The following is a 72,089-nucleotide window of genomic DNA, read 5'->3' as shown; positions in this document are numbered from 1 at the left end:
TACAATATTGTGATGGTTTCTACCATATATCAACATGAATCAGCCATAGGTATACCTACATCTCCTCCCTCTTAAACCTCCCTCCCACCTCCCTTCCCATCCAACCCCTCAAGGTTGTCACAGAGCACCAGCTTTGGGTTCCTTTCAAACCTAAACTAAGTAATCTCATACACTCACTCACAAAGCATGTTGTGCTGTGCTTAGCTGCTCCAGTCATGTCCAATTCTTTGCGACCCTATGGACTGTAGCCCACCAGGCTCCTCTGTTCATGAGATTTCCCAGGCAAGAATACTGGAGTGGGTAGCCATTTCCTTCTCCAGGGGATCTTCCCAATCCAGGGATCAAACCTGGGTCTCCTGCATTGCAGGTGGATTCTTTACCAACTGAGCCACCAGGGAAGCCCAACTAAGTAATACAAGGCATAATTATGTGAAACTATTGGTTTTCCCCTAATAATGTGATCCCTGGAGGGGCCTTTGAGAAGTCAGATTTCCCATTTTGAGGCTCACTGAAATTTTGAATGTTCTCAGAGACGTTTTCTACTTTTTCTTGTCTAAATTCTAACTGCTGAAATTTAAGGCCATTTACACATCAAAATCTCAAAAATCAGTGAAGCAAAACAACATGAAAAAAGTGGAAGCAAAAGCCAAAGGAAAATACAAATTCGTAATGTTATAAAAGTGTCTTGTGCAAGAATATATTATATATATTTGACACATGGCAAAAAGAAAGATTACTACATACCATTCCAGTGACAGAGCCGTTGTCAAGAGCCAGAGAAAGGTGCCTCAATTCATGACTTTGGAAAATGCATACATTTCCTTTGTTGAAAATAACGTCAAAGAAACCTGTAAAACGTTTTAAGTATTAGCAAGCAATTCGTGCTTTTAAAGCTTTTTTTCTTATTCAATTATACATTGAAACCTCCTAAAAATACATTTTATGACATCTCTCAGTTAAATGTTTTTAATTAGTCAAAAGGTAGAAGCATGCTGGTAACCTTTAATAATCTACATGTTGCTTGGCATCTGGTGGCATTTCCAAGGAAAATATCTAATGCCTTCCCAAAATAAACAGTAAACTCCTGAGACAATCCAAAAGAAAGCAAAAAACCAAAAAACACTCAACGGAACTGTTGCCAGGAAGACAAATTATCCTAGTGTGAAAACTCATGTCCATTTTCAAGTCCCAGAGACTTGAGATAACTGATGCATTCTAAAATGAAATACATACTATTAGGGCATTGGTGACTGGTTTGTATGATTATGATGACAAAGGTTATGTCATCATATATTTGATTGCTTTTAGCTTTCTGTGTACTTTTACATGTCATTTTATCCTGAAACAAAGCTTTTTTTAAGGTTATGAATTTTTTTTTACCACTCTTTGTACAGCTAAACACCAACACTTAGAACAATGCCTAGAACATAGCAGGCCCTCAAGAAGCATTCTTTAGATAAGATCCCTAATTAGATCCTCCAAAACAAACACAAATGCTGCATATCACTTACATGTGAAATCTGAAAACTAAAACAAACCAAAACAAGCTCACAGATACTGAGAACAAATGGGTGGCTGTTGGAGGGAGGGGGTAGAGGGTGGGCAAAACAGATGAAAGGAATTAAGAGATACAAACCTCCAGTCTTATGATAATTAAGTTACAAGGATGTAATGTACAGCATAAGGAATATGGTCAATAACACTGTACTAATTTTGTGTGAGGACAGATGATCACTAGACTTATAATGGTGATCATTTCATAACATTTGCAATTGTCAAATCATTCCACAGTACACTTGAAACAACAAAACACTGTATGCCAACTATATTTCCATTAAAAAAAATAACAAAGGCAAATGTTCAAAACTTGTTGAAAAACAAAAAAGTTAGAAATCTCATTTAAATTATAGAGTTAATGAGCTCTCCACCATGAGTAAGCAGTTCAATACAAGAATGGAAATATTATTTAGTTTTAACAAAATTAATTTTTTCAAGTTCATAACTCTTAAGTTCAATGTGAAAAAATGTATTGAATCCAATAGATGCCAAAGAGAAACATCTTAATGTTTAGCATTCATTTTTAAATCCTCTTAATAGGGTTCTTAGTAAAATAAGAAATGACTTTCCTTTTATGCTAAAGGAAAAGTTTTTACAAATCACACATAACTAGAGGCGGACCTCTTTCCCCCATGCCAATGCCCACACTCCCTCCCACTGCAGCGAGAGAACAGGTGCAACCCTTCAACTGGTGACAAAGGAGGCAGGTGCTCCAGCTCTGGCCCTTTCTACTCCCAGAGGAGCCGCCCCACAGAAGGCGCTTCCTCTCAGGTTCTCTGTCACTGGTGAGCACAGGGAGACAGTGGGTGCCCTGAATCTCGCCTCCTTCTGGGAGGAGTTGGTGAGCTCTGTGAGCTCCTACCCCAACCTGAGAGAGCCAGTACCCCAACCTGGTTTCATCAGTAATAAAGCTGAGGTTCTGACTTCCATTTGTCTGTGTTCCGTATCTTATTTCTTAATTGATTTTGCACACAGGAGTGGAAGAAAATGGTATTATTTATCGATGCCTTTTCAAATACCCAACTCTTAAAAGACAATAAAAACATCCCATTAAAATTAATTACAGAATGAAAATGTCAATATTACCAACACTATTTCACTTTCTTAAGGATGTTCTTGCCAATGGAACAGTGCTTGAAACCAAATCAATAGATATAACTATTGGGAGGTAGTAAATAAATTTATCATATTTGTAAAATCTAAAAACTCTTTAATTAGAGTGGAGTAAAGTGGTATGATTCAAGATAAGTATGTATCTAGACCTGACATACCATGGGCACTTAACAAATACTGAATGACTAAAACATAAAAACTATAGATTTCTACATATGTGTATATATTAATATGTTAGCTTTATAATGGGAAGGGGTTTATTTACAATGTTAACCACAGCCTCAGAACAACACTAACAAGACGTTATAGTGCCTATGTGAAGAGAGGAAATATATACACGGTGGCGGTTTAGTTGCTAAGTTGTGTCCGACTCTTAAGACCCCATGGAGCCTGGTACACTGGGAAGACCCAGAGGATTCGGGTGGAGAGGGAGGGGGATCGGGATGGGGAATACATGTAACTCCATGGCTGATTCATGTCAATGTATGACAAAACCCACTGCAATGTTGTGAAGTAATTAGCCTCCAACTAATAAAAATAAATGGAAAAAAAAAAAAGACCCCATGGACTGCAGCCCGCCGGTCTCTTCTGTCCATGGGATTTCCCAGGCAAGAATGCTGGAGTGGGTAGCCATTCCATTCTCCCCGGATACGTATACATATATATACACACATGCACAGGCATACACACATAAACACAGTCTTAAATTAATAGAGGAAAAATTCCTAAAGAGAAAAATTGAACACTGTGAAAACATCAATTCCTTCCAAGTTAATATTTAAATTTAGTGTAATTGTAGCAAAATTTCCCTCAAAATTTCTTGGGAATGATGAAATAATTTAAAATCAATATGTAAAAAAAAAGAAAACCATAAGCATGAACTCTCTGACCAGTGTTTTATGTTGTAGTTTGTGTGCTGGAATCTCAAGTCCCTGTCTTACATTTCAAAGTGCTTCTCACCTCAGCTAGGGTGCAAGGCTAGAAATCCCCTGCAAGGATCTGGGCCAGGCCTCCTTCTATCTCCCGGTTTCCCTGTCTCTCTCATCTCTGTCTGCGAGGTGAGGCTGGAGGTGACTAGGGGCTCACACAAGTCTCGTGAAGTCAGCGCTAGAGGTCCCCATGGTTGGTCCCATTTCTCCATCCCATAAGGCAAGGGTCCCATAGTGACCCGTGAGTATGTCACACTGGGTTTGCATCCTTCTAACACCTTCAACCACCTCCTGGAGCTGGGGAGCCCTAGCAAGACAAAGCCCTCTTACACTGGATGCTGTTAGGGGTGGCTGGATGGCACCTGCTCACACGTTCTATCTATGCTTGTTCTAAACTTGCCAGAAACCCAGGAGTCCAGGCCTCATATTCAAGAGACCTTAGGGGCCCACATCAACCTCTGACCACTCCTACCCTGCTGTGCCCTCCTAGACTCTCTCAACGATCTAGGGGCTCTGGGTCCACGCTCCTCTTGCCATCCAACTTACAGCTGGCCTCAAAGAAGACACCAGTGCAACCCATGGGCACACAGTCCCTGAGCAGCAGTGACATCAGCTGATCAGACTCTCATAAACTCAGGAAAGACACAGCATGCCCGCTACAGTGACAGTTAATTAGACCTGGCACAGGAGGCATCAGGAGCTGCAGATTCCTACAGATCTCCATCCCCTGAGCCCCCTGTGGCTAATGCAGAGCAGGACCAGGTGAGGGAGGCACATGGAGGGGCTCTGGTTACAGCTGAGGACCCTGAGCTTTAGAAATACCCAGCCTTATTCAGTTCAGTTCAGTCGCTCAGTCATGTCTGACTCTCTGCAACCCCATGGACCACAGCACGCTAGGCTTCCCTATACATCACCAACTCCCAGAGCCTGCTCAAGCTCATGTCCATAGAGCTGGTGATGCCATCCAACCATCTCATCCTCTGTCATCCCCTTCTCCTCCTGCCTTCAGTCTTTCCCAGCATCAGGGTCTTTTCAAATGAGTCAGTTTTTTGATCAGGTGGCCAAAGTATGGGAGTTTCAGCTTCAGCATCAGTCCTTCCAATGAATATTCAGGACTGATTTCCTTTAGGACTGACTGATTGGATCTCCTTGCAGTTCAAGGGACTCTCAAGAGTCTTCTCCAACACCACAGTTCAAAAGCATCAATTCTTCTTCAGCACTCAGCCTTCTTTATAATCCAACTCTCAGATCCATACAAGACTACTGGAAAAACCATGGCTTTGACTAGATGGACCTTTGTTGACAAAGTGATTTCTCTGCTTTCTAATATGCTGTTTAGGTTTCTCATAGCTTTTCTTCCAAGTCTTTTAATTTCAAGGTTGCAGTCCCCATCTGCAGTGATTTTGGAACCCAAGAAAATAAAGCCTGTAACTTTTCCCATTGTTTCCCCATCTATTTGCCATGAAGTGATGGGACTTGATGCCATGATCTTCTTTTTTTGAATGCTGAGTTTTAAGCCAGCTTTTTCATGTTCCTCTTTCACTTTCATCAAGAGGTTCTTTAGTTCCCCTTCACTTTATACCATAAGGGTGGTGTCCTCTGCATATCTGAGGTTATTGATATTTCTCCCTGCAATCTTGATTCCAGCTTGTGCTTCATCCATCCTGTCATTTCACATGATGTATTCTGCATATAAGTTAAACAATCAGCAGGATGACAATATACAGTTCGATGTATTCCTTTCCCAACATGGAACCAGTCTGTTGGTCCATGTCCAGTTTGAACTGTTGCTTCTCGACCTGCATACAGATTTCTCAGGAGGCAGGTAAGGTGGTCAGTTCAGTTCAGTTCACTCAGTCACGTCCGACTCTTTGTGACCCCATGGACTGTAGCATACCAGGCTTCCCTATCCGTCACCAACTCCTGGAGCTTGCTCAAACTCACTTCCATCAAGTCTGTGATGCCATCCAACCATCTCATCCTTTTTCATCTCTTTCTCCTCCTGCCTTCAATCTTTCCTAGCATCAGGGTCTTTTCTAGTGAGTCAGTTCTTCGAATCAGGTGGCCAAAGTTTTGGAGCTTCAGCTTCAGCATCAGTCCTTTCAAAGAATATTCAGGACTGATTTCCTTTAGGATGGACTGGTTTGATCTCCTTGCTGTCCAAAGGACTCACAAGAGTCTTCTGCAACACCACAGTTCAAAAGCATCAATTCTTTGGCTCTCAGCTTTCTTTGGAGAAGGCAATGGCCACCCACTCCAGTACTCTTGCCTGGAAAATCCCATGGATGGAGGAGCCTGGTAGGCTGCAGTCCATGGGGTCACGACAAGTCGGACACAACGGAGCAACTTCACTTTCACTTTTCACTTTCATGCCCTGGAGAAGGAAATGACAACCCACTCCAGTATTCTTACCTGGAGAATCCCAGGGACAAGGGAGCCTGGAAGGCTGCCGTCTATGGGGTTGCACAGAGTCGGACACGACCGAAGTGACTTAGCAGCAGCAGCAGCATTCTTTATGGTGGTTTGGTATTCCCATGTATTTAAGAATTTTCCACAGTTTGTTGTGATCCACACAATCAAAGGCTTTGGCGTCAATAAAGCAGAAGTAGATGCTTTTCTGGAACTCTCTCACTTTTTCTATGATCCAGCGGATGTTGACAATTTGATCTCAGGTTCCTCTGCCTTTTCTAAATCCAGCTTGAACAACTGAACGTTCTCGGTTCACATACTGTTGAAGCCTCGCTTGGAGAATTTTGAGCAATCTCATTATGGAGGAAGAAATGGCAACCCACCCCAGTATTCTTTCCTGAGAAAATCCACAAACAGAGGAGCCTGGTGGGCTACAGTCCATGCGGTTGCAAAGAGTCGGACACGACTTGGCTACTAAGTACCTACTTAGCAACAGCAAGTACAACTATTCACATAGGTCCATAGTGACACTGCTGCTGCTGCTGCTGCTAAGTCGCTTCAGTCGTGTCCGACTCTGTGCGACCCCACAGACGGCAGCCCACCAGGCTCCCCCGTCCCTGGGATTCTCCAGGCAAGAGTACTGGAGTGGGGTGCCATTGCCTTCTCCAGGGCATGAAAGTGAAGAGTGAAAGTGAAGTCGCTCAGTCATGCCCGACTCTTAGCAACCCCATGGACTGCAGCCCACCAGGCTCCCCTGTCCATGGGATTTTCCAGGCAAGAGTACTGGAGTGGGCTGCCATTGCCTTCTCCAATAGTGACACTGCAGAGAACAATAAAGACGCATTAGAAACTTCCAGTGTGGTAACACATTGTATATTTAAAATTACATGCTTAAAATAAATAAATAAATAAATGAAATTACATGCTTAATCCTTTTAGGAATATAAATTGAATGAGTCCGAATTTAGGTTATGTTTTTTTCCTTGAAAAATACAGCTATATAATAAGAGGATTAGGTGAATCTGTATTTTATAGTAAATCTTTTGAAATTTCAGGGGATGGGAAGTTCGTGAACTGGCCCTGATATAAGGTAGCCATCAATAGTTTAGAACTAAACACTTATTTGTATTGTCATCCGGGCCTTCCTTTGGGCTCTGAGATCCCACACTAGGGACAGGAAGACTTGTTTTTGATGGTCATTGTCAGAGTAGGCATAGTATTATTTTTTTAATTCTTAAGTGCTTATGATCATAAAAATGAAGCCTCCTGTGGTATTTCAATGATCTTCTCATGCTGTGTATCTCCTCTTGGGTCTAGTGTTGCCAAGAAATGGTTCAGCAGCTCTCAGAGAAATGAGCACTCTAACTCTGGGCACAGAAATAGCTAAATTCACAACCAGCTTGATAACTAAATAGGATTGGCGCATGATAATACATTTTGTGTGTGTGTGTGGAGTGAACATGAAAAGCAACATATCTGAGACATATTCTTAAAATATTTTCTTGAAAAGATGTTCATGGGTCAGCATTGTTCATCACAACCCTTTCCAGGCAAGTGAAAACTGATTCATGAATGTGAATTTACGGGACAAGGCATATAACATCAGGAAATAATGCTGCAGTAATTATCATACATAAAACACCTCCTGTTGCAAAAATGTCAGTTACGCTGAGGAAAATGACTCATACCATCCTGCACCTGCCTTTCTTAGGACTGCTCATTCTACTCTATATATTGCAGGACTAGAGTATTTAGATGCTGGGAACATTTAAGAGTAAAATTTCTCTGTTTTCATCATCTACCGGTTAGTTAGTTCTACACACACATTCACAAGCCTGCCGTCTGTGTAGCTGCAGGACACCAGTTCTTTCCTGGGGGAGCCTCTCTGCATAACTCTCTGGGTTTATCCATATCATGAGGCCTGGCTTCCAAGAAGGATTAATCCAGGAAGTGTAGGCAGAAGACGAGGACTTTAGGACTTACAGCGTGCTCGCTCTATTAGTCAAAATATGGAGACAGGGCTGACCCAGAGAGAGATGAGGTAGATGCTCCACTTCTTGAAGTGGGAGTGTTGAGTTCCCTCTATAAACCAGCTTGTCAGGGTGGGTGTTAGAAGACAAGTGTCCCTACACATGTCATTTTCCTGCATGGACCAGTCCCTCTGAATAAAGGGATTTGCAAATGTATATGTGACTGTGTGCTCAGTCGTGACTGTTTCTGTGACTCTATGGACTGTAGCCTGCCTGGCTCCCTCTGTCCATTGGATTCTGCAAGCAAGAACACTGGAGTGGATTGCCATTTCCTTTTACAAAACATATAGGGAAATGTTCCAGCATAGTAACGCTTTGATATCACTATTTCTCTCCCTCTCTTTCAGCACCCCAGAGGAGTAAAGAAAAAGACCTTCCTTCCCTTCCCTGGAGAATATTTGCTTACACTCTCGTCTTTTCTTTTTCTGTCTGTCTGTCTCTGTCTGTCACTCTGTTTCTCCTCCTCTGGAAGGAAAACTGGGCAACCCTGAAAAAGATCAGAGTTTCTTACCTTGGGTATTTCTCTGCTTTAACGTATCCACCCATGTATGTAGGTAACATCAGGCCTTCACTTGATGATACTGAAGGGTGGGGACTTCGGGACCCAATGTAAGATGCTGCTCCACCTGCTGCATTTGTTCCGAGAAACAATGGTCTTGGTCTTTGACTCAGTGCTCTTGTGTTTTTTGCAAGTAGAGTTAAACTTAGATCCTTTACGGTTTCTGATTTCAAAATGGGAGACATTTTTACATTTGGAAATATAAGCCACTCTCTTCAATAAGGGAAAAGAGTGTCAGCACTGGCAGTAGGGACCTTGGGGAGCATGACATGAAGGACCGTTCTGAAGGATCTAAGTAGATAAGTGATCCCAAATGGGAACCAAAAGGAAAGAAAAATGTCTGAGAGACAGACTAGTTTTGAAAAGAGAAACTACTAGGATGCATTCTCAGATTCTCACACATTTTCATAGAAGGGGAAGTTGGATTATTCCCTGGGGTCTCTAATAGGAGGTGGATGTTACCTTCTTAGGAGATGCTGGAGGTTAATATCTCCTGCACATCCTCAAAGTTATTTGAAGACACAGTTTCTAACAAGGTACAGCAAAGTTACATCCACAGATGCAGAAGGTGGATTTTGCTTAAATAGCGATGGCCTAAATTTCAAGGCGACAGAGGATGAGATGGTTGGATCACATCACTGCCTCAATGAACATGAGCAAACTCCAGGAGATAGTGAAGGGCAGGAAAACTTGGTCTGCTGCAGTCCATGGGGTCACAAATAGTCAGACATGACTTCGTGACTGAACAACAACAAAATTTCAAGAGGAGTTGGAGGTTTGGGTTCATAGTCCAGTCTACCAGTATTGGATTACTCCTTCTTCATGAATGTTTGTGGTTGTGGCTTCATGACGTGCTAACATTAAACAACCAATGCAATTTCCCTTTGCTTAGTTCTTCCTCTGTACTATCATTCTGACACTACAAACAAGCATTATTAAAATTGTTGTATGTGTTTGTCTTCTGTATCAGATGATGAATCTCTGGAGTTCAGAAAAATGTCTCGGTTATTTCTGTGGCCCTCATATTATTTAACATGGTGCTTTGAAGTAACAGGCTCTCAGTGTTTAGTAGAACCTATTTAATTGCTTAAATGGCCATACCCTTTCAAGAACTACAAGTGCTATTTTTTATAAACACTTTATGTTAATTGCCTACATACTATTCTTCAAGTAAGAATTACCAAATATAAGTGTTTTCATGGTGTACTGTCTGCATAATTGCATCGTCTGCCAAGATTTAGAGTCTCTCGTCTATTGACCATTTGTGTTAATGTAGGTAGTAAATTATTTAAATGGTTTAATACTGGTATAAAGTCATCTGAAAAGTAAGAAGCACAACTTAAACTGGGTCTAGAAACCTGCTTTCCTCCAGCTCCCAAAACTGCCATGGCATCACACGCTAGGCCCATGATTTTACCATATTTGTCTGTCTTCTCTCCAACCGCGTCCACTGTGCTGTCTGGATGCAGACGGACAAACCCTCCAGTAAGCCTGTTGTAGAACTGAAGAGTATTTCCTTTCCTAAATTTCCAGCTTTCTGCAGCCCACTAAGTAGAAAAATGAAACAAACAAACAACACCAATATGAGAAGACAGACAGGAGAAGTTACTAGGAAACACCCCTTACTAAACATTATATACTGACTTAACACATCAAATAGTTACTTGAACACTGTTTTGTACCAAATAATTTAGGGCCAAAAGTAAAATCTTACTGTTTCTTTTCTAATAACTTCCAGCTTTTGCCCTGAGGATGTAAAGGAGGGAAAGGACCATTAATTTCAGCAGATTCAAGCTTTCTTTCCTCAATCATTATAAAACAGAGTTTTCCGAGAAACATCTGACACTCACTTGCAGAGAGAATACTGTTATTCCTGGCATACAGTTCTCTGACGATTTTACCATCATCTTCCCCTTGATCCAGCCATCTATGCAAAGAAAAGTGAATCAAGTATATCCTGAATTTATGTTTACACTAACCACTAGCAATTATCTAGCCAGGTCAGAAATAACAGCTAGTTGCTTCAGTCACATCAAACTCTTTGCAACCCCGTGAACTATAGCCCGCCAGGTTCCTCTGTCCATGGGATTTCCCAGGCAAGAATATTAGAGTGGATTGCCATTTCCTTCTCCAGGGGATCTTCCCTACCAGAAATCAAACTCGGGTATCTTACATCTCCTGCACTGGTAAGCAGGTTCTTTACCACTGTGTCACCTGAGAAGTCCTCATTCTCCTTATTGATGTATAAAGAGAAATCATATTTTTAAATCTGAACAAAGACCTAAATCTGCATCATCAGGAATGATGATAAACACAATTGATATCTTTGCAAGTAGAAGAAACAGCCCCTAAAATTAATGTTCAAAAAAGTTACCCAACAAAGCACCAATGACCAGGAGTGATTGAATAAACTCTCCATTTGCCCAAAACATATGAGCCTGGCACTGACTAATATGAAATGAATTTGTTCAAGGTAAAGCGTGCCTACCAACCTGTGGCAGAAAAAGGTGTATTCGTGGTTCATTGTGGGATCCTTGATCACAACATCATCAAGAAACCAACCATTTCCTAAATACAAATTAAAGAAAGAAAACTGCGGCATTAATAGGTTACAGACTGGGTATTACTTGAGGTTTTGAGAAAGAAGCTCTAGCTTCTGAGTAAGTAAAGCCCTGATGCACCTGTAAGCTTTAATACTTCAGATAACACAAGATACTTGGGACATGGACTCTGAGGCATTTAAAAATATTTCTTCTACATGTATAGCCTATTTCAAGGCTCACCAGGCTCCTCTGTCCATGGAATTCTCCAGGCAAGAAAGAATACTAGAGTGGGTTGTCATTCCCTTCTCCAGGGGATATTCCCAACCCAGGGATCAAACCTGCATCTCCTGCACTCACAGGCAGATTCTTAACCATCTGAGCCACCAGGGAAGCTCTTTTTTTTTAATGTTTATTTATTTAGCTACAGCATGTGGGATCTAGCTCCCTGATCAGGGATCAAACCTGGGCCCCCTGCATTGGGAGCACAGAGTCGTAGCCACTGGACCACCAGGGAAGTATCAAAGATTTGTATGTTATGACATCTACTTCAGTGTGATTTTCCAAATGGTAGAAAATAGAACAACTCTGCAATTGCTCTTGATTTCAAAAACTGCATTTATAACCCTGAAACTAACATCTTTCAAAGAATATATATCTGATGAGTTAGCAATACTGTCAATTTCTAAAATGCAGACACATTGAAAGCTATTAAAGTACAAATTTAAATTTTATTGTATATATTAAATACATATTCATTCAGAAACTCTGTCCAAGCACACAGCATGAGCTAGTTTAATGATGATAATGGTCTCTTCTTCAATGTTTAATTTTATATTAACTTGCAAACTCGAGTTGGTTAAAATACAATTTAATTTTATTTATAGATAAAATGGACTATTTTAACTAGCCATCATTGTTTTATTTATACAAAGGGCCAGCTCAAAATGTATCCTCCTTTAATTAAAACTGCTTGACTTGCCGAGGTAATACTCATCAGCTGTAGACTCTAACATAGCACATGGTCACAGACTGGTCTCTGTTTAGTCTTGGACTTCGTCCCTCACCACATGCCCATCCCTGAGCCGAGCCACACTCCTCATTGTTCCCTATATGACCCTGTCTTTCATGTTTTCTCTCCTGAGTCTGTGATAGCTCTTGTTCAACACCAGGATATATGTCCAAGCACTGCACCCCCACCTCTTTCCAGTTCATCATTTTCTCACTTGTGATGCTCCACTGGGTTGTGGAGTAACCAACAGTCTTTCTGTAAAGAAACCACTGCAGCAATTTCTCCATCATAGTCTGAGATCTTACCTTATATAAAAATAAATCCTGCCACAAATTGTTTTTGCCCAAAAAAATGGAGCGACCTGGGCGCAATTTGGTTAAACAAAATCCTTAACTCGTATTAACTGCCAATGCACCACAAACACAGGCAGGTGGGGCCTAAAGGAAATCTGTAAATACATGCAGCACAAAACCTTCACCTCTCTCACCAAAACAGAACAAATCAGAACAGGAACACAGTGCCAGCTGAGGTCGCTGGTAAATAAGTCGTTAAGGAACAAACAGGTTCACTTAATCCTCAGGACAGATAGAACCTACAAATCAAACTGTCCTGGCTAGAGTTTCCTATTACTTCTCAATATGGCTTTCAGAACAGGCCAGTTTAATAATTCAGAGCGACATGTATTTCTCATTGTTGATGTTAATTATTATATATTCTATATATTTTTGCTGCTACTCTTAAGAGCTTTTATATCTCATATTTTCAATAGAAAAAAACAGCCTCCAGGTTATTGTATATTGATTTAAATTCTAATCACTTTATAAATTCTCTTCTTTCATCCATTTTTCAGTTGATCCTCCTTGCATTTTAATAGACATTTCTATCACCTGTAGACAATAAATTTACCTTCTTCTTTCCAAAATGAAAGCTTCATAAAAATACATATATTACTTTCCAAAGAATGAGTATTCTCATAAGGAGAAAAATCCTTATCATATTCCTAACTTTCATGGATTTCATTGTTTATTAAGTGGTCATCTTGAGTTAAATAATTTTAAAATATTTTTTCTGTTCCAAATTTTGAAAGAATTTTTAATAATAATATTAATTAACTACTGACAGATAATTTTTTTGCTTCAACTTTCTAAGGTGATGTATTTTATTAATAGATTGCCTATTACTGAACAATCCTTCAGTTTCCCAGCATGAGCCCTAGTTAGCTGTCATATATTATCCCTTATTGTACTTCTCGGTTCATTTCCTACACATTTACCTTCAAATAACTGCACACACATGCATCCATGTTGCTGACCTACAACAGTTCTTCTGGAGAGTGCTGGCTCCATGGAATACTCACATTGTGCCAGCAACCGTGAAAATCCTCACAGATAACACAAATCCCATTTTATTTGGGTATTTGGAATAGGACAAAGTGGGAAATTTAACTGTCAAATTAAAATACTGTCTTTGTCTGCTTGGGCTGCTGTAAGGAAATACCACAGTCGGTGCAGCTTTTAAACAACAGAAAAGTATTTTCATATTTACCATAGAAAATACTCAGCACAGCACTCTGTACATAGCAGGTCCACCACATATATTTCTCGAACTGAATGTGCTGTGTATGTTACTTGGGCATATTAACATGTCCTTTCAGAGTCCTATCAGAGCATTCACCGTCCAACAAGCCTGCTGGGCAGTCATCTGACTCCCTGCAGAAATGGAATATTACCTGACTTAGTACTGACCATAGATCAGAGCCCAGACTCTGTAAAATCAGTTGTCAACTGGCAGAAAAATAAGATGCAACAGCCTCTGATCTGACAAAAATATAAGTGAATTTTGTCCAAAAGGGAAGATAGTCTCAAAAATATGTTTTTATTATCTTAGGACATTAGCCATACTTTTAATTTGTCAGTCAAATTTATCATTCTTTCTGTTTTCACTGATTACAAATGTATATTTTTTATTTTCGTGTAACTTCTTTTGAACGAGCTTTGTCACCTGACTGGGTCCCTCATTAATTATTTAAACACATATCCACTACACATTGGTATGAGAACTCTGTTCTTAATGTTTTGAAAGTTGACATTTTTAAGTAAAAGAGGTTATCATCTTCTTTGATGCTTTGGGATTTTTTTATCCTTTTTGTGGTATGTGCACTTTACTCGTGTCTTTCGTTAAAGGATTTTATCTCATGGAGACCTTATGCAGTAGCAGAAAATGAAGACGTGGGTCAAGTCACAAAAGTGATGGGAAACCTGAGGAAGAAGTGAGAACAAAAATGGCAGCAGAGAACACAGCTGAGACAGGACACAACGGGAAACACAGCAAGGCTGCCAGGACAGCTTCCTCAAGGTGCCGCAGTTGGCATGATCGTTAGCGCTTCATGGACAGTCCCTGTCACTGCACGCAGACACGGTATCCACCAGGAGCATGCCTGGAACACTGCCACACGCCTCAGAGAATCAATACTTAGAAACCACTTCATCATGAGTCTTCCACAGTTTTTTCTAGATTGGTATGTAGTGTCACAAGAACAGAGCAGAGCCGCACCTTGATTATCTACCTGCAGAAGACTCTTACCTGGTCCAAGCCCATCATGGGCTATGACAATCTTGTACAAATTCCCCAGATGCACAGCTTCCAGGAGGAAGCTGTCAACCTGTAACAAACCAAAAAACTACAGTTAGATCTAGACCATGAGCTGATTTCTAATAAGAGTACAAATTAAGATACAGCAAAAATTCACTGTGAAAGAATTAGGTTCATTCAATAAATACACACCTCTACATTAAGAAAGTAAAGGTATGCACACATTACTATTAATATATTTAAAATATATAACCAATAAGGACCTACTATTTAATAAAGTGATGGTTGTATTTTACCACTGTCTTACTATTTAGAGATAAACATTTAGTTGTTTTCCTAAGAAAGATAAGTATTGAATGCATTATTTTCAGCCTTCATTGATTATTAAAAAGTGTTTCCTCCTGCGAAAAAAGTGAAGATGAAACAGCAATATTAATTTATAGGACATAATAACAAGTTTTCTAATTTTTCCTTTCTGCCAATTGCGTTACAAAGGCATACATTTGTGGGCTCTCTACAAATATGTTTTCAAATAATAATAATATAAATGAAATAGTTATAAAATACACTGTAAGTTTCCATTTATTTGCCTATAACAAACTCTCATCTGTCCTGAATGAAATGTTTTAGCAATGATCAGGGACCATTCACAAAAATGTTTCTAAAGTGATTTTAGAATATTGATGCAAAAATTATTGAACACTTAAAACATTTTGCCTGAAGTCCCAGTGCACTGCTACCATCAAAACTATGCATGTTTGCACTCCAATGGTTTGTGTATTCAGAATACAGGTAAAAGTGAAGAAGAGCCCAGAGTTCTTTCACTAAAACCTAAGCTAAGGATACAGATTAAAGAGCAAGAAAAATACACGATTTAGTGTATCAGTTGAAAAATAATTCAACAACAAAAGATACATATCTTATACGTTTTGAAATATTTTCACATATATTTTATCCTTAAAAGTCACTAGGTGAGAAAAAAACGTATCTGCTCTACAGATAAAAGCAGGGAGGTGGAGAACCAGTGTTAGAGCTCAGATTCTCTGATATTTATGAATACTATTAATACCATCCTTTGCCATCACTCTACCTCTACATAAATGGACTATAAAAATATAAATAACAGATAAAGCCATTAGCATTTATTTACTAAAATACGGTCAATGCCTGGTAATGGTAAATGAGTAATACTGCCATCTCTTTATTCATGAATGAAATCTGCTAGAAAAGGAAGATTTTCTATGCAGTGACAGAAATACTAACAAAGAGAATCATGTGTTATAATATTTATGATGATTGACATACAGAACTCTAAGAAAAAAGGGGAAACAATGAAAATATGTTGACATACTCAAAGGCTATTTGCATCCTCAAAATACATCTGAGATAACTATAATATAATGGGTTGTCTATAAATTAATCAGTTTTAAGAAGTATTACTTACATATTAGTATCAGTAATAGTAAATATAATGTAATACATTCAGTTTCTATATTTGACAATGAAAGATGCTATACAGTCGGTCAGTGAACAACACAGGTTTGAACTTATACAGGTCCACTTCCATGTGGATTTTTTCCAATAAATATGTACTACAGCATTATACTATCAGCGAGGTCGGTTGAATCCTAGGATGCAGAACAATGGATGTGGAAGGTCAACTGAAAAGCTATATGCACATTTTCAACTGTATGGGGCCAGAGTTCCTAACCTCCTGTGTTGTTCATGGGTCAACTGTACATAGTAATCCTTATTTAACAATACACAGGTGTTGAAAATCAGACAATTGGTAGTGACTTCAGAATGATGGTGGACAGGGAGAACCAAGCCCTTGTTCCTCATGGAGGCACCATTTTAATGACAGCATGTGAACTAGAATATTTCTGGGACAACCCTGAACACCATGAAAGAAACTGTAGCACCAGTCCCATGCAGAATGAAGCAGGAACTCCATCAAAAGAGACAGGAAAGTTTGTAACTTTTTACACGGCTCATACATGGCATGTGCAGGCCTCTAATCCCTGGGTTATTCAATGATGAACTGTAGTAAAGATGGCACATTTTATTTTTTTAACCATAAAAACTTAAAATTCAGACAAAAGACTTTTTGTTACTTACTTGTCCTCTTAAAAAATTCAAGGTGCTCTTTGATCGAAATAGTTGTCTGGATCCTGTATCTCCCTTTTCCCCATAGACAGAAATGTAAATGTTTGCTACTGTTCCAGCATTCCAAAGTTCACCTGTTGCCACGTGCACTTCATACACTGTCACTGACAACAACAACAACAAAAAACAATCTTACTGCCAAGCACTGGAAGATCACCTGGAGAATGAAATGGCAACCTGCTCCAGTATTGGTGCCTGGGAAATCCCATGGACAGAGAAGCCTGGAGGGCTACAGTCTGTGGAGTCACAAAGAGTCAGATACGACTGAGTGACTAAACAACAACAACCACTCATCTGATAGAAAAATTACACATTTCTAATCAAGAGCTCCAGGTCCAGGTAAGATGGAGCAACACACCCCACTCAGTCTCTCTCACTGAATACAGCTACAAAATCTTGACAGAATGCATGCAGCAGCTATATGAAGGCTCTGAATAGTAAACAGTAGCAGGAGAATGGGGATTTAGCAGAATTATGTATTTATGTATATATAACATTTGCTTATATATAAAAGAAATTAATTATAGCAATGATACAGTGGGTAAAAGGGGAAGAAAATTTATTTTGTCAAAAGGTATTCAGAAGATGGCGGAGGAATAGGATGGGGAGACCACTTTCTCCCCCACAAATTCATCAGAGGATCATCTGAATGCTGAGCAACTTCCACAAAACAACTTCTGAATGCTGGTGGAGGACACCAGGCACCCAGAAAGGCAGCCCATTATCTTCAAAAGGAGGTAGGACAAAATATAAAAGACAAAAAGAGAGACAGAAGAGTTAGGGACGGAGACCTGTCCTTGGGAGGGAGTTGTGAAGGAGGAGAAGTTTCCAAAGAGCAGAAAAGCCTCTCATCAGCAGGTCTGTGGGGAGTTTTGGAATCTTAGAGGGCAACATAACTGGGAGGGAAAAAAAACAAACCACCACAGTATATGCGCCTAACCACAACTCCCAAAGGAGAAGTAGCCCAGATGCTCCCATCCGCCACCAGCAAGCGGGGGCTAGACAGGGAGGCGTGGGCTGCATGCTTAGGCTAAGGACCGGGCCAGAATGCCCTGAGGACAATCTGAGGGAGCAAATGTGAGATAGCAACCCAAACTGTGGGATAGCCAGCGAGAGAAAAAAAAAAAGAAAGACAGAGAACTTTCCCACATAAAGCTCTAACCTAAGGCGCAGCCTGGCCTGCTCACAGAACAAAGGATTGAGCAAATACCAAAGGAGAGCTAGCGGGCTGTGGACCAGCCCATCACCCTCACTGGAGGCAGAAAGGCAGGTGGGCAACAGCCAGAGCCAGAAGGCAAGGGGCAATCTCAGCCCCAGAGAGAGAATCCTCCACCAAACTGTGAGCAGGCTCCCAGTTGCTAACCACATCTTCCTGGGATCCTGGGCAGTTGATAGTTGCCAGGAGGGTCGCAGCCTGAGATCAGCTACCCAGAGGAGACACACGGCACACCTGAGACAGTGCTCTCACGACGCACCTGGGAAACCAAGCAGCCAGGACCAGGGAGGTGATTAAGATGCACGGCTCACCTGGGACAGTGAGCTGGCCAAGCACCTAGTCACCTAAGCTGCTCAGATCTGGGAAGGGCATCACACACACACCCAACTGAGTCCGTGCCTTTGTGGAGTGCGCAAGAACCTGAACCTGAGCAGCTTATACCTGGGAAGTGCATGAAAGGCAGGGCCGACTCTGGACAGTACACCCAGCAGAGCAACTTGGAGCCTGAGCAGTGTAGATCAGGAAAGCACATGCCTCCGTGAGCTGGGGCAAAGCCAGTGTGGTCCCTATACTGCGAGCACTCCCCACACAAGCCAGTGATATCTGCTTGCAGTATTCCTCCCTCCCCACAACACAACTGAACAAGTGAGCCTAAATGAGTGACCACCTTCGCCCCCTTGTGTCAGGGTGGAAATTAGACACTGAAGAGACTTGCAGACAGAGGAAGCCAAAATAAACAAAGAGGAGGGAACCCTTTTGGAAGTGACAGATGCAACAGATTAAAACCCTGTACTTAGCATTGACTAAGCACTGGAAGGGGCCTATAGAACTTGAGAAAAAATATAAGCTGGAACAAGGAACTATCTGAAACTGAACTGACCCCACACTGCCCTCAACAGCTCCAGAAAAATTCCTAGATATATTTTTACTATTATCATTTCTTAATTTTTTAATTTTTAAGTTCTTTCTTACTCCTTTAATTTTCATTTTTTATAACCTACTATTAACCTTGCAAAAACACCCTTAAAGAAAATTTCATATATATTTTTTATAATTTTTGTGATTGATTTTGTTTTGTATTTTTAATATTATATGTTTGAGAGTCTAACCTCCATGCTAGATTTTTAATCTTTGCTTTTTGATACTTGTTATCAATTTTGTACCTTTAAGAATCTAATCTTTAGTACCCGTTTTTGCTTAGAGGTGTGATTACCAGGACCTCACTGTGGCTCAGATCATGAACTCCTCATTGCAAAATTCAGACTTAAATTGAAGAAAGTAGGGAAAACCACTAAACCATTCAGGTATGACCTAAATCAAATCCCTAATGATTATACAGTGGAAGGGAGAAATAGATTTAAGGGACCAGATCTGATAGAAAGATTGCCTGATGAATTATGGATGGAGGTTCGTGACATTGTACAGGAGTCAGGGATCAAGACCATCCCCAAGAAAAAGAATTGCAAAAAAGCAAAATGGCTGTCTGAGGAGGCCTTACAAATAGCTGTGAAAAGAAGAGAAGCAAAAAGCAAAGGAGAAAAGGAAAGATATACCTATTTGAATGCAGAGTTCCAAAGAATAGCAAGGAGAGATAAGAAAGCCGTCCTCAGTGATCAGTGCAAAGAAATAGAGGAAAACAATAGAATGGGAAAGACTAGAGATCTCTTCAAGAAAATTAGAGATACCAAGGGACCATTTCATGTGAAGATGAGCACAAAAGGACAGATATGGTATGGACCTAACAGAAGCAGAAGATATTAAAAAGACGTGGCAAGAATACACAGAAGAACTGTACAAAAAAATCTTCATGACCCAGATAATCACGATGGTGTGATCACTCACCTAGAACCAGACATCCTGGAATGTGAAGTCAAGTGGGCCTTAGGAAGCATCACTACAAACAAAGCTAGTGGAGGTGATGGAATTCCAGCTGAGCTATTTCAAATCTTAAAAGATGATGCTGTGAAAGTGCTACACTCAAAATACCAGCAAATTTGGAAAACTCAGCAGTGGCCACAGGACTGGAAAAGGCCAGTTTTCATTCCAATCCCAAAGAAAGGCAATGCCAAAGAATGCTCAAACTACCACACAATTGCACTCATCTCACATGCTAATAAAGTAATGCTCAAAATTCTCCAAGCCAGGCTTCAACAATACATGAACCATGAACTTCCATATGTTCAAGCTGGTTTTAGATAAGGCAGGGAAGGCAGAGATCAAATTGCCAACATCTGCTGGATCATCGAAAAAGCAAGAGAGTTCCAGAAGAACATCTATTTCTGCTTTATTGACTATGCCAAAGCCTTTGACTGTGTGAAGTACAACAAACTGTGGAAAATTCTTCAAGAGATGGGAATATCAGACCACCTCACCTGCCTCTTGAGAAATCTGTATGCAGGTCAAGAAGCAACAGAACCAGACATGGAACAACAGACTGGTTCCAAATAGGAAAACGAGTAAGTCAAGGCTGTATATTGTCACCCTGCTTATTTAACTTATATGCAGAGTACATCATGAGAAACTCTGGGCTGGAAGAAACACAAACTGGAATCAAGATTGTTGGAAGAAATATCAATAACCTCAGATATGCAGATAACACCACCCTTATGGCAGAAAGTGAAGGAGAGCTAAAGAGCCCTTTGATTAAAATGAAAGAGGAGAGTGAAAAAGCTGGCTTAAAGCTCAACATTCAGAAAACAAAGATCACGGCATCCAGTCCCATCACTTCATGGCAGATAGATGGAGAAACAGTGGAAACAGTGGCTGACTTTATTTTTGGGTGCTCCAAAATCACTGCAGATGGTGACTGCAGCCATGAAATGAAAAGACGCTTGCTCCTTGGAAGAAAAGTTATGACCAACATAGACAGCATTTTAAAAAGCAGAGACACTACTTTGCCAACAAAGATTCTTCTAGTCAAAGCTATGGTTTTTCCAGTGGTCATGTATGGATGTGAGAGTTGGACTATAAAAGAAAGGTGAGTGCCAAAGAATTGATGCTTTTGAAATGTGGTGTTGGAGAAGACTCTTGAAAGTCTCTTGGACTGCAAGGAGGTCCAACCAGTCAACCCTAAAGGAAATCAGTCCTGAATATTCACTGGAAGGACTGATGTTGAAGCTGAAACTGCAATACTTTGGCTACCTGATGCAAAGAACTGAATCATTTAAAAAGAACCTGATGCTGGGAAAGATTGAAGGCGGGAAGAGAAGGGGACAAGAGAGGATGAGATGGTTGGATGGCATCACTGACTCAATGGGCATGAGTTTGAGTAAACTCCAGGAGTTGGTGATGGACAGGGAGGCCTGGCATGCTGCAGTCCATGGGGCTGCAAAGAGTCGGACATGACTGAGCGACTGAACTAAACTGAACTGTGATTACTGGCTTGATTGCTCTCTCCCCTTTTGATTCTCCCTTTTCTCCCCCAGATCACCTCTATCTCCTCATTCCCTCTTCTCTTCTCTACATTAACTTCGTGAATGTCTCTGGGTGTCTGGGCTGTGGAGAACACTTAGGGAACTGATTACTGGCTAGATTGGTCTCTCCCCTTTTGACTCCCCTTCTTCTCCTCTTGGTCACCTCTATCTCCCTCCTCCCTCTTCTCTTCTCCGTGTAACCGTATGAACCTCTCTGGGTGCCCCTCTCTGTGGAGATCTTTTCACCATTAACCTAGATATTTTATTATCTGTGCTGTATGGATGGAGAGGTCTTGAGGCTACTCTAAGAGTAAGACTGAAAGCCAGAGGTAGGAGGCTTAAATCCAAAACTTGAGAACACCAGAAAACTCCTGACTCCAGGGAACATTAATTGACAAGAGCTCATCCAAAAGCCTCCATACCTACACTGAAACCAAGCTCCACCCAAGAGCCAAGAAGTTCCAGAGCAAGACATACCAAGCTAATTCACCACCAACACAGGAAAATAACCCTGAGCACAAAAATACAGGTGGCCAAAAGTCACACCAAACCCATAGTCACCTCAAAACTCACTACTGTACACTTCATTGCACTCCAGAGAGAAGAGATCCAGCTCCACCCACCAGAACACAGACGCAAGCTTCTCTAACCAGGAAACAAGACACTAGTCCAATCCCATCCATAGGGAGCAACCTCCACAATAAAAAGAAACCACAAATTTTCAGCCTACAGAAAGGCCACCCCAAACACAGCAATCTAAATGAAATGAAAAGGCAGAGAAATATTCAGCAGGAAAAGGAACATGATAAATGCCCTCCAAATCAAACAAAAGAAGAGGAGTTAGGGAGTCTACCTGAAAAAGAATTCAGAATGATAGTAAAGATTATCCAAAATCTTGAAAACAAAATGGAGCTATGCAGGGAGCCGGCCTGAACGTACAGGCCCCTTATGGCCCTAAGAGAGAACAAAGAGTCTCTCTTTGTCCTGCCACCCCTTCTTGTTAAAGTATAGACTGGCATTTGTCTCCTTCAGGGAAAAAACACACCGGTGACCTTTTTGCCTGTTTTTCTGGTGCTGATAAACTCATTATGCTCGAAACCTGTTTTCCATCTGATGTTCTATTGATGAAGCCCGTTTTCTATCTAATGTTCTATTGATCTTAATCATGTTGGGCGCTAGGGTAATTAATGCTTTACTGATCTTGAGTGTGGGAATTTAAAACATCTGTAGCTCTGCACGTATGCAAACCCTCGATCTATTCTTAGTAACTCCTGTTAACGTATATATAGGCGTGGTATTCTTCAATAAAGTTGGCGGAGTCAGACGCAAGCGGACTCCATCCCTCTCAACCCCATCTTTCTCTTTCTGAGTCTTATTTTTCCTAGGTACTCTGGTAATTGCGTTCTTGACCAGTTCGTTTGCCGGCAGGCTCCGGCAGAGCTACAGATGAATAGACTAGAGACAAGGATTGAGAAGATGCAAGAAATGTTTAACAAGGACCTAGAAGAAATAAAAGAGTCAATCAATAATGAATAGTGCAATAACTGAGAGCAAAAGCACTCTGGATGGAAGCAACAACAGAATAACTGAGGCAGAAGATAGGATAAGTGAAGTGGAAGACAGAATGGTGGAAATAAATAAAGAGGAAAAAAGAAAAAAAGAACTAAAAGAAATAAGGACAACTGCAGAGACCTCTGGGACAATGTTAAACACCCCAACATTCAAATCATAAGAGTCCCAGAAGAAGACAAAAAGAAAGGGCATGAGGAAATACTTGAGAAGATAATAGTTGAAAATTTCCCTAAAATGGGGAAGGAAATAGTCACCCAAGTCCAAGAAACCCAGAGAGTTCCAAACAGGGTAAACCCAAGGTGAAACACCCCAAGATACATATTAATCAAATTAATGAAGATCAAACACTGTTACCTAGCAAACACAAAGAGCAAATATTAAAAGCAGCAAGGGAAAACAACAAATAACACACAAGGGAACTCCCATAAGGATAACAGCTGGTCTTTCAATAGAAACTCTTCAGGCCAGAAGGGAATGGCAGGACATACTTAAAGTGATGAAAGAGAAAAACTTACAACCAAGATTACTATACCCAGCAAGGATCTCATTCAAATATAAAGGAGAAATCAAAAGCTTTACAGACAAGCAAAAGATGAGAGAATTCAGCACCACCAAACCAGCTCTTCAACAAATACTAAAGGATCTTCTCTAGACAGGAAACACAGAAAAGGTTTATAAACTCAAACACAAAACAACAAAGTAAATGGCAATGGGATCATACTTATCAGTAATTACCTTAAATGTAAATGAGTTGAATGCCCCAACCAGAAAAGACTGGCTGAATGGATACAAAAACAAGACCCCTATATATCCTGTCTACAAGAGACCCACCTCAAAATAAGGGATGCATACAGACTTAAAGTGAAAGGCTGGAAAAAGATACTTCATGCAAATTGAGATCAAAAGAAAGTAGGAATAGCAATACTCATATCAGATAAAATAGACTTTGAAATAAAGGCCATGAAAAGAGACAAAGAAGGACACTACATAATGATCAAAGGATCAAACCAAGAAGAAGATATAACAAATATATATGCACCCAACATAGGAGCATCACAATATGTAAGGCAAATGCTAACAAGTATGAAAGGGGAAATTAACAAGTAACACAATAATAGTGGGAGACTTTATTTTAATACCCCACTCACAATATGGATAGATCAACCAAATAGAAAATTAGCAAGGAAACACAAACTTTATATGATACAATGGACCAGTTAGACCTAATTGATATCTATAGGACATTTCACCCCAAAACAATGAATTTCACCTTTTTCTCAAGTGCACAGGGAAGATTCTCCAGGATAGATCATATCCTGGGCCACAAATCTAGCTTTGGTAAATTCAAAAAAATTGAAATCATTTCAAGCATCTTTTCTGATCACAATGCAGTAAGATTAGATATCAACTACAGGGAAAAAAACTATTAAAAATACAAACATATGGAGGCTAAACAACACACTTCTGAATAACCAACAAATCACAGAAGAAATCAAAATATGCATAGAAACAAATGAAAATGAAAACACAACAACCCAAAACCTATGGGATTCAGTAAAAGCAGTGCAATATAAGCTTATCTCAAGAAACAAGAGAGAAACCAAATAAATAACCTAACTTTACACCTAAAGCAACTAGAAAAAGAAGAAATGAAGCACCCCAGGGTTAGTAGAAGAAAAGAAATCATAAAAATTAGGGCAGAAATAAATGAAAAAGTAACAAAGGAGAGTACAGCAAAAAGCAACAAAACTAAAAGCTGGTTCTTTGAGAAGATAGGTAAAACAGACAAGCCATTAGCCAGACTCATCAAGAAAAAAAAGGGAGAAGAATCAAATCAACAAAATTAGAAATGAAAATGGAGAAATCACAACAGACAACACAGAAATACAAAGGATCATTAAAGACTACAATCAGCAACTATATAATAAAATGGACAACTTGGAAGAAATGGACAAATTCCTAGAAAAGTATAACCTTCCAAAACTGAACCAGTAAGAAATAGAAAATCTTAACAGACTCGTCACAAGCACAGAAATTGAAACTGTAATAAAAAAATCTTCCAATAAACAAAAGCCCAGGACTAGATGGCTTCACAGGTGAATTCTACCAAAAATTTAGAGAAGAGCTAACACCTATTCTACTCAAACTCTTCCAGAAAACTGCAGAGGAAAGTAAACTGCCAAACTCATTCTATGAGGCCACCATCACCCTAATACCCAAACCAAAGATGCCACAAAAAAAGAAAACTACAGACCAATATCACTGATGAACTTAGGTGCAAAAATCCTCAACAAAATTCTAGCAAACAGAATCCAACAACATAGTAAAAAGATCACACATCATGACCAAGTGGGCTTTACCCCAGGGATGCAAGGATTCTTCAATATTCGCAAATCAATGTGATACACCACATTAACAAATTGAAAGATAAAAACCGTAAGTTTATCTCAATAGATACGGAGAAAGCCTTTGACAAAACTCAACATCCATTTATGACCAAAAACCCTCCAGAAAGAAGGCATAGAAGGAACATACCTCAACATAATAAAAGCCATATATGATAAACCCACAGCAAACATTATCCTAAATAGTGAAAAACTGAAAGCATTTCCCCTAAAGTCAGGAACAAGACAAGGGTGCCCACTCTCACCACTACTATTCAACATAGTTTTGGAAGTTTTAGCCACAGCAATCAGAGAAGAAAAAAAAATGAATTCAGATTGGAAAAGAAGAAGTTAAATTCTCACTGTTTGCAGATGACATGATCCTCTACATAGAATACCCTAAAGACTCCACCAGAAAATTACTAGAGCTAATCAATGAATATAGTAAAGTTGCAGGATATAAAATTAACACAGAGAAATCCCTTGCATACCTATACACTAGCAATGAGAAAACAGAAAGAGAAATTAAGGAAACAGTACCATTCACCATTGCAACGAAAAGAATAAAATACTTAGGAATAAATCTACCTAAAGAAACAAAAGATCTGTATGTAGAAAACTATAGAACACTGATGAAAGAAGTCAAACATGACACAAATAGATGGAGAACTATACCATGCTCACGAATTGAAAGAATCAATATAGTGAAAATGAATATACTACCCAAAGCAATCTATAGATTCAATGCAATCCCTATCAAGCTACCAACTATATTTTTCACAGAACTAGAACAAATAATTTCACAATTTTTATGAAAACACAAAAAACCTCGAATATCCAAAACAATCTTGAGAAAGAAGAATGGAACTGGAAAAATCAACCTGCCTGACTGTGGGCTATACTACAAAGCTACAGTCATTAAGACAGTATGGTACTGGCACAAAGACAGAAATATAGATCAATAGAACAAAATAGAAAGCCCAGAGATAAACCCATGCACCTATGGACACCTTATCTTTGACAAAGGAGGCAAGAACATACAATGGAGAAAAGACAATCTCTTTAACAAGTGGTGCTAGGAAAACTAGTCAACCACTTGTAAAACAATGAGGCTAGAACACTTTCTAACACCATACACAAAAATAAACTCAAAATGGATTAAAGATCTAAATGTAAGACCAGAAACTATAAAACTCCTAGAGGAGAACATAGGCAAAACACTCTGACATAAATCACAGCAGGATCCTCTATGACCCACCTCCCAGAGTAATGGAAATAAAAGCAAAAATAAACAAAGGGGGCCTAATTAAACTTAAAAGCTTTTGCACAGTGAAGGAAACTATAAGCAAGGTGAAGAGACAGCCTTCAGAACGGGAGAAAATAATAGCAAATGAAGCAACTGACAAAGAATTAATCACAAAAATATGCAAGCAGCTCATGCAGCTCAATACCAAAAAAATAAACGACCCAATCAAAAAATGGGCCAAAGAACTAAACAGACATTTCTCCAAAGAAGACATAAAGATGGCTAACAAACACATGAAAAGATGCTCAACATCACTCATTATCAGAGAAATGCAAATCAAAACCACAATGAAGTACCATTACATGCCAGTGAGAATGGCTGCTATTCAAAAGTCTACAAGCAATAAATGCTGGAGAGGGTGTGGAGAAAAGGGAACCCTCTTACACTGTTTGTGGGAATGCAAACTAGTACAGCCACTATGGAGAACAGTGTGGAGATTCCTTAAAAAACTGGAAACAGAACTGCCATATGACCCAGCAAGCCCGCTGCTGGGCATACACACCAAGGAAGCCAGAATTGAAAGAGACACGTGTACCCCAATGTTCATCGCAGCACTGTTTACAATAGCCAGGACATGGAAGCAACCTAGATGTCCATCAGCAGAAGAATGGATAAGAAAACTGTAGTACATATACACAATGGAATATTACCCAGCTATTAAAAAGAATGCATTTGAATCAGTTCTAATGAGGTGGATGAAACTGGAGCCTATCATACAGAGTGAAATAAGTCAAAGGAAAAACACCAATACAGTATATTAATGCATATATATGGAATTTAGAAAGATGGTAATGATGACCCTATATGCAAGACAGCAAAAGAGACACAGAGATAAAGAACAGACTTTTGGACTCTGTGGGAAGGCGAGGGTGGGATGATTTGAGAGAATAACATTAAAACATGTATATTACCATATATGAAATAGACCACCAGTCCAGGTTCAATGCATGAGAAAGGGTGTTCAGGGCCGGTGCACTGGGACGACCCTAAGGGATGGGATGGGGATGGAGGTGGGAGGCGGGGTTCAGGATGGGGGACACATGTACACCCATGGCTGATTCATGTCAATGTATGGCAAAAACCACTACAATACTGTAAAGTAATTAGCCTCCAATTAAAATAAATAAATACAATTCTTAAAAAAGGTATTCATACTACTCATGAAAACATATAGTGTGATTTGAAGTAGTCTTGGACTCAGTTCAGTTCAGTTGCTCAGTCGTATCTAACTCTTTACGACCCCGCGGACTGCAGCACACCAGGCTTCCCTGTCCATCACCAACTCCCAGACCTTGCTCAAAACTCATGTCCATCAAGTCAGTGATGCCATCCAGCCATCTCATCCTCTGTCACCCCCCTTCTCCTCCTGCCTTCAATCTTTCCCAACATCAGGGTCTTTTCCAGTGAGTCAGTTTTTCAATCAAGTGGCCAAAGTATTGGAGTTTCATCTTCAACATCAGTCCTTCCAATGAACATTCAGGACTGATTTCCTTTAGGATGGACTGGTTGGATCTCCTTGCTGTCCAAGGGACTCTCAAAAGTCTTCTCCAACATCACAGTTCAAAAGCATCAATTCTTCAGCACTCAGCTTTCTTTATAGTCCAACTCTCACATCCATACATGACCATTGGAAAAACCATAGCTTTGACTAGAAGGACCTTTGTTGGCAAAGTAACGTGTCTGCTTTTTAATATACTGTCTAGGTTGGTCATGGCTTTTCTTCCAAGGAGCAAGCGTCTTTTCATTTCATGGCTGCAGTGGACATCTGCATGATTTTGGAGCCTCCAAAAATAAAGTCAGCCACTGTTTTCACTGTTTCCCCATCTATTTGCCATGAAGTGATGGGACCAGATGCCATGATCTTAGTTTTCTGAATGGTGAGTTCTAAAACAACTTTTTTGCTCTCCTCTTTCACTTTCATCATGAGACTTTTTAGTTCTTTGCTTTCTGCTACAAGGATGGTGTCATCTGCATATCTGAGGTTATTGATATTTCTCCTGTCAATCTTGATTCCAGCTTGTGCTTCATCCAGCCTGGCATTCCGCATGATGTACTCTGCATATAAGTTAAATAAGCAGGGTGAAAATATACAGTCTTGTACTCCTTTCCTGATTTGGAACCAGTCTGTTTTTCCATGTCTGGTTCTAACTGTTGCTTCATGACCTGCATACAGATTTCTCAAGAGGCAGGTGAGGTGGTCTGGTATTCCCATCTCTTTAAGAATATTCCACAGTTTGTTGTGATCCACACAGTCAAAGGCTTTGGTGTGGTCAATAAAGCAGATGTTTTTCTGGAACTCTCTTACTTTTTCAGTGATCCAACAAATGTTGGCAATTTGATCTCTGGTTCCTCTGCCTTTTCCAAAAATCTAGCTTGAACTTCTGGAAGCTCACAGTTCACGTACTGTTGAAGCCTGACTTGGAGGATTTGGGGCATTACTTTCCTAGCATGTGAGGTGAATGCAATTGTGCAGTAGTTTGAACACTCTTTGGCACTGCCTTTCTTTGGTATTGGAATGACAATTGACCTTTCCAGTCCTGTGGCCACTGCTGAGTTTTCCAAATTTGCTGGCATATTGAGTGCAGCACTTTCACAGCATCATCTTTTAGGATTTGAAATAGCTCAACTGGAATTCCATCATCACCATTAGCTTGGTTTGTAGTGATGCTTCCTAAGGCCCACTTGACTTTGCATTCCTGGGTGTCTGACTCTAGGTGAGTGATCACACCATCGTGATTATTTGGGTCATGAAGATCTTTTTGGTATAGTTCTTCTGTGTATTCTTGCCACCTCTTCTTAATATATTTTGCTTCTTTTAGGTCCATACCATTTCTGTCCTTTATTGTGCCCATCTGTGCATGAAATATTCCCTTGGTATCTCTAATTTTCTTGAAGAGATCTTTAGTCTTTTCCATTTTATTGTTTTCCTCTATTTCTTTGCATTGATCACTGAGGAAGGCTTTCTTATTTCTCCTTGCTATTCTTTGGAACTCTGCATTCAAAGTTCAAAGGGTATATTTTTCCTTTTCTCCTTTGCCGTTAGCTTTTATTCTTTTCTCAGCTATTTGTAAGGCCTCCTCAGACAATCATTTTGCCTTTTTGCAGTTCTTTTTCTTGGGGATGGTCTTGATCACTGTGTCCTGTACAATATCACGAACCTCCATCCATGGTTCTTCAGGCACTCTGTCTATCAGATCTAATCCCTTAAATCTATTTGTCACTTCCACTGTATAATCACAAGGGATTTTATTTAGGTCATACCTGAACGGTCTAGAGGTTTTCCCTACTTTCTTCAACTTAAGTCTGAATTTTGCAATAAGGAGTTCATGACCTGAGCCACAGTCAGCTCCTGGTCTGCTCCTGGTAGAACAATTAATAGTCAGTTCCTAGTCCTGATTCATACTACTCATGAAAACATATAGTGTGATTTGAAGTGGTCTTGGATTAGCTGTAAATGTAAACTCTAGGGCAACAACTAAATAAAGTTTTTTTTTAAGTGTCACAGATATGCTAAAAAAAAAAAACAGAGAAACAAAATGAGCTTCTCAATTGAATGTTCACTTGAAGCCACAACAGACAGGAAAAGAGTAAAAGATAAAAATCAGAATAAAGAATAAGAGTAACAAAAACAGTAGCAAATACAGTAGATATTAATCTGATTATATCAATAACCACTTTGAACATTGTGATTTTAAAAATCCAGTTAAAAAACAGAGATTGTCAGAGTGAATCCAGAAATAAGACCCAACTATATGTCGTTTGGGCTTCCCAGGTGGTGCTAGTTGTAAAGGACCCACCTGCCAACATAGGAGATGTAAGAGATGCGGGTTTGATCCTGGGTCAGGAAGATCCCCTCTAGGAGGACATGGGAACCCACTCCAATATTCTTGCCTGGAGAATCCCATGGACAGAGGAGCCTGGTAAGCTATGGTCCATGGGGTCACACAGAGATGAACATGACTGAAGCAACTTAGTACACACACACATATGTTGTCTACAAGAAAACCAGTTTAAAAGTAAATATACACATAAATTAAAAGTAAATTGATGGATAACATATAGCCTGCTAACACTAACCTAAAGAAAATAGGAGTAGCTGTATTAATTTCAAAACAGAGCACATGTCAAAAAGGAAAAGCTATCAGGAATAGAGCATTTCATAATAATAAAAGGGTCAATTCCCCAAGAAGACATGATAATACTTAATGTTATGATAGATAGTGATAATCCTAACAGAGCATCAAACTATATAAGGTAAAACTGATAGAACTGCAGGGAGAAAGAGATATATCCACCACCATAGTGGAGGCTTCAACATTTCTCTCAGAAATGGACAGATCCCATGGGCAGAAAATCATTAAGGACATAGGTGAACTCAATAACACTACTGATCAACAGTTTATAATACACATCAATAGATTATTTCATACAACAACAGCAGAATATACATTCTTCCCAAGCTCACATGGGATAGTCACCAGGATAGACCATAGTCTGGCCATAAAACATATCTAACAAACTTAGAACAGAAATTATACATTGTCTGCTCTCAGATCACAGTGGAATTAAAACTAGAAATCAGTAACAGAAAGATAACTAGAAAATCCCATAACATATGGAGACTAAATAACACACTTCTAAATAACACATGGGTCAAAGAAGAACTCTCAGGAGAAATTTTTAAATGTTCTGAACTAAGTGAAAATGAAAATACAACTTATCAAAATTTGTGGGATGCAGAAAAAAGCAATGCTTAGAGAAAATTATAGCATTGAATGCATACCTTAGAAAAAAAAGATCTAAAATTAATCATCTAAGTTTTGGAAACTAGAAAAAGAAGAACAAATTAAATACAAAGAAAGCAAGAAGAAAAGAAATAAGACTAAGAGCAGCAATCAATGAAACTGAAAACAGTAAATCAATAGAAAAAAAAAATCAATGAAACCAAAAGCTGGTTCTTTAAAAAGATCAATAAAATTGATAAGCCTCAATCCAGGCTAACTAAGCAAAAAAAGAGAGAGGACACAAGTTACAAATATTAGAAATGAAACAGGTAGAACCACTACAGATCCTGTGGAAGTTTTAAATGATAATAAAAGAACATCATGGAAAATTTTATTTCCACAAATTTGATAACCTAGATGAAATGAACCAATTCCTTGAAAAACACAAGCTGCCCAAACTCTCACAAGAAGAAACAGAATTTCAGCTTTGTAAGCTGAAAGAGTTCTAGAGATCTGTTGCACAACAATGTGAATATACTTACTGAAATGTACATTTTCAAATGTTCAGGACAGTAAATTTAATGTCATGTATTTGTTACCACAATAAAATATATATACATGCATATTACATGCATATTACATATACATGCATGAACACTGATATATATATGTATATACATCAATCCCTGGATCGGGAAGATCCCCTGGAGAAGTAAACGGCAATCCAGTATTCTTGCCTGAAGAATCCCATGGAAAGAGGAGCTTGGCAGGCTATACTCCATAAGATCACACAGAGTAAGACACAACTGAAGCAACTTAGCACACACACAACAATTACCGCAGGGAAGGCAAGGGAGACCAGTCTGTATTTGCAGAATATGCCTCCTTTGAGCAATTTCACAATTAAAATGAGAGATGAAGAAGCAGACGTGACCTCCGCATCATTACTAACCGTGGGTGGGACAGGGCCTGGCGAATGTCTCCCCCGCCAGGTGAAGGGTGGGCTGAGGAGGAAAGTGTTGAGAAGAATACTCAAAAGTGTTGAGGGGAAGGCTTATGAAAGGTGAGAACAAGGCTCACACAAGCCTTCACTTTTCAGCAAACAGAACTATTCATATCTTGTCAAAAATATTTTAACTTCAGGAACTTAACAAAGAGTTCATTACACCATATTTAAAAACCACAAAGGAATTATCGGTCTCTGCAAATTTCTCAGTGACTCATGCTCCCTATTAAGTTACACAAGTTATTATGTTAAAAGTGTTACTCCCTCAGTCACGTCCAGCTCTTTGTGACCCCATGGACTGGAACCCGCCAAACATCTCTGTCCATAGACTTTTCCAGGCAAGAATACTGGAGTGAGTTGCCATTCTCATCTTCAGGGGATCTTTCTGACCCAGGGATCAAACCTAGGTCTCCCACACTGCAGACAGATTCTTCACTGTCTGACCACCAGGGAAGCCCAAGTTATTATATACCTAAACCTAGTATTAGATTCTATGACATTGTGGAGCTCTTCTTCAACTTCACATAATATTTGTTATCATTTATTTCTTTAGAAAATTAATAAGATATCACATTTTTAATAGAAATGTTCTGAACTGGAGAAAAATCTGTTTTTATCAATTGCCCATCTAATAATTCTCTTAAACCCTTTTCCTGTTCTCCTCCAAAGCAGAAGCCAGCAAACACAAGAGCAAACATATATTATGGACAGAATCACCCTGAATTCATGTGGCCATGAGCAGTGACTATCAAACTCTAAACACATCCTATTTCTCATCCACATTTACACAAGTCCTGATCGCACCCCTGCTTTTGGCCAAATGCTCAGAAAGTCATTGAGCCATTCTGTTTTCATTTCCAAATCAAATAGATAAATTTTCAAAAGTAAGGCTGAGCCTGATAAGCAAAGCATGCATTTACTTGTAGTTTTCAGCCCAGGAATAACTTCATTGGCCATTCAATTCTCTCATGACCTTCTAAGAATAAATTTTCTTTTTTGATTAAGAGGCATTTCAGGTGACCTTCCTACAGGCTTAACTGTTGACAAGAACATATTCCTGAATGCCAGTACATGAAACAACTAAAAAATATTTAGATGCAGCTGTCATCCCTGCAGAGGCAATTTGTGAGAAGTAAGCAGTTTCTTAATCATTCACTTATTTATTTACTCGACATGTGTTGAGCTTCCCTGCCCTTCAACATTTAGGCAAGCAAGTGTTATTCATGCTACCTGGAGTGGATCTGCCCTACCTGGAAGGATGGGCTGCCCCTTGTTCAAAACAGGAAATTCTCGACAGACCTCCCCATCCTCTTGATCTCGTGCCAACCATCGTTGAACAGGTATGTGAAACTGTCTTCCAGCATTCAGGTCCCACAATTTTATCTATAACAGAAACAGCATGACTTCTAAAGAATGTAATACATTATCAAAGAGTCAAATACAATTTTGGGTCCAAGCCTGACACTGAAGAAGGTTTTCAACTTTCTTTTAGTAAAAGCTGTTGAACACCTGACAAGAAAAGTGTTAATTTCTTCTTTTATTGCTATCTCAAGTACAATGGCATTTCTTTTCTCTAATTTGAAATTTTTCAATTTCTTATTTCTCTATATTGAAATGCCAAACATGCCAATTTCCTCCTAAATTTTCTAAGCGTCATCCATATTTTCCTATTTGGAAAGATAATTACAATTTAAAAAAATCTATTACTTCCTTGTTCCAACCTCTTAGCAATGACTTTTTTTTTTATTTTAAAGTGATTTTCTAAAACACTAGCATGAGCTTAGATTTCATGCACTACAGATTCAGATTGATATAGTTCTTTCTTCAGGTTCCTAGCAATTAACTGACATTCAAGGTATCATTCTTTATTTGGGTACCTATTACACCATATTAGGGCTTCCCCAGTGGCTCAGATGGTAAAGACTCTGCCTGCAATACAAGAGACTCAGGTCAGGAAGATCCCCTGGAGAAGGGAATGACTACTCATGCCAGTATTCTTGCCTGGAGAATCCCACGGACAGAGGAGCCTGACGGGCTGCAGTCCATGAGGTAGTAAATAGTCAGACACAAATGAGGAACTAACACTTTCTATACCATGTTTTATCTAATCTATTCATCTTGGACTTAAACAAAGATGTTAATAAATTCTGGTAGGGTCAGATGAATGCCCCAAATCATTGAAAAGTAGAAATATGTTTTCCGATTCTAAAATCTAGACTTTGATGAGTAGGGTACTATTATGCTTTTAGAAGCTTCAATGAGCTCTTGTTTTATCTGTTAAATTAATCTTCCTATCTTTAAAATGCCTTAAATCAGAGATTTTCAACTTTAATGTGCTTAGAAAATCATGTTATAATAAAGGTAGAATGTTGATTCCTAAACCTACTGTCTCTGTGGGCCCTGGTAAACCCCAGAAACCTGTATTCATAAAATCCCATCACAGTTTGAGCAAGGCTCCTCAAAAACAGAGTCCATTCCCTTCTGCCACCACTATTTGATTAGGTTTTTAATTACAGTCCAAGGAAGATCATTTGAGAAATACAAAATAAATCACCATTTGAAATGCTTTATTTTGTAAACTTCCTTAAATAAACTGTAAGACACAAGATGACGTTCAGAAAAGCAACATGATTATTTTATGAGCTGTGGACATGTCATTATCATTATTGCTATAAGGGCTCTGTGTTTTCATTCAAACCCCTTCAAGTTGTAGGCACAAGTTAGCTTACTTAAAAACTCAAATTTCAAACTTTTAAACCGTACTATAAAAATTCAACAGAAAATCCTCTACCCATTATCTAGCATCTTGATTTGCTAGTTATGTAAGGGTGTTATATACTCAGGATAAGACCTTGGATCAAGAACATCTCTTCACTGGTACTGAAGGACAGGTGAGGTAAACCTCAGGCAAACATGCAGCCTTGCAATGACAGAGGAATCGCCATAGACAAAAAGACACTAAGAACTTTCAGCCTGACGCTTTTGTTTCTCCTCGGCAATATTAAATAACCTTTCAGATCACTTAACCACTGTCTCAGCATCCCAGCTTCATAATCCACATAATATTGCTTACTGGTTACTAACCAAATGAGTTAGTGATCACTTTCATAAATTAGTTTAGCTTACTAGGAGAGAAAAATAAAAGATAGTATTATTATTATCATATATAATCATTTACATATTAATGTGAATATCATACTTCGAAAGTTCTAAATAGCATAAAAGAGAAAAGTATCTTACATAGAAGCCAGGCAGTAATCCTGAATTTTGAAATCTGACTTCTACACTCTGTGTTTTCATAAAGTAAATTTCATTTTTGCATTCTGCTTCAGGATCTTTTGTGTCCTTAATGTAAAAGAATGGCATTACTAATAAATATATATTTATGCTAATGAAATAAAAGATATTTACTCATCTTCCATTAATTTTTCATTAACTTTCTCATATATTATAAAACTGTAGAAGAAGTTTGCCAAGCATATCAGGGGTTGGACTGGGCATTCTTTGCCTTTTGAGAACTTGCTTAAAGATTATTTATTCTGAAATGACAAAAGATGTAGATACACCATACATAAAAATGGATGACAAGTTGTGTGACTTCTAGTGTTAAAGAAGTGCATTTCTGTAGTCACTGGAATAAGTAAAATTTTTCATTCTGAACAATGTAGAAAATGTAAGCCTTCTTTTGCTCCTGAAGTACTCAGGGAGCATTATGTCACTTAGCATGAGTAGACTAAATTTGAGGGATGGCATTCCAGTCTAGTAGAAAATTATGTCACCAAGGGAAAGGAACTAGTTTTACAACTCTTCTGAAGCAGGTAACATCCACCTAGTCATGTTTCCATCACTATTAAAATGAGGTGGCACTAGTGGTAAAGAGCCCGCCTGCTAATGCAGGAGACGTAAGAGATGTGGGTTCAATCCCTGGGTGGGGAAGATCCCCTGGAGGAGGGCATGGCAACCTACTCCAGCACTCTTGCCTGGAAAATCCCATGGACAAACGAGCCTGGCGGGGTCACAGAGTTGGACATGACAGAGGTGACTTAGTGCACAACCGTATCAAGAAGCAATGTGAGTTTTTACAGAGTCCCAAGTGTTTTCTTTGCAAAGAAGTGAGAGGACTGTTTGGTTGAGGTGCTCCTCTCAATTAATTAGGTGTTAAATTATTAATGGCACATGATACTGCTCCCTTGAGGAATACACTGACTAAACGGCCCAAATTTGACTCCATCAGCTCACAGTACAAAGTCTGATTCCCAAGCAGGATTTACAAGGATCTGGCAAAGGATGGAAGTGTGGGTACCTCTTTACAGTGCCAGGAAGGGGAGAGCCCGGAGTTGGTGTGACCAATACGGATCTTAAAGAGCGTCCCAATGTCTCCAACCGTGATCTGTAAAGGAACCACGAGAATGTCTTTCCGTGTAATTTCATAAAATCCATTTTTAAAACCTTATATTACAATATTATATATTGATAGACTAATCAGTCAACAAGATCTTAGAATTATACAAATTTACACACCTAGTAACAGAGTGCCAAAATATATGAAGCAAAAACGGACAGAACTGAATGAAGAAATAGTCTACAAAAATTGTTGGAGACAATTCAAATAACTCCCCTCTTTGAATAACTATAGAACAACTAAACAGAAGATCAGTAAGGAAACAGAGGGCTTGAACAACATTACACACCAACTAGATCTAACAGACAGAAGGTTCCGCTCCAACAAGCAAGAATACAGAGTTTTCCTATGGCTGATTAATGTTGATGTTTGGTAGAATCAATGCAATACTGCAAAGCAATTCTCCATCAATTAAAAATAAATAATTTTAAAAAATAGTAATATAGAGTTTTCTCAAATGCACATAGAATGTTCTTCAGGATAGATTATATGTCATGTCACAAAGTAGGCTTTGACAATTGAGTATCTTTTCTAACGATAATGGAATGAAACTAGAAATAATTACAAGAAAGAAAACTGGAAAATCCCACATATGTGTAAATTAAACTACATACTCCAGCAATGAATGAGTCAAATAAATTGCAAGGAAATTTAAAAACACTTTGAGATGGATGAAAATAACATACAAAAAATATAGTGGAGGGAACATCCCTGGAGATTTAGTGGTTAAGAATCTGCCTTGCAATATAGGAAACGTGGGTTCGATTCCGGTGGGGGAACTAAGATGCCATGTGCTGTTTGGCAAACCCACATGCCAAATCTACTGAGCCACATGAGCGCAGAAACAAAAACAACTCCACTGCTGGTCTCCCCTGCTGCATCTTTGCTACCTGTTTCTCCCTATACCTTGATCTCAGTGGGTCTAGTCAAGACCTAATCACTTGATGACAACTTCTGTGGTTTCCTTTATTTGACCATTTTTCCCTTTTGACCTTGACTTTTAGGCTTATCTGTTAAAGCCTCACACAGAAAGGCACAGCCCTTGCCCCTGACGGCCATGAGTATAAAAACAACAAATGCTGGTCATCCAGTATTTCTCTCTAGCTATTGTCTCTTACCATATCAAAGTTTTAATTTGTATGCAATCCACTGGAGCAAAAAAATTGCCATGAATTACTTTTTGTTTGTTTGTTTTTTTACAAATTACTTTTGGCTGAGCTTCTGCAAGACACGTATTGTTATGATAAGAGGCACCCAATTCGATAGACTGCATTCATTCCAAAGTATTAATACCTACTAGATGCATCCCTTACGTTATCAGGTTTTACTCAGTTTTGCTACTCACAGTAAATGTGTCTTCACAGCCTTCCTGAAATCGGGCTCCGTCTGTTCCATAAAGATATATGGGGGCTGAACTTCTATGTTGTCCATACAATGTAATATAAATCTGTGAGCTGGTCCCGGCATTTGGCAAGTCACTGGTGATTATGGAAACTTTCCAGTTACCACCTATACAGGGACAAAGACACAGAGACTTACAACCACTTATGTAATGGAGCCTGGGGAGAGTGGGTCATCGTGAAGCTGAGTTCAGGATGACGTAACTGACTTTTCTCCCATCTCCTCCAGAAAAGTGCTATAACGCAGGACTTAGAGCTGATTTTTTAAATACTCAAGAAAATGCCTCTTACGGTGTAACTGGGAGAATATTTCCTACAAGATCTTTAATAAGGTTGTCATAGTTGATGATGCCTGGACTCCAAGAGTCACTGTATAAGTTCTCCTAAGTTCCCAGAATTTTAACAAAATATCCCCAATAGTCTTAGCTCTGACATATAATATATGCACTCATAATTATATCTTTTAAGATCTTTTGAGTTCAGATGTTTATTTTCCAAAATAAAAATTATGTAATAATTTACATAAACAGAAAATTGGAATCAGATAATTTAAAGGAATTTCAAAAGTCACCTGATACAATTTCTTCACTTATTAAGTATTCCTAATTAAAGTAACTAAGTTCCACAGATGTTAAGTAAATTTTGTACCACCCAGCAACAAATAAAAACAGTGCTAGACTATATACAGTTCCTGGTGAACATAACTGAGATAAACTAAACATATTCACAGTAGTATGATATTCATCTAATTTTGCCAGGTTTCCTTGAAGTAAACATCAAGAACTGATTAACAAGAAAACTGAAATAATGAAAAATCAGGGAAACACACTCAAACTTTTATCAAAAAAGAGAGAAAATGAGGCAGTAAAATTCAAAACTGTGAACATAAGTAATATTCTACTCTAGAATGTCAATTACTCTCACCCATATTTGACCTAAAGTATATTTCCTATCTTGATCATTCAAATAACAATCAAACTCTAGATTTAAATTTTACCTACATGGTACAATAAATATATGTTAAATGAATGTCTATTTTTTTAAATCTACTTTAAAACAAGAAATTCTACTTAATTTTTCCAACAGTAAAAAGGCATTTTAGGCTACCAAATCATCTTGGTAGACAATCAGTTAGTAAATAAAAACGCTGTTTTTAAAAAACTGAAAGATCGACAGGCTGTCTTTAACAATGGCAGAAGCAACTAAATTGTAATTACAAACTACAGAGCTGGGAAAACCCTAGCTGTTTTCTGTAGAGTAACTAGTATGTTAGCGCTTGTTTGAATAAAATGAAAGAAAGCTCTTCAGCTTTTGCTGCCTTAGAAATGCACCAAAGAGCTCAGGGAGATCAATACTCGCTAAATGTACAAGGACCAAATCAATAGGGAAAGAAATTGCCTTTTCCAACAACTATGATGGGAAAAGATGAAAGGTATAGGAACAGAAATAAAACTGAAAATAATGAAATATGATGTCTGTTTACCATGTTTTTGCACCTCTTTAAATCACTAAAACCTTAACCTTGGAAGGCAGTGTTGTAAAAACTAGAGTAGAATCTAAAGATCATGAACTGAGATTCATCTTTTAGTTTATAACTTCAATCAATTGACACCCCACAAGTCACTGAGCACTATTGGGCCTCCAGGGTCACAGGGAGGAGTAGATGGAAATCGTAGAATGACGTCTTGGTCCTCTTACAGTCTATAATCTAGATGAAGCAGGAAGGCCAACACACCAAAGAGGAAAAAAAATACCAGAACAGAACATTCTTAAGGTAGGATGTTGATGAAGTGAGGTAATGTTACAGAAAAGCTAGCAAAATAAAAATGTTTTAATTCAAAAAAAAAAAAACTGGCCCCCAAAATCAACAGAAATTAAACAAAGATGGTGTAAAACCTTGTGCTATAATCTTTGAAAAACAGAAGCCAAGAGAAGCGTGAGACATGATTTCAGGAATTTATAGGGCAGCTAACCTGGCTTGCTCAGCAACATTATGGGAGGAAGAAGGTGAGTAAATAAAATTCTAAAAACCTTAATGTTCATACCCTTGTTGTTACTGTTGTTGTTAAGTCACTCAGTTGTTTTCAACTCTTTGTGACCCCAAGGACTACAGTCCACCAGGCTACAAGGGATTTCCTGTCCATGGGATTTCCCAGGCAAGAATACTGGAGTGGGCTGCCATTTCCTTCTCGAGGGATCTTCCTGACACAGAGATCAAACCCACGTCTCCTGCATTAGCAGATGGATTCTTTACCACTGAGCCACCAGGGAAGCCCATTCATACCCTATTAAGCCCTAGTTTGAAACAGCAGGTTGAAAGGTGAGTGGATGGGCTGGATAGAAATGGGATGCAGAGAATGGACAAATGGACAAATAGTTTGATAAAAGATTCAAATTACTATAACATACACAAAATAACTAGAAATTTTCAAAAGCCCTTTATCTTTTAAAAAATAATAATTAAAATTGGTAGTTAAGTCATTTTAATGAAGAACTACAGGCCCCAGATGGTGAATTTTCTACCAAAACTTTAAGAAACAAATAATGCCAATCCTACACAAATCCTTTGGAACAGCTCCCAACTTGGCATGTGAGATGAGCATTACTCTGATACCAAAACCAGACTAAGGTATAATTAGAAAACTACAGAGCAATAACCCTTATGAACGTAACTGAAATATTCTCAACAAAAATATGTGGAAGTGAAATCAACCACAACCTTTAGGTTGATCTCAGGAATACAAAGATTTTTAACATTTAAAAATTAATCAGTGTAATTCATTGGGCTTCCCAGGTGCCGCAGTGGTTAAGAACCTGCCTGCCAATGCAGGAGATGCAGGAGACGTGGGTTCCATCCCTGGGTGGGGAAGATCCCCTGGAGGAAGAAATGGCAACTCGCTCCAGTATTCTTGCCTGGAGAATCCCATGGACAGAGGAGCCTGGTGGGCTGCAGTCCATGGGGCTGAGAAAAGTCGCATATAACTGAGCGACTGAGCACACATCAGGTCTGTATGTGGCTTCACGGGGCTCTGGACCCAAGGGAGATCACAGCCAGTGTCTCACCCATACCTGACTTACATGCTATCGAAGAGGGGCTTCCACATTTTTTGAGATGACTATATGATATTATATGATAAAGGATATTTTGGACTTAAAGTTGATGCTGAAATGATTAAGACTTTGGGGAATGCTGGGATGTGATAAACACATTTGGCATGAATTTTCTGGGACAGGAAAACTATTGTGCGTTAAGTCCCCAGCAAGCCATGTTCAAGCTCTCGCTCCTGAGCCCTGTGCATGTGACCTTACGTGGGGACACAACTGCTGTGGCTGTGATCAGCTAAGGTAAAGGCACACTTGAGTGGCGCTGGTGTCCTGTAAAAAGAGAAGAGACAGAGACAGAAGGAAGACTGAGAACAGAGATTGGAAACATGCAGCTGCCTGCCGAAGAATTCAGACTGTAGCCACAAGGCAGAATAAATTCCATTTTTTCCTTTTTTTAAATTGGTGGGTGCTGGCCAAATACAAACCACTAATGAGCTCAGCCGCAAAGTGTCTGACTCTTTGCGATCCCATGGACTATAACCCACCAGGCTCTTCTGTCCATGGAATTCCCCAGGCAAGAATACCAGAGTGTGTTGCCATGCCCTCCTCCAGGGGATCTTCCCAACCCAAGGCTTGAACCTGCATCTCCTGCCTTGGCAGGTGGGCTTTTTATCTGCTGAGCCATCATCAGGGAAACCATGAATACTTGGGATGAAACCACTGCCATTGTATTCCAAGCAAGGCAAAAAAAAACACAAGTGTTGCATTGCAGCCACCACTGTTTGAAGATTGTGTGAAATCAAAAGTGGTCGTAAAATAAATAACTTCTGAGTAGCAGGAGACTTAGAACTAATGGAAGAGAACCACTTCTCTAATCCTGCCAGAGAAGTCTTTCTTTTCGCTTTCCACCCCGAAGTAGCAAAATGCCAACGTTGAGAGTCCAAGACAATGATGGACGGCTTTACAAATGGGCTGTTGTGTTTGGTTCTCTGCAGCACTCCTCTGCACAAGGCCTCTAAGCACCAAGCTGACTGGACTCACACATCTTGTCCTGGCTTCTGTCTACACCCAGGAGTATAAAGTCCACGGCTACTTCCAGGCTGTGTATCTAGCAGTGCTTGAAAACTCCTAGCAAGTCATTCAGGGCTTTCGTCTCCAGCTGGTTGAGCAGTATTTGAAGAAGAGGGAAACAAGAGGAGATAGAATAACAGCAATTTTGAAAGAGAATGGAGTTGGAAAATTTTGTACTATCTGCTTTTAAGACTTATTATGAGGCTACAGTAATCAAGATAGTGTGTTTTGGCATACAAATAGACACCCCGATCAATGAAATAAAATAGAGGGAACAGAAATACTCCCACACATATATGGCTGAATGATTTTCCACAAAAGTCTAGCCTTTTCAATTGAGAGTATTTCAATGGGAAAAGAAAAGTCTTTTCAACAAAGGGTGATGGAATAATTGTACATCCACCCGAAATAAAATGAGCCTTGGCCCTTACCTACTATCATATACAAAAAATAACCACAAATGAGTCAAATACATGCAAGGTAAGCACTAAAACTATAAAACTCCTACAAGAATACATAGACAGTCCTGTTATTGGGCTAGGCAGAGATTTCTTAGATGGGACTTGAAAGATATAAACCTTATATCTTACAAAAGATATAAAAATAGAATTTATCATATTTTAAACTTCTGCTAATTGAAAGTCTCATCAATAAGAAAATTAAAAAGCAAGGTATGTACAGATGTGAGAGTTGGACCATAAGGAAGGTTGAGGACTGAAGAACTGATGCTTTCAAACTGTGGTGCTAGAGAAGACTCTCAAAGAGTCTCTTGGACTGCAAGAAGATCAAACCAGTCAATTCCAAAGGAAATCAATCCTGAATATTTATTGGAAGGACTAGTGCTGAAGCTGAAGCTCCAATACTTTGGCCACCCAATGTGTAGAGCTGACTCATTGGAAAAGACCCTGATGCTGGGAAAGACTGAGGGCAGGAGGAGAAGCGGGCAACAGAGGATGAGATGGTTGGATGGTATCACCAACTCAATGGACATGAATTTAAGCAAACTCTGGTAGATAGTGAAGGACAGGAAAGCCTGGTGTGCTGTAGTCCATGGGGTTGCAAAGAGTAGGACAAGACTTAGCAACTGAACAACAACAGACTGGGAGAGAACGTGTAAAACATATATCTGAATATGTTATATTCACAACATACAAAGAACTCTTACTACTCTAAAACTGCAAAGATCCAACAGAAAATAAGATTTGAAAAGACACTGTGCCATAAAAGACACAGCAATGACAAACACCAATAGTTACTAGGGAAATGCCAATTAAAACCACAAAGAGGCATCACCAGACAGACACCAGAATGGCTAAAATTTAAAAGATGATAACGCCAAGCGCAAGCAAGAATCCAGAGCCACTGGAATTCTCATAAGCTGCTGCTGGGATGTGAAACAGCACAGCTACTTGCAGAAGCAACTTGCAATTTCTGATAAGAATTAAATATACGATTACCATGCAACCTAGCAATTTCACTGCTAGATGTTTACCTAGGAGAAATAAAAATGTATGTCCTGTAAAAAGACTTGTACCTGTACTTGTGGTCTTGTCAGATCCCACACCCCCAGCCCACGTGCAGTGACCCACAAGCGTACAGGATATCACAGCCATGAAGGTCTCCCCTCTGAGGAGCAAAAGGTTCAAGCCCCATGTCCAGCTCCCCAGTCCAGGAAAACTGCACCAGGAAGCAAATTCTCACAAGGTCTGACTTTAAAAAACAATAAACAGCAGAGTTTACATACAGGAGAAACCGAGACTCTGCTCTTGAAGATCTTGTGCACAAACTGACTCGATCTACACCCCAGAAGAGGCGGCAACTTGACAAGCACCAGGTCATACAAGGAGCTTCACTGACTAGGGGTGACTGAAGGTGCGTGCTGGGGGCAGGGGTGGAGAACTGCCTTCAGGGACAGGCAACGTGCATCCAGTGCGATGGGCAAACTCTGTGCTACAAGCCTCACATCCTCCCCAGCTCATCTCTCAACGTTCTTCTGAGGCAGCTCCTCACAGGGGCCCCATGTGGTGGATGAGAAAACCGAGAGAATGAGTGCTGACTGCGTGGAACATGGCTTCAGCATCTCAGTTTAACCCTTGAAAATGGGACACGTGTATATCCCTGAAGGTGAAGAGGGAGAACACCTGATGTGTGTGTGTGCATGCTAAGTCACTTTGGTCATATCTGACTCTTTGTGACCCCAGGGACTGTTGCCTGCCAGGTTCCTCTGTCCACGGGATTCTCCAGACAAGAATACTAGAGAGGGTTACCATGCCTTTCTCCAGAGGATCTCCCTGACCCAGGGATTGAAGCCATGTCTCTTATGTCTCCTGCATTGGCAGATGGGTTCTTTACCACTTATGCCACCTGGGAAGCCTAGAACACCTGACTGTTGTTCAGTTGCTAAGTTGCGTCTGACTCTTTGCGACCCCACGGACTGCAACACACCAGGCTTCCCTGTGCTTCATCATCCCCTGGAAAACACCTACTAGCTTCATGTAAAAACCACTCCTATCTGCTCAGCCCATAACTCATTAACTAAGCTTCAACCTGAGTTAGAGTTTTGGTTGCTCCAGTCTCCTCATCTTTCCTGGGGATCAACTCTGATGGTTCCTGATAGCCGACACTTCCCTTCATATCCCCACAACTTGTGCACTTACACTCCTTGCTAACAGTGTATTTCCTCTAATTCTGAACACTGCTAATCCCTTCTGGGTTTGAGACTCGGGGCTGCCTGCACAACTGGGTCCTCTGCTCTCTGGAGCTGAGGCACGCAGCCCAGGACTGGCTTGAACCTGAGCTGCTCCAGCGAGCCCACCAGCCTCCCTCCGAGGGGCCTGAGCGCCTGGCCGCATGTGGCACAGCTGCCATCTGGTGGCCATAGGTGGTAACTGCACCAGCCCACCTGGTTGTACATTCCTCTGAACACAACAGGCTAGACCCCTTTCTCTGTCCTCAAGCACTTCATCAGGTCTGTGTGCTAGTCTTAAAACTTCCCCTAATGTCATTTAATCTAGATTTCCCAATGTTTCGAGATTGTTTTTTTAATGTAAGCCTTTACATTTTAATGTAAAATTTGTGAAAAATTTTAAAATCCTTTGAATGTTTAAAAGAAAAAAATGATTTTCATAGACATGGCTTCATAAAATACAACTGAAATATGGCTTCATAAAATACAAGAAATTTAGTTCTATCCCTCAGCATCTTTGCATATCTTCCCATACGTATGGATGCAGAGTTAACGCAAGTGCATGACAAGCAGTTTGCATCTACCCAGCACACGTTTATGAGGCGCCCACCATGCCCCAGATCAAGTAAAATGTTAGATCTGGGATATAAACGTGAGACTCAGCTCCCAGTCTCAGACTTCAGTGCGTCGGAACACGCTCATTTTAAACAAGTGCATTACACAGCCGAGCATCTCTCATTAATGTTCATCACTCCCAATTTATCTTTCCCAGTCTCATCTGGGCCTCCCAGGACAACATTTGATGTCATATTACTAAAAACCGTATGCTATATGCCACATTTTCCTAAAACCTCCTGGTTGTTATGAGTGATTTCCCCCATTCCCTTGGTATGCCTAAATAACATGGGTGTGTGCATGCTAAGACCCTTCGGTTATGTTCCACTCATTGCGGCCCCAAGGACTATACCCCGCCAGGCTCTTCCATCCATGGGATTTCCCAGGCAACAATACTGGAGTGGGTTGCCATGCAACCCGGGGGGGTCTTCCCTGACCCAGGGATCGAACCCTATGCTCTTGCATCTCTTGCAGGCGGCCTCTTTACCTGCTAAGCCACCAGGGAAACCCCAAATATCACTCCTTCCAAATTAAAAGTAAAAAATATTTCCCTGTTTCTCTGCTCTGCAACACTGCCACAAATCTTCAATTTGTTTAAAAAAAAAAAAAATGCGGTATCTGCAAAATGCAATAAAGCTAAGTGTAGGTATGTCTCCACAATTTTAGCCCTTTTATTTCACAAAAATTTCTCATTGCTCATTAAAGAAGCTTACATAACATTACAATTTCCATATTTCAATTAGAAGAGTGCATCACTCAATGCAGAAAAATCATACTCTATGTAGAGGTAGTATTCCTCTGGTTAAATAAATAGCAACTCATAATTTTTTATGAATTTATGACTCAAGCTGAACTGAAATAGAAAATCAAGGTATTCTTTATATAAGTAATTACTTTTAGCTCCCCAATGCCAAATTTATGTTATATTAGCACCTCCATGTGTGGCTCCAAACCATTCATTTTGCTATTTTGAGTCAATTCCAGACAAGAGACATAGATTTCCACATTTTATAAGTCTTGTTTCTATACCATCAAACAATGAAAAACAAGAACCTAAAAAGATTCCCCGGTCAAGACCGAGGCAAAAATACCACAAGTATTCAAGAGGCAATTTATGGTTCCCAGCCTAATCAAATTTATTTCTCCTTCTAAGCAACATGTTTTTATTTATATCTAATTAAATGTTTTATTAACACAGGTGGACATGGAAAGAAATCTGTAAAGTTCTTCACAGCAGTTCTTTTTTCAAATTTAAGAACTCTGAAGTCACCTTTCTCTTTTCTTTTCCAACTTAAATCATTCCAGTTCTTCTCATTTTTCTTCACAAAGCTTGCCTTAAACTTTTTCATTTTCTCTGACCTATTTAAGTTTCTTGACATTTTACTAATGTTAAAGAGATTATAATTTCTAGGCAAAGTACTGGAGAGCCAGCTGAGTGGTACAGCATCATTTTCTACTCATGAGGAAAAATGGTGAGTCCTGTCCTAAGGAAATACTTGCAAGTTCATTAGACAGATGTTATGAGGAAAGTAGATTCAATACATTTGGCACACACACACACAGACACACACAAACATTACAAGACTGTTGTGACACTCTTATAATCATACTTTCATCAAATCAGCAGTTAAAATTAATAAATGAAGTAATCTTCAGCTATGTCTATTCCAGTAACTCACCAATACCTTCAATACACATTTTGCACTAAGCTGACATTTAAAAAAGGGAGGGAGAGATGTAATTCCTATCCTCAGGGCATTTATGATATCTTAGAAATAGAAATTAGAAATAGAAGAGAAATAAGAAATTACACATGTTCAAGAGAAAAACACATAGAAAGTTCAAAAAGAATAGACACCAAGTCTGTAACTACTGGAAAAATGAAGAATACAGGAGTGATTAAAGTCAAATTGGATTATCCAGTGGCAAGATTTCTAGGGTAAGTTCATTCTGAAGAAGTGGGAAATTCTTAGCAGTATCTAATCCACGTCCATCCCATATGCTTTATCTTTTCATAAGGAGAAAACACTGATGAAAGGCTGCACTGATACTGAAATTGGAAATCTGCTCATTCATCACGGCTTTCAAGATCAGTCCAATGTAATTAGTTTTCCTCTTCCCAAATGAAAAGAGTTTCATCTTCAAAAATATAAAATATTTCTAAGATATTTCTGTTGCTAATACCTAAGAATGTCTCAACTTGGCAAAACAGGCGGGCTTGGCCAAGCATTTCAAAGGACAAATGAGAGCTGTGTTCTCTGACTACTTGGTTGAGATTGGTTCCTGAGTTCTGGAATCTGCTATTTAATAAGTTATTGTTCTCATCAACTACTTCAAAGATATCCTTTGTCTGACTGCTGGGGTCTTGTGTATTTGAATTCACCTGACCCACAACTAACAACAATGTGTGCAAGAAATTCTTTAAATATGACTGAAATTTATTGAAATTATTTTCTTCCTCTAAGCCCACGCAGTTACTTCGTTTTAATTTTCTCCTTCTGTCCATCAAGTCAAATGTGTTATTAAAATGAGGCCAATTATTTGTATTGGCAATGGCATTATCAGTAAGTGTTCTTCTACTTCTGGTTTTACTGTTCTTATCTCTGAACATGGTTTTGCTTGACTGTCGTAAACATGGGTGTATTTTCATCCATAACTGGAGACTCAAAGAATTTTCAACATCAGAATCTTTGCAATATGCAAATCCTCGGTGTTCCTCATTTATGGGCTGGTTAATCACAGTGAGTATTGGGCAATGTTGACCACAGATATTATAGAGTTTATCCAAAGAGTCATCTTCCCGAAGGGCTCCATGAATTACATTACTACCAGCCAATGGTTGGTTCCTAACAGCACTATCAGAGACAGGATGGACTTTGTTACCAGCAGATGTGAAGACATGTGTGGCAGACGTACACACTCTCTCTGATCTAAGGTTGCCCTTCTCCTCTGCTGGGTGATTTGGTTTTCTCTCCTGAGCACAAGCTTCATCTTGAATATCTAGCTCATCATCATGGAAGGGCTCCGAGTCAGTACAATGAGGCATGTTAAAATAATTGCATCTCAGCTCAGGAGGCTGAGTCAGTTCCTCTAGTTCTGAGGAGGATAGTTCAGCCATGCTTGGGCCTGGAGCCAAATTTCCAAAATGTGAATATGGAACCTCGTTGCTGTTATTATCCAGTAGAGTATCCACTGATGTGGTGTCTGCATGGCCACATGGGTCAGAACATTCAGGTGATGACACTCTTAGCAAATGATTTTCTTTCAGGAGCCACTTTCCCTTGTCGATCAGTACTCCCTCTTCCTTGTCCCTGAGGATTCTTTTATGATCACTCTGTTTTGTACCATGTTCTGCAATATCTTCCCTGGGATAACTGGCCCTCATGTTATTAACATCACATTTATCTCGTTTTTGCTCTGGAAATTTCTGCAACACACTTGAATTACTAGATACCCGTTCTGAAGAGCCAAGTGACTGACCTTCAGGATCATAAAGACCTACTTTCCCAGTGCCCTGAAATTCCACAGAATCACAAGGATAAACCTGAGATGTGTGTGTAGATCCAGCAAAAAAAGATGGTCTCATCATCTCTGCTTTACCATAAAGTTTCTCTATTGTCCTTTTAACAAATCCTTTGTTGCATTCTTTCTCTGGGATCATCTCCACATCACTGTCACTGGGGCCATCACTGGATATCTTGTATGACTGTTCATTCTCACTGTCTTGTCTATAATCTGACCAATCAGAAGTTCCTGACCTTCTTAGACTGTTTTTAAAATTAAGAGGGGACTCTACAGAACTTCCAGCTTCCAAGCTTTCCACCATCTTTTTGACTCTTGTTTTAGTTTCTCCATCACTGGGCTCCTTTTCTGTATTTTGCTTAGAATCATAGCAAAATACTAAAGATGGTGGAGTCACCAGTCTCCTACTGATTGTCTCACAAACTACACTATCCTTTCCTTCTTCTGCATCATTTCTGCTGGACACTTCAATCAATTCCAAACTTTTACTAGCCTCTAACTCTTTTCGGATCAATTCTTCAGCCACTTGCTCCCCTGAATTTACCTTTGTATTAAAGATAACAGTGTTCTGGTTTTCTAATTCCTCAAAAGATTCCAATTCTGAGACGTTTCTTTCACTTGATGTCATGCTGTTGGTTGTTGAGCCTGGTTCTTCAGAAGTCTTTGAATCCTCCTTATCAAAAGATGTATATACATTTTTATCCTGAAATTTCTTTAATGAACAACTTTCAAATTTATCTAAAAAACTACTTTCTCCATCAAGTTCTGATTCAGTTGTATTTTGGAAAGAGCCACAGTGGCTTAAATTACTGATACTTTGGTGTGACACCAACATATTAGAGCCATGTTTACACCCAGGGTCTGCCAAAATATTTCTGTCTTTCTGAACTTCATCAACCCTTTCTAACTCTTCGGTCAATTCCAAATTATCAGCTCTCTCATAGACATGGTTTTGCTCATAAGTACAAGCCTCATGAGAAGACACAGCATCAGTAAGTGAAGAGATGTCTCCTAAGAAACAAGCCTTGTTCATGGAAGTCTGATCCACGGTACAGTCATCACTGGGGAAAGAATCTTCACTGAGGTGACAAGTCTCTTTTGGAGGGTAAGTCTCAACTACAGTGCCCATTTTACATGGAGAGCGAGTCACTGCTGTAACACAGACTTCAGAGACTTCCTCACCGGCAGTATGGCTTCCATCTAAAGAGATTGTCTGTGTTTTCCCATTTTCAGCACACTGAGGAACTATCTGAATGTTGGGTGTAGAGCAATTTGCAGAAAGACCTATTGGAACCACATCCTGTTCTTTCTCAGTGAGTCCAAAGTAATTCGTGGCTGATTCCACTAAGCTGGCCACGGCGGCCTTCAAGTCATCAGCTTCCTCTGTGACGGCAATGTGCTTCAGCACCTCCAACAATGCAAGTGTTTCTGAACTTCCACTGGTCGCCTTGAGAGTGTCACCCGGACAGAAGCTACTCATACCTCCCTTTAGGTTTAGCACCAGAAGCCATGCTAGAAGTACATTAGTGGAGGAATTACATATCAAAGAAGGGAAGGGAATTTCTGCAAGTGGACCTGGCATCTGAACAACTCCATTTTGAGCCTTGGGACTACTAGGAACCAAAGCTTGTAGCTGGCGAAGCAGCTGGACTGGCGACAAGCGCTGTGGGGCGTCCCCTTCCAGATCTACTTGTACGGCAGTCTCTACGCTTGGCCCTTTTGCAGCAAGGTTTATATCTTTGTAAACAAGGCTCACCTCTTGCCCAGACTTTGCAGCAGACACCTGACTTTTAGCATTAGGATCATCAGTAGCTGACTGCGACAAAGTACAGAATTCATGAACAGAAAGCAAGGAAGTATCATTCAGGGAGTCAGTACGGCTCTCACAGTGATCCTGGATGAGTTCTTCACTGCTACCTTTGTTTAAAGACATACCTGCTTTCTTCCCTAGATTGTCTCCTGTCAAAGTGGCACTTTTAGTTGTGTGTCTATTACTTTCCAGAACAGAATCATTTCCTTTTCCAGAACTAGTGTAGGAACTGTTTCCTGGAAGAAAGCCATTTTTGTAACTCGCCACATCCCTTTCCTTTTTGTATACTGGAGCTGACTTGCCAAATTGCAAAGCTGCTTGTGGACTTAAGTTCTGCAACCATCTTTGTACATAACTTTGAACTGAATGATGGGTAACATTCTCAGGAAAAACAGCTTTTTCCAAAGAAGCCAAAGAATTTGCCCTGGTTGTGACATGCTGCTTACTTACAGTAGTATCTGATTTCAACTTATCCCTTTTTTGTTTTTTCTGGCTCCTTAAAGTTATGTGTGAATTATTAACTTTTGAAACTAAACTCCTCTTTGATGTTCCTCTCAAATACCAAGATGCTGTTTCTGCCTGAGACTCTGGCCCACAAAAAGCATTGGGTTTTTGCTCAAGGAAGTTAAATAAATGAAATAAATTTTGATTTTCAAAAGTATTTTTGCAATATCCAATCTCATTGTGGGAAAACACTTTCTCTCCTTGACCAATTTCTCTTTTTGTAGGCCCTCCCAAGTTTACTTTGTTTAGTGGTCTGGATTTTCTTCTGGCTAAAAGTCCTTGAACCTTAGGTTTATGAATAGTATTTAATTTATTTCTATGTAAATTTCTGGAATTCACAGGATTATTACCTTTCGAAGAAAAATAATTTGATTCAATTACCGTATCACTTGCATGGAGGTCTTTTTCACAAAGTATGGCCCCTTTGAGGGGACTACATGAATCTTGCAATATGGTTTCCTGCGCAATTCTACCTCTTGTGTTCATTCTCTTATTCTTCCTAGGGATTCTTTTGGTTGCCATCTCTCCAGCCTGATGCTGAGAATTTATCACACGCTGCTGAGATTTCATCTTTTTTTTGCTAGCAACAGATGACGAAATCTGCTTTTCATTTTCTGGAAGTTTTGTTAAACCACACTGAGAAAATTCATGGATCAGTTGGTCAATTCTTGTAGTGACAGTAGAGGGTCCTACTGAAGCTGGGGTCTTGGAAATAGTTTTGTCAGTTCCAGGGTTGTTACTTGAAGAGTGAGCTGCATCTGCTAAGAAAGGGCTGGATCTATCATCGGTGTTACCATAAGTTCTTAAACTCTTAACACTAGCTTCGTTGTCTGCTGTGACATTATCAACTATACTTTCCTCCACAATTGAGTTTTCTGATGTAGTCTGTGGCAAGCCACCATTATGGGACATCTCTAACATCTTCTGACTTGTAATTTCTACAACACCAGCACTTATTGCACTTGATTTGAGCAATCTGCTTTCCTTTTTTCTTTCTAAAGATGATGCTACCTGCTCATGGTTATCAACTTGAACGAGTATGGGTCTGTTGGACACAGATGACATTTTACTGCAAGAATGTGTGACCATGTGATACTCAGACTTGTTTTCCCAATCTTTCCTTTCTTCATTGTAGGAAAACTGCCCAATCATTTTCTCTTGAACCTCAGTTTCAGATACTAAGGTCACACTCCCTATCACAGACTTCTTCTGCCTCACTCTCCTTGGTCCAGGTGTAGGGGGCCTGTAGAAACGATGCTTCACTCGATCCTGAGTTCCCTGGGTGGCATCTGTGTCCATAGTAGGGTTCTCCCAGCTAGTAGAACTGCAAGTTTCAACATCTTGATCTTTTACTTGAGTGTTCACCTCCTCCGCTAGACTGTCTACCTGACTACCACCTTTCTCCAGAGGTGAGACGTCTGTGGACAGTGAACATGCAGTAATCTTTACACCAGATGATCGATTATCCATTCTCCCTGGGAGACTGCTTATTTCACTTTTTTCACCATTATTGGACAGATCAGCTCTACAGAGAGTGGTTGTCCATTTTATGGTTTCTTCTTCCTTTATCTTGAATCGAATTTTCATCTCAACTGTCATAGTGCCATCTTGATTAAAAATAATTGATTTCTCAACATCATCTTCAGAAGGATATATCAATAAATTCTGAGAATCATTTTTTTCTAACGCCAAGTAATTTTCAGAAGCAAAAGAATGATCCGAGTAGCAATCATTACTCTGCATTTTCTCAGAAGAAAGAGAATAAATCTGAGACGTTGGGCTTGAAGATACATGTGTGCTCACTTTCAAGATTTTAAAAGTAAAATACAACGTGGAAGAGAGAGAAGTCATAAATATCCAATAGAGGAGGCAGCAAAGAAAGAAAAAAAGAAAATGAACAATTAGTATGAAAAATACCCTATTTTCTAAATGTCATAGTAAGATGTTGTTAAATTTCTCACCTCTATGTATTCATTTGGTCACTTTAATTCATGGTAATATCTGGTATGTTTCTACAACATACTCTTTAAAAAAGAACTTAAATTCTACTTCAGTGAGGAAATTCACAGAATTGTACTTAAGTCTTAATGAGTTTAATAAGGTAATTTTAATACAGAAAGTATAAAGTAGAAACTGCTAAAGATTCTAGCAAAAATAAAGAGGTTTCTGTGAGGTTTGGTTTTGCTGTATTATTCTGTTTCACAGTACTGGACTTGGGGTGTAATCCAGTGCTTCTTACCTAGTCATACAAGCAAGGGATAGTTTTTTGGTGGTATCCATCTTCCTATCAGTATGTATCAAAGAGAGGTATCTATAGCATTGCCAAAGTGAAAACAGTTTTATAATTTATTTTAAAGGCAAGATTAACTTAGTAATGATTATTAACTTGACATCATCTTCTATAAAAAGTACATTTAATGTCAGTCACAAAAGAGAAGAAAGCTAATCACAAAGCCAGATATCTAGGTATTTTTTTAACATGCATCTCTAGCGATGACCTTGGCACTCATGCTTCCTCAACTCAGTCAAATTACGATCTGTAGCTTGTATAGATGTGCACATGCTTGTGCTGTGCTATGCTCAGCCGCTCAGTCATGTCTGTAGTCCACCAGGCTCCTCTGTCCATGAGATTCTCCAGGCAAGAATACTGGAGTGGGTTGCCAAGCCCTCCTGCAGTGGATCTTCTCGACTCAGGGACTGAAGCCGGGTCTCGGTTGTCTCCTGTACTGGCAGGTGGATTCTTTACCACTGAGTCACCTGGGAAGCCCTGTGCATTAGCTTACCATCAATTAAACACCTTTTGCTTCAGGGTATAAGGCTAGAGATACTCTCTCTTATTTTTGGAATATATTTACCAAATTTATTTGGTAATATATTTACCAAATATATTACCAAAATTATAGATGAAAATGTTTCACTCATTATGTTTTAAAGTAAAAACTTACTGAAGCCCTCAGATTCCCTGAAGCCATCAAAAACCATGCTCAGAAACCCACATCAGAGATAAGATAATAAAATGACCAGGGTGAGACAACACTACCCTAGGCAAAACAGATATTTAGCTGCACACAGGCATACCCTGTGTACCCAATCCCCATGGACTTCCCACATGGCACAATGATAAAGAATCTGCCTGCAATGCAGGGGACACAGGTTCAATCCCTGGGTCAGGAAGATCCCCTGGAGGAGGAAATGAGAACCCACTCCACTATTCGTGTCTGGAGAATCCTATGGACAGAGAAGCCTGGCAGGGCTACAGTCCATGGGGTCACAAAGAGTCAGACATGACTGAACCAACAGAACACATAAAATAACTAAATAACAACAATAAGTGAGAGTTGAATCTGCCCATTTGAGCAATAGGTAGAGGAATTAACACTACTCAAAATGTGTATTATAGCACGTTGAAAGAAAATAAAAACTAAAATTGAAGTGTAAATGGCAATCAACACTTTAGCACTGAGTTAAAATGCTGCACACAATGAATAATGAGATCAGCTATGCCTGAAAAGGGTAACTTACAGCCTATACCACACTCATGGGTATCAAAAGGTCCTCGTCCTCCCCTATCCAAAGGATAATGTCACACTGTATGATATTTAAGGACCTGTCAATCTAGAGTACTGTTAGCTAGCAACTGGCCATATGAATTTTTTTTTAATTAATAAAAAGTGAATCTAAGGGCCTATGGCTTTTACTGGAATAACTTCAGAAAGTGGAGCATGTATGAAATTAAGAGAATTTTTTTAAAGTCAGTCAATTAATCTGAGCTCAGCTGTGCTACATGGTATTTATTATATACAGAAAACTCCAAAATTATTGGTGCATTGCTTACTCATATCCCATAGAATTTAGAATTCCTCTCTAAACCAAGAAATGATGGCATTTTGATCTTTTATCTAGGTATTAGGTGCAAAACAAAAAAAAATAAAAAGAAACTCATCAATTTAAATAGATATATCATTGATTGATTTGAAAAACAATCTTTTTAAAATTATTAATCTCTCTGACGCTTTGCAGCTATAAATAGAACCAATTTCAGTTTAAAATGTTTTGATCCTCTCTTTTTCTGTGATGAAGGAAATTGGTCATTTAAGATGAATTGCTGTTGTTGTTTTGAGGTTAAAATAAAAAAAAACTTAGGGCTAAAAATAAGGGCTATATATTTAAGTGACTTACTTTTTCTGCTTTCTGACCTGGCATTTCCCTTGGGGTACACACGACGAGAGATCCCCGGTAATCTAGCAGGAAGCAAGTACTTTTGGATGTCATAATTTCCTGGTTTAAACGGTTCCCTTCCTGCTGCCACCACAGCTCCAGAGCTCAGGATCACAGCCTGCAGACTGGGAACCTAGGGAAAAAAATCAAAGAGTTGTGGTCCTGACACGAGCAACATGAAGTTCTGTTCTTTCCATACACTGAGTTTATGACAGATTGAATTAATTTAACCACCTCCACAGTTTGAAAAAGATACTCACCACCCATCTGTTGGGCACCAATGATGTATACAAACTAATGAAGTACCAAACGGGGATGGGGGCGGAGAAGGGGACATTAGACCAACATCCTTATTCAGCCCACAACTGCCTGGGACAGATCAGAGTTCTGCCCTCATAACTAAAGAAACCTTCAAAAGGTATGCAAGACTACCCCTGTCCTACCCACCCAAGCACCCAGCTGGGAATGGGCCTGACAGTCACTCCAGGACCACAACATTGAGTGACTGTGGACACGCAGGTCCCAGAAAAATGCTTTCTGTCCCCGACAGAATAGCACTCTAGGCCACTCTTTTTTAAGAAATATCATTGAGATTATGTAACAGGGAACAGAAAATCTAACTCTATGTTGGATCTGTTTCTTTGACTTTAACCTTTGCTTTCCAGTTGCTTTTGTTATTATCATCACATTATCAGCCATTATTACATAATGGTTGCCTCAGGGAACCTAGCCCCGTCTGCCTGCATGCTCACCTAAAGTGCCTTTGTTCAGCTCATGGGGAGACAATCTGACCTTGCCCACCTGTGGATGGCTGCAGAAAAGAAGAAATTAACACGACCTCACCCCAGGCTGGCCCAGGCTGGCAATATTTTGCAAAAATAATGGCTATTTTACTTTATTTCCTCACCTCCTCCCCTTCTCTGTTCTATAAAAAAACTGGCATACAGATTCCAAAAAGATGGTTTTGGGGGACACTAGTCCTCTCAGTCTGCTAGCTTTTGAATCAAGTCCTATTCCTTGCCTCAACACTTCATCTCACGATGTATTAGCCTATTCTACAGTAACACATTATGTGCCAACACCTTCTGTAAATCAAGGCTCAAGGGAAAGAGTGGAGGAGAAAAAAAGAGGTCCTGCTGGACCATGCCTCATCCGAATCTGACCTCAAAAAGAAGAACATCCACCCAGATGAGCCAGTGCCCTCCCATGCACACTGAAGCATGTTAGCATGCAACTGTGAGCCTGCACGAACGTTCTCACACATGCATGCACACACGTGGGAAAAACCTTCTTGGGGGAGGTGAACACCATCACATCACTCACTACTCGCGCTCAGATGTGAAGAGCCCCCGTCCCCTCAAACGCTCACCTTCCTTCCGTCTGTGGCGTACAGCTTGGTCACCGGGCGCTGCATGACCTGTGTCAGGTACTGCAGGAAGACCTCGAAGCTCTGCGTGACCCTCCTGTTGAGCACAATTGCACGCCTCGTCTTGGGGTCGCCATTCCTGAAGACCACGAGCCGTCGCGGCACACGCAGCATGCCGGGAGCAGCAGGGGCGGGGCCTCGCTGCACATGCGTGCTGAGAGCTCGGCTGCTGAGCCAGGGCCGCGGGCGACGCCGGGCCTTGTCCAAGTCCACTGGCTGCACCTTCCTGCCGTGGGAGCACAGGTACGACTGACCGTCCTCCAGCTCCTCCAGGCGCGTGATGCTGTGCCTCCCCCGGGGGGTGCTGATGTTCCGCACCCCGAAGGGCAGGGGCACCTTGTCCGACAGGTTGTCCAGCAGAGCATCGAATGTCTTGAAGGAACGAGGGTTCAGCACCACCCGGACCCCGCCGAACTGCGGGTCTCCGCTCTTGTAGAAACTGATCCTTTTGGCCACGACAGGCTGGGTGATTCCCGACTGGCGAGGAGAAGGAAGCTGACCTTCAGAGGAGATCCGGCGAACCATGGAGAAACTGGTGGAAGGAGTTTCGCTCATTTTGGTTGAGACCTGGGGAGGGAAGGAAATTATTCAGACTTCATGGTAACAGCACCAAGAGGAATACGTGCTGATGCTAACACAGCTACTGATAGCTGTTCCTAGGATTTCATTCATTCACTTACTCATTCGTTATACCTTCCTGTTTTGAAAGATAACTTTCAGGGCTTAAAATAAAAAGATATAAAAGCAGCAGTTAAGTAAGGGTGTTTATAATTGAAAGATTAAAAGCAGCCTAAAGGAACATCTATGGTGGTCTAGTGACAAAGACTCTGCTCTTCCCATGCAGGGAACTAGATCCCACATGCCACAGTTAGAAATCTGACATGCTGCAACTGAGACCCAGCATAGCTAAATAAATAAGTAAAATAAATAAAAATTAAAAACAACCTAAAGACAGCAATGAATTGGGCACAGGTAGATAAATCATGAGGTATACATCCATGGAAAACTGCACAACCATTAAAGAGGGCTTTATTGGCCTGTATTTATTGGCATAGAGAAATGATCATGACATTTATTACTAAGTGAAAAAGCAGCTTGTAGAATACACACGCTAGGCCATTGCCAATGTGTATAACATTTATTATACTAGAAGAAGAAAATGTATATACAGCCCAGTGTTGATGGTGGTTATCTCTGATGGCAGAGCTGTGGATAATATTTGTGTTTTTAATACATTGCCAAATTTTGTGAATCTTTAAAATTAGCAGGTATTATTGAACAATTTTAAAAATAAAAGGAACACAAATCAGAAACCATCCAATGACAAGAGCTTTGCAACTGATCAGTTTAGTTCTACATGTCCTGGCAGTCAAGGAAAAGGGAGAACACAGGAGTTTATAAAGTTCAAATTGTTTGTTAGATGGAATCAAATGAACTCATTTGGAGGAAGTTGTTTCCTGACATTAAATTCTGGAAGGCCCTTTAAAAAAGGGCCATATTAAGGTAGTTTAAGATGTTTTCATTACAGATTGTAGAAAATGCAGTTAAATTACACACAACTAACCCTAAGTTGGAAAATGCTGCACTAAACAAATATTTTTAGAATGAATGACGGCATTACTATGGGCTGCTACAAATGATGCAATCTGGTTACTGCTCCCAGTAGAGCCTGGAAAGTGAAATTTTCCAACGGAATTTAAAAGCCACTTCAGCCAATCACTGAGGTTTTCCTTGTCCACATTCCAAGAGTCTGACTGACAAGTGAGCAGCTTGTGGGAGGGTTTATCTGAGGCTTGGCTTGTTTTTCATTGGTAGCACACTGCAGCTACTTTCTGTTGTTCTAAATCAACGTAATTATTAGTGTCTTTTGACTGAGTAAGAATGTCCTGCAGCCTTGAAGACAAATTGGACAAACTAAATAAATATGATCAGTATCATACAGATGAATAAGGCATGTTCAGCACTGTAAATCAGCTATAAATCTGGGCCAAATCACTTACTTAAATGTTTGCAAGCTGTTATCTAAGACTCTTCATTTATCTCCAATATGACTTGCCAATATTATTTATATGTAACATAATATAATGTGTTCAAAGATCAGCCTAGAAATGAGATGTGTCTCCCCTTCTCTCTTCTCAAGCAGTTTACAGTAATTATAATACTTAAGACACAAAAAGCAGTGTAGCAGGAGCTGGGGAATCCAGCTTTGCAGTGTCAGCAAAACCTTAATCTCTGCTCATCCTCGGCTGATAAACTCTGGTCTGACCTGACAAACTGTGCCATGCTGCTGTGATGAAAGGGATGAATTTCTTCGTTATCTGAACAAAAGACTTCAGAAGTCTTTGCCTCCAACCACTTTTTAGGCTCGTTTACTTAATATATATTTGAAGTTATTTTACATGAATAGTGTTTAAGACACATTTTTCACCTAAATTTGAATAGCATATTCATCTATATGTAAGTTCATGTGTGCATGCTCAGTCGTGTCCGACTCTTCGAGACCCCATGGACTGTAGCCTGCCAGGCTCCTCTGTCCATGGGATTTCCCAGGCAAGAATACTGGAGGGAATTGCCAGTCCCTTCTCCAAGGGATCTTCCTGACCCAAGGATCGAATATGGGGCTCCTGCATTGGCACGCAGATTCTTTACCACTTAACCCACCAAGTTCCTGGTGAGGCTTTTGATTCCAGTAGCATCCTGCCTGGATCTCACTGTTTAGAGAGCTGCTCACCTGCTGGTCATGTTGGGAACACAGTTATGTGAGCTGATACACTTAGGGTTTTGTTAGGCAGTGGGGGGTGGGGGGAGGTGTCTTGGTTTTTGTTTGTTTGTGGCTGAAAAACGAGAAAGAAGATTTTGTGCTGGGACCAGAAAGGAGACCATGGAAGATAGGGTCCATGGGAGGGAAGACATGGCCCCCATGGTCCCGGTCTGACTGCCGCTCAGTACTGATCATTGGTTTTGAATCTAATGCATGAAGGAAGAAGCTGGAGTTACCATTTCCTGGGAAGAAGCCATATGCCCAGCAGAGGAGGACCATCTGCAGAGCAATTACCTGCAGCAGAGTAGTTGCCAGGCACGTTGAAGAGGAGGCCACAGCAAAAAAAAAAAAAAAATACAAGTTCCTCTGGTCCTCACTAGCAGTGATCTCTAACTAGCAGTTGGAGGATCTCTGGGAACTCCTGGAAGTGACTGGAGGAAGTTTTGAAGATCGTGTTGATATTTTGAATACATGTGGCTGGGATTTAAGAGCCCATGGTGAGGTGGGCAAGCACAGCAGAGTCTAATGAAGATTCCACTATTATTGAATAAAAGGATCTCTGTGCATACAGTGGGACTTCTCTGGTGGCTCAGACAACAAAGAATCTGCCAACAATGTGGAAGACCTCAGTTCAATCCCTGGGTCAGGAAGATCCCCTGGAGAAGGGAATGGCTACCCACTCCACTATTCTTGCCTGGAGAACTCCATAGACAGAAGAGCCTGGCGGGCTACAGTCCATGGGGTCACAAGGAAGCTAGGATCTTGAGGCCCTCCACTGTCCTCACCACTGACTGCTCTAGAGGTAGCAAAGCATCCAGTACACAAAATCTCTTGCCTCCAACCCCAAATTATATTGAAATCTGCTTCTCATGACAGCTTGCTACCAATATCATCCCCTCTTCTTTGAATGCTCTTCATTGCCGAATCAGACCATGAAGCTGTGAATACTTGCATAGCTTTTTAAGATTAACCAGATTTAGCACCCTTGGTTTCCTTAGGTGCAACTATTGTTACACTGCTCTGTGCTGTTACTGGTCTGAGTCCTGTGTGCAGCTCAGAGCTAAATAGTTGCCTCTACCAAGAGGGCTGTACCTTCCTTCTCTCCCCCACTCACTTGGCAACAGATGACAGGTTTATAAGGTGCAGGCACATCATTTCTTAATTGTATTTTTAATTTAATTTTCTGGCACATAGTAAGAATGCAAGTCATTCAGAAAGAAAAATGAAGTAGAAAACAAAATATAAAGTGGGTATATTCATTATGTTCTGTAGTGATTCAGAGATCTGATGTTGTAAGAAAAAATATTTCATTTCACAGGTCATAACTCTATGGAGTGGGGCTGGGGGTTGGAGTTCAGAAAGGAAATATGGGACTTATTCTCTATGGCTTCCCAGGTGGTGCTAATGGTAAAGAACCCGCTTACCAATGTAGGAGGTGTAAGAGACACAGATTCAATCCCTGGGTGGGGAAGATCCCCAGAGGAGGAAATGGCAACCCACTCCAGTATTCTTGCCTGGAGAACCCCATGGACAGAGGAGCCTGGCAGCTATAGTCCATGGACTCGCAAAGAGTCAGACATGACTACAGTGGCTTAGCACACATGCACATTCCCGGTGGTGGTCCCAGCTCTTCTGAAGCGCGGGCGCCCTCCTTCTTTGATGTATTGCACAGATATCTCTAATGAGTAAATAGAGCTTTTAAATCAGGAAAAAACCTTTACTCATATTTGAATACACTTGAATTTCTTGATTTCCTGATATTAAATTTCCCTCCTACTTCCATATCAGCATATTGAGAAGGTTTTGTGCTTATCTGGGTAAAGATAATGTTAGCAATAGTTATGGTTTTTCTAATGGTTATAGATAGAACACAAATATGTAGTCTAGATATAAAATATAAAATAAAGTACAGCTAGCTAAAATAGATTATTTTCACAGTAAAGGTTTTTTAAATAGTTTTGTACTTACCAGAACTTGAAACTTCCCTTTAAAAGATGGCTCAAGTTCAATAATCCTCACAAATGTTACTGGATATGTGACCTGTTCGTTTCGTGCAAAGAAACTAGTGTCCTTGCGTGTATTCTGAGTGGGGCCGCTCAGAGATTGAGGGCAGCCAATTAATTTAATCCGAGGCGATGCTAATCACCAGGCAGACTGCACCTTAAGTTCCCTTAAGGGATCACAGCCAGAGACAAGCCAGTTCCCATCATGCTCCAGAGTCCTGAGTCTTCATAATTAGTGTCTCTTGCGTTGCTTTCTGCTTCCCTAGTATCATTTTCAGGGGAAAATACTTCCCCAATTCACAAGCATTTTCCTCCCAGACAGCCTCAAGTCCTCACTTATTTGTATTAAAGAGAAAAAGTTGTTATGCTGCTAAAAATGACATTTTTGTCACTCTTTGATAAGTAGTTCTGAGTCAGTATTTACTCGTAGTCATTAAAAAGAAAAGGACCTAAGCCCTTTGTTTTTAATGCAAACACTCCTGAGTATTATGGCATCGATGTAGTTCTATAAAAAGGGCTGTAAGTGTAACAGTCCATCTGCTCAGCATAGCACAGTGCGAGAGGCGCCACGCGGAAGGGGTGCTACGCCTCCACACACTCTGTCTCTCCCACTGCTCTGCTCAGTCATCAGGGGTTTGAACGTGTTTCAGGACTGTGTCACACACGCAGTCCCCAAATGACACATACTGCCCCACCAGCTACCTGCAGTCTGATCTGATTTGAAGATGCCTCCCACCTAATCGGATTTACCGGGCTTCTCATCTCAGCTTTGAACCTCAAAAACAACGGGAGGGCTGCTCTGGGAAAGAAGGGCCTGGTTCAAACCCTGTGCTCCTGAGTGTCGCCTCCAAACACATCACTAAAGGAAGAAGGTGACGACATGGCACAGTTTGCCTTGTAAATATTGACTTTATAACAAGTGACCAATTAAAAGGAAAAAGGAAGAAACAAATATCATGTATTAATACATATATATGAAATCTAGAAAGATGGTACTGATGAACCTATACTGCAAGGGAAGCAAAGGGGAGGCAGCCACAGAGAAGAGACTTGTGGACACAGTGAGGGAAGGAGAGGGTGGAAAGAACTGAGAGAGAAGTATTGAAACACATACATTACCATATATAGAATAGATAGCAAGTGGGAATTTGCTGTGTGGTACAGGGAGCTCAAATCCTGTGCTCTGTGACCACCTAGAGGGCTGGAATGGAGTGGGACGTGGGAGCGAGAGGGCCTAGGTATGCTTATGGCTGAGTCATGCTGATGTATGGCAGAAACCAACACAATATTGTCATTATCCTCCAATTAAAATTTTTAAAAATGTAAAAAGGAGTAAGAAAGGGAGGGAGGAAAGAAAGGAGGGAGGGTAGATATGAGAAATGATAGTTATAAACCTCCATTTATAACATCACCATCCACACAGACATGGCAACTGAATCAATAAAGAAATGTATATTTACAGAGGAGTGACAGGCAACCATATATATATATGACTGAGTCACTTTGCTGTGTAGCAGAAATTAACACAACATTGTAAATCAACTATACTTGAATAAAAGAATTTTTTAAATGCCTGGCTAAGGAATTTTGATTCTCTTCTGTAGAACATGGAAATGCACTGAAAGTTTTTGAGCAGAAATGACATCAGAACTGAACTTTTCACTGACTTTGTATGTCAGATGACTTGCAGGGAGGAGACTGTGGTGACAGAAACTGGGGGGGTGGCCCTAAAAATAGTTAAATCAAGAGCTCCTGAGGGCCTGACTTAGAGTAATGAGAATAGAAATAGAAAGGAAGGAAATTATTTCCAAAAGTTTCAGAGGTAAACCCGAAATAACACAACAATAGGTCGACTGTGGAAGGCAAGGAGGTAGGTAATTTATTTAATCCTTTAAATGAATAATCTACTATAACTAAATAAGCCAGTGCAGAGCATAGTTCAGCAAAATTGCATGAAGCAGGCTGAACAAAGATGACAACAGGAATTGGCTTTTATCAAGTATACTTGCTGTGTCCTCATTTAAATGAATGACTCAAGTTTTTCAAGCTACATAAGAGGAGAGACTGTGAAGTCAGGAATTGTCCTAATCCATTCCATTTTTAAATACTTAGTTTGAGGTCATAGAAGGACAGCCAGGTAGTGGTGTGCAAAAAAGCAGTTATTAATATAACATTGAACATTGGGAGAGAGGTCAGAATAAAAGAGAGATTTTAGAGGCATTCAAGGAGGGGCTATAATTTGTGTGTCGGGATCACCAAGAGAAAGAATTGTGAAAGCAGTGAATATTATTATTTACATTATGAAACGGGCAGACTCTGGAAGTTATGTAGTATTTACAGTTGTGATGTGAACAGAATCCTATAATCAACACAAAAGTCAGAATTATGGTGAAATAACCAAAAGTCCCCAATTTCACAATGGAATTTCACATTTCCATCATTGACTGATCAGATGAAACTGACCTAGATATATCAAAAATTAAAATTCAAAATTATCCAGATTAAAATATCTTCAAGTCTATTATAGCCTTATGGAGAAATAGTATTATTAAAACAGAATGCTATACATTCCAAGAATTTCTTAAACTATACCAAAATGAAATTCATCATTTCTGTAACTAATACTTATTTTTAATTCAGGACAAATTAACAAGTTATAATCACTTGATCAGAATCTGATAAGTACTATTTACTAAATGAAAAACTGGGGAAAAAAATGAGTTGCTCTAAAAAATGTGTCTATTGGAGATAAACCATCTTTTGTATAACATCTTCAAGAGTGTTCAAAACACTGTAAAGAGATATGTTTTACTCTACCAAAAAAGAAATAACTTCACTACTAGTCAAAGAAAATTCAGCTATCCTCAAAACATGTATAATCATGCTAAGGTTGCTTCCCTGGTAGCTCAGCTGGTAAAGAATCTGCCTGCAATGCAGAAGACCCTGGTTTGATTCCTGAGTCAGAAAGACCCACTGAAGAAGGGATAGGCTACCCACTCCAGTATTCTTGGGCTTCCCTGTGGCTCAGCTGGAAAAGAATCCATCTGCAATGGGGGAGACCTGGGTTCGAACCCTGGGTTGGGAAGATCCCCTGGAGAAGGGAAAGGCTGCCACTCCAGTATTCTGGCCTAAAAATTCCATGGACTGTATAGTCCATGGGGTCAAAAAAGTCGGACACGACTGAGAGACTTTCACTTCACGTGCTGAGGTCAGAGGCCAGTCAAGCCAAAAACAGTATTCCCAAACTTCTTAACATAATAAAACAATATGTCTGCTTAGAAAAATCAGGTAAGTAGACTCTCAGTTTATACTTTTCTCTCTCCATTCATAAGCAGCTCTTGGATTTTACATCAGTTATTGGAAACAGCCAGTTTCTAAAAAGTGATTTCGGGTAAATCTACCATGGTATGTTCTTAGCACGCTGCCATGGGGAAATATTTAGCTGTTCAAAGATTCCAACTTTCTATGAAGAGATGGCAGTGGAAAATTCCATTTCGTTTGTGTGATTAGACTAAGTTATTCTAAAATGTTTGGAAGATCTTTATTGCTTAGAGAAAATAGGCTTTCCTGAATAAAATCGTACTATGCAAAAGGATTTACTTATTTTAAGATAGATGTTGGTTATTTTTTAAAAGTGAGAAAAACACCTTGAAATTCTTTCAGACTGATGACACTTTTGCCTTAAAAAAGAAGACATTTGGATATTGTCTCCAGATAGTAGTTTTATCCTAATCCTTACCACTAATCCTGTCATCAAGAGCTTTCCTTTCCTGTTGAAGAATATTTTTAAAAGTCACAAATATGGTCTTTTTAACTCATTCTAAAAACGGAAATTTCTGAAAAGTTTTAGCACATGTATTTTTTATTGAACTATAGTTGACTCACAATCTTATACTAGTTTCAGATGTACAATATAGTGATTTGGTATTTCAGGGATTGCACGCCATGCAAAGTTACTATAAAATACTGCCACCATTTTCTGTTCTGTACATTCCATCCCTGTGACTTATCTCTCTTATAACTGGTAGCTTGTCACCTTCACTTACATCCCTCCCTCCACCTCTCTCTCCTTTGACAATTACTAGAATGCTCCCTGTATCTGTGAGTCTGTTTTATTATATTTGTTGATTCATGTTTGCTTTTTAAAAATTCCACATATAAGTGAAAACATACTTTTTATGAATTTAGGGTAAAATTTTTATTGAAATATAATTGATTTACAATGCTATGTTTCAGGTATACAGCAAAGTGAATCAGTCTTATGTATATGTGTGTGTGTGTATCTATATATATATATGTTTTCAGATTCTTTTCTCTTATAGGTTATTACAAAATATTGAATATAGTCCCCTGTGCTTTGCAGTAGGTCCTTGTTGGCTATGTATTTTATATACAGTAGTGTGTGTATTTAACTTATATGCAGAGTACATCATGAGAAACGCTGGGCTGGAAGAAGCACAAGCTGGAATCAAGACAGGGAGAAATATCAAGAACCTCAGATATGCCGAGGACACCATCCTTATGGCAGAAAGTGAAGAGGAACTAAAAAGCCTCTTGATGAAAGTAAAAGAGGAGAATGAAAAAGTTGGCTTAAAGCTTAACATTCAGAAAACTAAGATCATGGCATCTGGTCCCATCACTTCATGGCAAATAGATGGGGAAACAGTGGAAACAATGGCTGACTTCATTTTTTTGGGCTCCAAAATCACTGCAGATGGTGATTGCAGCTATGAAATTAAAAGACGCTTACTCCTTGGAAGGAAAGTTATGACCAACCTAGACAGCATATTAAAAAGCAGAGACATTACTTTGCCAACAAAGGTCCATCTAGTCAAGGCTATGGCTTTTCCAGTGGTCATGTATGAATGTGAGAGCTGGACTGTGAAGAAAGCTGAGTACCGAAGAATTGATGCTTTTGAACTGTGGTGTTGGAGAAGACTCTTGAGAGTCCCTTGGACTGCAAGGAGATCCAATCAGTCCACCCTAAAGGAGATCAGTCCTGGGTGTTCATCGGAAGGACTGATGCTGAAGCTGAAACTCCAGTACTTTGGCCACCTCATGCGAAGAGCTGACTCATTGGAAAAGACCCTGATGCTGGGAGGGATTGGGGGCAGGAGGAGAAGGGGACAACAGAGGATGAGATGGCTGGATGGCATCACCGACTCGATGGACATGAGTTTGAGTAAACTCTGGGAGTTGGTGATGGACAGGGAGGCCTGGCGTGCTGCGATTCATGGGATCGCAAAGAGTCGGACACAACTGAGCGACTGAACTGAACTGAACTGAGCTAAGTGTGTGTATATGGAGCTTCCCTGGTGGCTCTGATGGTAAAGAATCTCAAACTCCTAACTCAACCTTCTCCCCCTCCCCTTTTGGTAACCACAGGTTTATTTTCTATGTCTGCGAGTCTATTTCTGTTTTGTGGGTAAGTTCATTTGTATGTCTTTTTTTTTAAGATTCCAGGTATGATATCATATGATATTTATCCTTCTCTGACTTACTTCATTTAGTGTGATAATGTCTGGGTCCATCCATGTTGCTACAAATGGCTATTATTTCATTCTTTTTTATGCCAGGCTCCTCTGCCCGTGGGATTTTCCAGGCAAGAGTACTGGAGTGGGTTGCCATTGCCTTCTCTGATATACATATACACACACGGTATCTTCTTTATCCATTCCTCTGTCAATGGACATTTAGAGTGCTGCCATGTCTAGACCACTGTAAACAGTGCTTCAGTGAACATTGGGGTGCAGAAAACTTATGCCTTTAATTAACTTTCATAATAATTGCAGTGCTTCTAGTGGCCCTTTATTTGCCTTAAAATTCTGTGTTTCTGAATTCTTCTCATCCTAGTACCTCTAAGGAGAGGGGGGAATGAATATATAATCACAGACTGGAGCTGGAATCAAAGTCCGAAGTTGAAATTTTAATTTTGCCTGAAAAACAGCATGGCAATTTTATATTGTAACTGTAATGTTTTATTATAAAAATGGTTCAAATTATTTTTCATCAAATAGAGAGGTATCAGAATTGTCCACCATGGCTTTTCAAAGTCTCCCTCTAAACACAGCAGCAAAGAATATGGTTCCAGCAAAAAGTGGAACACTCGTTAAAGTAAAGTGAAGAAGGCCAGCAGATGAGGCTGCCAGTCCCCCACCTGACCTGACACAGTCTGGCCACCAAAGTCTGCAAAGTGCAGACTCAGCCTCCCCAGTCTGACTGCGCAGTGCCTCATCCTCTCCAAAGGATTAAGAATGGCTGAGTGCCTACTCAGCTGCATGGCCCTGAACTTCAGCCTTACCTGTGGGCCAGTCTGTATTTCAGTCTGCAGTTCTTGACCTTGGTTCATGCTCCATGTCTCTGGGGTGAAAAGACTGCCATGGACCCCACTGATTGGACTAAGATGGCCTTTGCCTGCTGCAGCCCAACCAGACTTCCCGCCTGATAGAAATTCTACCGAGGAGACTAAACACAAGGTCAAGGTGAATGGTGGCTGCCCACCCCTTCCGAAAGAGCAGCATGGCAGCCGTGCTAAAGCTGGGGGTCTTCCCTGAATCAGATCTGGCTTACTCCCTTCCCTGTGCAGACTTCTGCCCTTATCCCAGGGATCACTGCAGCGTGTCCCCTGCACACCCCAGATATGGCCGCGGACACCAGGTGGCCGTGAGATTAGCCGATTGGGGAGTGATTACCAGTTAAGGTGCTCATGTGAGGAGGTAACAAACAGCTAGTGCAAGGAGCTGCATCCCAGGCTGGAAGCTTGAGTTTACTACGACAGAACTAATACAGATTTTTGAGAAGGAAAAAGGACAAGACAAAAATGGTATTCAAGATAATATTCTAGTGGCAGAATGTAATGTACACAAGGATGGGAAAGACCGGGAAGAGAAATATAGCACAGAAACAGGTCAGCATGGAAACAAATCTTTAATAATCGGCCTGAAATAAAATGATGGTGCTATAGTGTATTAGATTACACATAATAAAAATAGAAAATAAGTAGCTTGTTTGACTTCTACAGGAAGAAATACTCTTTTTGGTCTACAAAGATTCATAAAGTGGGTAATCTCCCAAATGCAGAAGAACCCTTAGATGCATATAATCTAAAGTCAATTGCAAATATACACTGTTGTGGTAGATGGTTTACAAAAATGAGTAAATTGACTCCTTCCCTATGTTCACATTCCTGACAGTGTCATTTGCAGCACCTCCCAACACAGGTCGTGTCTGTTTCTTCACAGCTTGAATCTGAGCAGCTTTGCGTGATAGAATGAAGTGGAGGAACATTATAGCAGTACCAAAACTGAACCTCAAGAATAGGTACACTCAGTTCTCCTGTGAAACCTTATGTGAATAAGCCAGGCTGGCCTGACAGATGATGCGAGAAACGCAGGCCAGGCGCCCAGTCATTGCAGTCAACAGCCAGCTGACCCTCAGAAGCAGAGCCATCTCCCTGACCACAGACATAGCAGCAACCTAGCCTAGCCCAGAAGACCCACCCCTCTGAGCCTAGTCCAACCCAAGAATTGTAAGCTCAATTAAAACACTTGTTTTAGCCACTAAGCTTGGGGAACATTTTTATGTGGTAAAAGCTAACTGATGGAGCTACATACAACAGAAAAAAAAAAGAAAAAGAAAATTAGTAAAATAGTTCAGGTACAGAAGTGATCTGAAAAATATAATGTAGGGTAGGGCTTCCCATGTGGTGCAATGGTAAAGAATCCTCCTGCCAATGCAGGAGACGCAGGAGACTCGAGTTCAATTCCTGGGAATTGATACCCTGGGAAGATACCCTGGAGAAGGGAATAAATACCCACTCCAGTATTCTGGTCTGGAGAATTCCATGGGCAAAGGGGCCTGGCGGGCTATGGACCATGGGGTTGCAAACAGTCAGACATGACCGATGACTGAGTACACACACAAAGTACAGTAATTTGGCAGAAAAGTGATGAAAGCCAGTCAGTTTCTTGGGAAAGTCCTCTCTGAGAAGGGGATGTTTAAGGTGAAACAATCTGAAGGAGAATAAACTATTCCCAGATGTAGTAGAAACATATCCCAAACAGAAGGGGTAGCATGAACAAAGGCCCTGGGACAGAAACAAGGGCAGAGAGGCTGAAAGACATGAGCCAAGTGGAGAGTGAAGGCAACATCAGAGGAAGAAGAGGAGGCTCCCGGGCTATTTAGGTCCCCAGGCGGTGGTGAGGGGCTTGCAGCTGTTCTGGTGAGGAACTCAGGGTTACCCTGTGGTGAGACCGCTCTGGTAATAGCAGGAGGAGAAGCCAGGGCCTTGGATGGCAGATACTGGGCAGGAATGAGAAACCTCCGTCCCTTCTGTTCATCAGGGCTTAAAAAGTAACGTCTATTTTAAAACACAAGAAAAGTAGGGGGAGGGGAGGATTTTAAGAGACTGGTAGGAGAAGGAGAAAGAAGAACTGGAAGCCAGGTAGTGATCCTGGGAGGTGCTGTGTGCAGGGCTCATGGCTGGAGCCACCAGACACTCAGGGAAGCCGCCTGTAGCTGGCAAGCATATTATAGGGAGAAGCCAATGCTGACTCCATGTTGGAACAGTTTTCTTTGACCTGCTTTTCATTGCTTTTGTTATTACAGTCATACATGATGGCCTGCCTCAGAGGGCCCTGGGCCCTGCCTAATCATAAACTAAAGTGCCTTTGTTCAGCTCAGAGAGAGAGGATCTGACTCTGCCCACCTGTGGACAGATTAACACACCTCTTCCAAAGGCTGGCCATTTCCTTGGAGATGTTTTGCAAGACTGAAGATCCTTTCACTTTACTTCCCCACTGCCTCTTCCTTTCTTTCTGCCTTTTGACTTTATAGTTCTTCACTGCTTCTTTCCCTCTGACTTTACAAAACAACCCAGCTTCCAGACCCCACAGGATAGTTATTTTGAGGTGCTAGGCTGTCATCTTCTCAGGCAGCTGGCTCCCCATATAAAGTTGTCTTCCTTGCCTCACCACTGTGTCTCAGATTTATTGACCTATTTTGCAGCCAGCAGAGCAAGGTTCAGTTCAGTTCAGTCGCTCAGTCGTGTCCGACTCTTTGCAACCCCGTGGACTGCAGCACACCAGGCCTCCCTGTCCATCACCAACTCTCAGAATTTACTCAGACTCATGTCCATTGAGATGGTGATGCCATCCAACCATCTCATCTTGTCACCCTCTTTTCCTCCCGCCTTCAATCTTTCCCAGCATCAGGGTCTTTTCCAATGAGTCAGCTCTTCGAATCAGGTGGCCAAAGTATTGGAGTTTCAGCTTCAGCATCAGTCCTTCCAATGAATATTCAGGACTGATTTCCATTGGGATGGACTGGTTGGATCTCCTTGCAGTCCAAACAGAGCAGGACGTGAGAATCATGCAAACCCTGCAGTGAGTCTAGAGCCCACCACTAGCCGCTCATGTGCCCCAGGGTGAACTTCCCTAGCTTGTCTTCTGTGAAATACAGGGAAAAACAAGCATCTCATAGGCTGGGCAACAGCAGATGAGGAGTGTGTGTAAAGTGCCAAGCCAAGTACTTTTTACACAGTAGACATTTCATGAGGGCTAGTCTCGCTCTCTTTCATCTTCCTTTCCAGACAGAAGACCCAGTATCCAGAATAAAAGCTGAAAACCCAGGGGTACTAAAATCAAGATAGACTTATACCTGGAGCTGCTATAAAATAAGCAACTGCCTTTCTTCCCGTGAATGCCCCTTCAGGATGCTCCCCCAACATTCTCACCTACCTGCACCTACCTGCACCTTCCCACCACTGACACCAGCTTCTGATCTAACATGGCGGGTATACAACTTCAGGCTAAATGGCTAGGGGGCTTGGGGAGGCATGGACTGGGAGTTTGGGATTAGCAGATGCAAACTAATATATATAGAATGTATAAACAGCAAAGACCTACTCTACAGCACAGGGAACTATACTGAATATCTCATGATAAACCATAATGGTTTGAATGTGAAAAGAATATGTGTAACTGAATCACTTTGCTGTAGAGCAGAAATGAGCACAACATCATAAATCAACCATATTTCAGTAAAATAAATAAAAGCAAAAAACTTCATGCTAAACTGAAATGTCAGTTTTGTGGCCAA

General features: G+C 40.2%; 1 protein-coding gene across 1 annotated transcript; it reads right to left on the bottom strand.

Moving 5' to 3' along the window:
• Positions 1–47,851: 47,851 nt before the first annotated feature.
• On the bottom strand, positions 47,852–57,782 carry RP1 (RP1 axonemal microtubule associated). Its single transcript, XM_043880040.1, has 3 exons — positions 57,171–57,782; positions 55,763–55,934; positions 47,852–53,385 (listed from the first exon to the last, which is right to left on the bottom strand). Exons 1-3 carry the CDS (start codon positions 57,780–57,782, stop codon positions 47,852–47,854), a joined length of 6,318 nt encoding a protein of 2,105 aa, XP_043735975.1.
• Between the last annotated feature and the right edge of the window lie 14,307 nt (positions 57,783–72,089).

This window comes from Cervus elaphus, chromosome 21 (genome assembly GCF_910594005.1).
Source record: "Cervus elaphus chromosome 21, mCerEla1.1, whole genome shotgun sequence".
NCBI classification, from domain to species: Eukaryota; Metazoa; Chordata; class Mammalia; order Artiodactyla; family Cervidae; genus Cervus; species Cervus elaphus.
Note: the sequence above shows the minus strand (reverse complement) of the source record. Positions and strands in the feature narration are given on the sequence as shown.

Excerpts from the sequence above, each read along its gene's own strand:
- RP1 (XM_043880040.1), bottom strand. The coding sequence starts at position 57,782 with ATGAGCGAAACTCCTTCCACCAGTTTCTCCATGGTTCGCCGGATCTCC. Across the intron at positions 55,935-57,170 it reads ACGCCACAGACGGAAGGAAG|GTTCCCAGTCTGCAGGCTGT; the intron begins GTGAGCGTTTGA and ends TTTTTTCCCTAG. Across the intron at positions 53,386-55,762 it reads CAGGTCAGAAAGCAGAAAAA|TGAGCACACATGTATCTTCA; the intron begins GTAAGTCACTTA and ends AAATCTTGAAAG.